Source organism: Caretta caretta, chromosome 1 (genome assembly GCF_965140235.1).
Source record: "Caretta caretta isolate rCarCar2 chromosome 1, rCarCar1.hap1, whole genome shotgun sequence".
Taxonomy (NCBI): domain Eukaryota; kingdom Metazoa; phylum Chordata; order Testudines; family Cheloniidae; genus Caretta; species Caretta caretta.
This window is the reverse complement of record NC_134206.1, coordinates 176,049,343-176,121,431: the sequence shown is the minus strand read 5'-3', so window position 1 is coordinate 176,121,431 and position 72,089 is coordinate 176,049,343. Positions and strand designations below refer to the sequence as shown.

The 72,089-nt window shown below is 41.4% G+C and overlaps 1 protein-coding gene across 3 annotated transcripts; it reads left to right on the top strand.

Annotated features, from left to right (window-relative positions):
• The first annotated feature begins 14,449 nt into the window (after positions 1-14,449).
• Positions 14,450-68,677, top strand: CXADR (CXADR cell adhesion molecule). Of its 3 annotated transcripts, XM_048868434.2 has the most exons (8): positions 14,450-14,597; positions 44,700-44,869; positions 45,541-45,745; positions 46,482-46,637; positions 47,089-47,211; positions 47,597-47,735; positions 48,152-48,338; positions 68,085-68,677. In XM_048868434.2, the coding sequence occupies exons 1-8, from the start codon at positions 14,543-14,545 to the stop codon at positions 68,124-68,126; spliced, it is 1,077 nt and encodes a 358-aa protein (XP_048724391.1). In that variant the 5' UTR covers positions 14,450-14,542; the 3' UTR covers positions 68,127-68,677. The 3 variants fall into 3 exon arrangements, with proteins under 3 accessions (XP_048724391.1, XP_048724390.1, XP_048724399.1); XM_048868433.2 differs by lacking the exon at positions 68,085-68,677 and having other exon boundaries at positions 48,152-50,774; XM_048868442.2 differs by lacking the exons at positions 14,450-14,597; positions 68,085-68,677 and adding an exon at positions 42,326-42,439 and having other exon boundaries at positions 48,152-50,774.
• The last annotated feature ends 3,412 nt before the right edge of the window (positions 68,678-72,089 follow it).

The window sequence follows — 72,089 nt, the reverse complement described above, 5'->3', positions numbered from 1 at the left end:
ATAATGCTAGAAATGGCTGCCAGAGCCAGAGAGCCATTTACACTAGAGCTCCCAGTGTTACTAACACTAGTACAGTTGAACCACAATTAGTAACAGTGAGAATATTTTGCAAGAATTCTGTCATGTAGAACAATGGCTCCCAACCTTTCCAGAATACTAAACCCCTTTCCCTTTCAGGAGTCTGACTTGTCTTGCGTACCCCCAAGTTTCACCTCACTTAAAAACGACTTGCTTATAAAATCAGACATAAAAATACAAAACTGTCACAGCACACTATTACTGAAAAATTGCTTACTTTCTCATGTATACCATATAATTATAAAATAAATGAACTGGAATATAAATATTCTACTTACATTTCAGTGTATAGTATATAGAGGAGTATAAACAAGTCATTGCATAACATTTTAGTTTGTAGTGACTTCACTAGTGCTTTTTATGTAGCCTATTGTAGAACTAGACAAATATCTAAATGAATTGATGTACCCTATGGAAGAAATCTGCATACCCCCTGGGGTATGTGTACCACTGGTTGAGAGTCACTGGTGTAGACAAGGTTTTTTCCAGTTGCTCCTCTGAGAAGAGTTTTCCTATCATGCTACTACTATAGAATGAGGCTGGAGTTTTCTTTATCCTATCATTATTTGTATCACTAATCTATTAAATACAGACAAGGTGTTTAATAAATAAAGTAAAATTCCATATTATAAAACAGGGATCGGCAACCTTTGGCCCCGGCCCGCCAGGGTAAGCCCCTTGGCAGGCCGGGCCGGTTTGTTTACCTGCCGCGTCCACGGGTTTGGCCGATTGCAGCTCCCACTGGCCGCGATTCACCGCTCCAGGCCAATGGGGGCTGCGGGAAGCGGCGCGGGCTGAGGGATGTGCTGGCCACGGCTTTCCGTAGCGGCGAACCACGGCCCGTGGGAGCTGCGATTTGCCGAACCTGTGGATGTGGCAGGTAAACAAACCGGCCCGGCCCGCCAGGGGGCTTACCCTGGAGGGCCAGGGGCCAAAGGAGTCAGAGCTGCATTCTATTCCAGGCTCTGCCGCAGCCTTTCCTGTGTGATCTAGGGAAAGTCGCTTTGGTCCGAATTCACAAAAGGACTTCGACATTGCAATGCCTTTGAGCACACCTATCAGATCAGGTCCTATTCGAGCTCCATCACACTATTGTGCCTCTCCCCGTGTGGTGTGGGGGCAGGGTGAGAACAGCTTGGGGGTTGGGTTAGAAGCTGGTGGGGAGGTGCTACAGTTTAGAACTACACAAATCCGCAAAGATGATGCTTTCCTATTCCTTTGCACAAACCATTTCAACTATGCTTTCTTCCTATCCCACTTCTTCAGGTACTGCAGATGATTTGATAGGACAGAGCACAAATCAATCTCAAAGGGTGCAAATGGCCCAGTTCTGGTTGCCAGGTCTCCTGCATATATCAGCCTGGTCTCTCATTTCAGAGTAACAGCCGTGTTAGTCTGTATTCGCAAAAAGAAAAGGAGTACTTGTGGCACCTTAGAGACTAGCCAATTTATTTGAGCATAAGCTTTCGTGAGCTACAGCTCACTTCAAAAAAAAAAAAAAAAAAGGGGGTTGGGTGGGGGGAGAAACCCTGGATTTGTGCTGGAAATGGCCCAACTTGATTATCATACACATTGTAAGGAGAGTGATCACTTTAGATAAGCTATTACCAGCAGGAGAGTGGAGTGGGGGGAGAGAAAACCTTTTGTAGTGGTAAACACCCATTTTTTCATGGTTTGTATGTATAAAAAGATCTTCTGTACTTTCCACAGTATGCATCCGATGAAGTGATCTGTAGCTCACGAAAGCTTATGCTCAAATAAATTGGTTAGTCTCTAAGGTGCCACAAGCACTCCTTTTCTTTTTGCGAATACAGACTAATATGGCTGTTACTCTGAAACCTGTCATTATGCAAGGCACTGCATTTAGCCGTATCGAGTGGAAATCTATGAACTGCATGAAAAAACTTGTACAGATACAGACAGACATCATCTTCCTCTCCAAATGCAAACAGATGGACATCATACCAAAAGGACTGAAGGTAAAAAATCCATTACAATCTACATACCACACAGACTATGCTGACAGCTTGTGCCACACGCTTTCAAAGAAACTGAGGAACCACCTGATCAACATCCTCTACAGCAAACAGGGAAAGATAAAGAATGAGCTCTCAAAAATGGATACTCTCATAAAAAACCAACCTTCCACACAAACTTCCTCGTGGTTGGACTTTACTAAAACTAGACAAGCCATTTACAACACACACTTTGCTTCTCTACAAAAGAAAAAGGACACTAAACTTTCTAAACTACTACATGCCACAAGGGGCCACAGCAATGGTTCCCTCAACCCACCTAGCAATATTGTTAACCTATCCAGCTATACTCTTAGCCCAGCAGAAGCAGCTGTCCTATCTCGGGGCCTCTCCTTCTGCCCCTCCACCCCCACGAACATGATACAGTTCTGTGGTGACCTAGAATCTTATTTTCGACGTCTCTGACTCAAGGAATATTTCCAACACACCTCTGAACAACATACTAATCCACAGAGACCTCCCTACCAACACTACAAAAAGAAGGATTCTAGGTGGACTCCTCCTGAAGGTCGAGACAGCAGACTGGACTTCTACATAGAGTGCTTCCGCCGACGGGCACAGGCTGAAATTGTGGAAAAGCAGCATCACTTGCCCCACAACCTCAGCTGTGCAGAACACAATGCCATCCACAGCCTCAGAAACAACTCTGACATCATAATCAAAAAGGCTGACAAAGGAGGTGCTGTCGTCATCATGAATAGGTCGGAATATGAACAAGAGGCTGCTTGGCAGCTCTCCAACACCACTTTCTACAAGCCATTACCCTCTGATCCCACTGAGAGTTACCAAAAGAAACTACAGCATTTGCTCAAACTCCTGAAAAAGCACAAGATCAAATCCGCATAGACACACCCCTGGAACTCCAACCTGGGATATTCTATCTACTACCCAATATCCATAAACCTGGAAATCCTGGGCGCCCCATCATCTCAGGCATTGGCACCCTGACAGCAGGATTGTCTGGCTATGTAGACTCCCTCCTCAGGCCCTACACTCCCAGCACTCCCAGCTACCTTCGAGACACCACTGACTTCCTGGGGAAACTACAATCAATCGGTGATCTTTCTGACAACACCATCCTGGCCACTATGGATGTAGAAGCCCTCTACACCAACGTTCCACACAAAGATGAACTACAAGCCGTCAAGAACACTATCCCCGATAATGTCACGGCTAACCTGGTGGCTGAACTTCATGACTTTGTCCTTACCCATAACTATTTCACATTTGGGGACAATGTATACCTTCAAACAAGCGGCACTGCTATGGGTACCCGCATGGCCCCACAGTATGCCAACATTTTGATGGCTGACTTAGAACAACGCTTCCTCAGCTCTCGTCCCCTAATGTCTCTACTGTACTTGCGCTATATTGATGACATCTTCATCATCTGGACCCATGGCAAAGAAGCCCTTGAGGAATTCCACCATGATTTCAACAATTTCCATCCCACCATCAACCTCAGCCTCGTCCAGTCCACACAAGAGATCCACTTCCTGGACACTACAGTGCTAATAAATGATGGTCACATAAACACCACCCTATACCGGAAACCTACTGACCGCTATTCCTACCTAAATGCCTCCAGCTTTCATCTTGACCACACCACACGATCCATTGTCTACAGCCAAGATCTGCAATACAACCTCATTTGCTCCAACCCCTCAGACAGAGACAAACACCTACAAGATCTCTATCAAGCATTCTTACAACTACAATACCCACCTGCAGAAGTGAAGAAACAGATTGATAGAGCCAGAAGAGTTCCCAGAAGTCACCTACTACAGGACAGGCCTAACAAAGAAAATAACAGAACGCCACTAGCCGTCACCAGCCGTCACCTTCAGCCCCCAACTAAAACCCCTCCAATGCATTATTAAGGATCTACAACCTATCCTGAAGGATGACCAACACTCTCACAAATCTTGGGAGACAGGCCAGTCCTTGCCTACAGACAGCCCCCCAACCTGAAGGAAATACTCACCAGCAACCACACACCACACAACAGAACCACTAACCCATGAACCTATCCTTGCAACAAAGACCGTTGCCAACTGTGTTCACATATCTATTCAGGGGACACCATCACAGGGCCTAATAACATCAGCCACATTATCGGAGGCTCGTTTACCTGCAGATCCACCAATGTGATATATGCCATCATGTGCCAGCAATGCCCCTCTGCCATGTACATTGGTCAAACTGGACAGTCTCTACGTAAAAGAATAAATGGACACAAATCAGATGTCAAAAATTATAACATTCATAAACCAGTTGGAGAACACTTCAATCTCTCTGGTCACGCAGTTACAGACATGAAAGTTGCGATATTACAACAGAAAAACTTCAAAACCAGACTCCAGCGAGAGACTGTTGAATTGGAATTAATTTGCAAATTGGATACTATTAACTTAGGTTACCTTGCATAATGACTTAGCCACTCCCAGTCTCTATTCAAGCCTATTTCCCCTTGTTTTTTCCTACTCCCCTTCCCCCCAGATGTTCTTGTTAAACCCTGGATTTGTGCTGGAAATGGCCCAACTTGATTATCATACACATTGTAAGGAGAGTGATCACTTTAGATAAGCTGTTACCAACAGGAGAGTGGGGTGGGGGGAGAGAAAACCTTTTGTAGTGGTAAACACCCATTTTTTCATGGTTTGTGTGTATAAAAAGATCTTCTGTACTTTCCACAGTATGTATCCGATGAAGTGAGCTGTAGATCACGAAAGCTTATGCTCAAATGAATTGGTTAGTCTCTAAGGTGCCACAAGTACTCCTTTTCTTTTTGGTCTCTCATTAGCACTCATTCCGTCCCAGCTTATTGACTCAAGAGAATCACAAGTTCTGTGGGACACTGCCCCCACATACTCCTCATAGAGATATTATTGATATGATTATGGCATAATTCTGATGTATTTTATGCAAGGTAGGTCATGTGAGATATCATTGAAAAGGTTATGATTTACTGAATATGATTATCCTATTTTATGCATTTATCATTTTTTTTTATCTGAAGTTAGGAATATGACTATGTATCTGTGTTACAAATGTGATTACACATAGGGAATGCCCACTAGACAAAAGACTCTCAGTCTAGATGTCTGGCTGGGAAGGGCCATTCAAGTTAATGAACCATTAGGAGAAAACAATAGGCCTCAGAAGGCGCTTATCTCCCACCAAGAGATAATGTTCTGAGAATGCTACAGACAGCCTCCGAGTTATGGCTGCTGTGACACTACAGGGACATGTGACCTGGTCACCTGGTGTTGGACTCCATTTTGGGATACCAGTGTTTTTCCACTGACTGGTGTGGGAACCAAACTTTGAAAGAAAGGGTTCCCGCCATATGCAAAAGCTATATAAAGCAGGGGAGTGACATAATCGTGGTTCTTCACTGACTCCCCACCCAAGAAGACTCCTGGAAACACCTGAAGAACAAAGACTGAACTGGAGGGAAGTCCTGGACCCAGGCTAAAGGGATTTTTAGCCTGTGAATGAAACACCTGGGGATTCCAAGCTGGAAGTTTGTGCAGCTTGCCCCTTAAGAATCTGCAGCCTGCATGGATCATCACTTAAGGTGAGGATCTGCTTTTCATATCCAATCTCTTTCGTATATTAAGCTTAGTTTGCGTGTTTTGTTTATTTGATAGGTAATCTGTTCTGATCTGTTTGCTATCCCTTATAATCATTTAAAGTCTATCTGCTGTAGTTAATAAATTTATTTTTGCTTTGTCTAAAACCAGTGTGTGGGGGAGTGATAACTCGGGGCAAAAAGCTGTTGTATATTTCCTCTCCAGATTAAGGGAGGGGGTGAATTTCATGAGCTACACTGCACAGTTCTCTGTGCAGCACAGGATGGTATAATTTTGGTTTTAAACCCCAGGGGCGGGTGTGGTACCTGAGTAGCTGGGACATTCCTTAGCTGAAGCACCCCCATTCAGAGCTGATCACAGCATGTGTACGTAACTGCAGCTGGGTGTGTCCCTACCTGTATATGTGCTGGTAAAAGTGCAGGCTGGAGCCTGGAAGAGGGGTTGGCACATTGGTCACAGCAGTATAGTGTACAGGGAGCCCATGATGATGGGTGCTCAGTGGTACTCCAGTTCCAAGTGGCACCCCAGGGGGATGCCGTCACAGTCTGACATCCCAGCCCCAAAGTTCTTCACCTTACAGCTGGGTATTTGGATGGGTGTTGAACCTAGAACACTCCTGTTCCAAAACTGTACAAGCCGTTCTTACTAACAGCAGGAAGGACTCCAACAGTGCTATGTGGAAGCATTTCTCTACCTGGGCCCAGCAGCACCATATGTCTCCTGAGACAATAGATATTCCCGATAATTTGGATTACCACCTCCTCCTCAGAGTGATGGATCTTTCCCTTAGCTTGACACGGGTTCACCTGGAGGCAATCAGCTTTTCAGCGGACAGTCTTTACTCACCCAATCACCTCCAGAATTCTTAAAAGTCTTAATTAGAACATTTCCACCAGTTAGAAAACCAACCTCTCAATGGACCTTAATTTTGTACTTTCAACACTTACCAAGCCTACTTTTTAACACCTGGCCACTTGTTCGATGTCTTACATGTCTATGAAGGCTGTCTTCCTTCTTGCCGTCATACCTTGGCCAGACACGTAGGTGAAGTGGGAGCCCCAATGGCAGACACCGATTACACAATATTTCATAAAGATAAGGTCTCACTAATTAACCACTAGTTTCAGAATTCCATATAAACAAGATTATTCACTTTCCTGTGTTCTTCCTGAAGCACCAAGCCTCCAGCATAGAAAAGAAACTTAATTCCCTTGACATGAGATGAACTTTGCCATTTTACCTACAGAGAACAAAACAGATCAGAAAGTTACCGATGCGCTGGTTGATGCCACAGCAGAACAAGCTCTAGGTCAAGCTGTTTCCTCCCAAAGGACCTCCAAGTTTATCTCTGTCTGTATCCTACTTTGTTATCAGCTGGCACACCTTCCTCTCCCACATGGGATATGGGCTCATTCTATGAGAGCCAGGCTGCCTCAGTAGCATCACTTCAAGAAGTATCTTGATATTTTTAAGGCAGCAATGTGGAGTTCCATTCACACATTCATAAGACATTATGCCTCGGTCCAAGCCTCTACTGATGCATCCTTTGGAAAAGTGCTTCTGTGAGCAGCAATACACTTACATCCTTTCACCTTCCTCCTCTCTGAGTACTTGCTTGTCAAGTTGTCAGTCACTCACGGTGGAATATCCACAGTGATCAGCACTCGAAGTAAAAAAGGAAGTTACTTACCTTTTGTAACTGGAGTTCTTCGAGATGTGTGCTCTCTCTCTGTATTCCACTACCCACCCTCTTTCCCCATCTGCTTCAGATCCTCTCTGATTTCTGGTAGGAGGGAAAACTGGAGAGACATCAGCCTGCACCGCCCCTTAAACCTTCTGCACAGAGTATGAGGAGAGCAATTGTGCAGGCATGGACCAACTGACTCTACTTGCTAGAATTCTCTGGTCTCAGGCGCATGGAGCACATATGTACCCGCAGTTGAATACAGGTAGGGACCACAGTTCTTGAACTCCGGTTATGAAGGGTAACTTCCCTTTCATACCTTTTGTTTCAAGCTGTTTGTAAACTCAGGGAGACAGCACTGCACTGGTTCAAATTTTAAAGATTATCTTTGTAATCATGTGGGCTCGATACTTAATTATTTTTTAATAGAAGTTTAGGTACTGGAGCACAAGCTGGCAGCCACAACAAAAAACAAACAAACAAACAAAAACCTCATCTTGCTGAACTATTGTGAGCTGGTGAAATGCAACTCCTAGATTACAGTTCCTTGCTCCAATGTCTGCCTCTTCCCCGCTAGTGACTTTTCTTCCCATCCTGGATGCTCTCCTTTGATTCAAAGATCAAAGCATTGACTTCAGAAGGAGTGTTTCTGTTCACTTCAGAGGGTTTTGAATAAGACCCTTTGTTCCTTCTTTGTCAGTAAAGTGCTTTTGGCCTCCTGTTTCAGCAGATCTTATCTCACTTTCAGCAGTATAGCCACCTACACCTTCTGCTTCCCCAGTTTGGTGAATCTCAGAATTTACAAGGTGTCACACCTGGGAATACATCTGGTAGATTTTTGTAAGTAATCACAGTTATGAGCTGTGACTTTTCTACATGGATTTTAGTGATTTATTGAGATCTATTCAATCAAGAATATTTCTTGAAAAATGTAGATTTCTGACACATCATCTCTTACACTTAAAAACTTTCTGGTTTAAGACCTAATTTTTAGGATTGTTGATATTAATTTAAATGGGAGTAGGATTGGCCCTATGGAGAATAGATGAAGTGTGGACTTCAGGTTTCTTAAATGCTATACAGCATTTAACTTAATTACTAGCTAGTGTTTATTCCACATAAGGGTGAGGCTCTCCAATCTAACAATCATTTTCTCTTTCTGTAATACTTCATCATACTTTCCATGGTATATAATGTCTGTGTTGAAACAAGAGGTGTTTCAACAAAGACTTCACTCACCCAGCCTATGATACTAAAGTCCAGTTAACCTTTAAAGTATTAACCTGCAGTGCATACAAAACCAAACAACAAATCTGAGGGAAACGAAACAAACATATTTCAAGGCACTGTAAACACACTTTATATGAAATCCACTGTATGCAAAGTTTTTCAGTTTGTCTCTAGTGTTTTAGATTAGTAAATATTTCATTGCCACTCCCTGAGAAACTACTTAACATATTCTTTTCCAGTTTGCTTTGCCTTGGAGATCTCACTGAAGGTTTTATCTATACCTAACAGTTACATCAGTTTAAGTAAATAGATATAAAAATCAATTTAACCCCTACTGTACCCACACTTAAACTACTTTAACCATTGCTAAAGTTACAGATGCAAAATAAAGCAATTTAAGCAAGGGTTAAATTGGCTAAATATATCGACATTACATGTTTACACTGATTTACCTCGACATATTTTAAATAATCTTGAATTCAACAGGTACAACTTTTTTGTATAGACAATACCTGAGACTGAAAAATTAGACCAAGTTTGAAAACTGTTAATTTCTGAAAAATGATATTAGAAATTCTGATTTCTATTGTATGATCTATTTTATTGACAGATAATTTAGTATGTTACAAAGAGAAACCATTATTTTAAGGTATAAACAAAAGGAACAAAATTGAGGGTTGAGCTTTCAACTTTAACTCTGAATTTTCTCGCTTTTAAGCTCTTAATTTCTTGATTTCTCTGCTTTAATATTGCATTAATGCTAGATATTTTTCTTCGTGGAATAGATAATAGTTTTGATCTGTATAATTAAATTGCAGAAAAAAATCCTGATTTAAAAGGCAATGCTAATTATGCAAGATCATCTTGAAGGGGAATGTAAACAAACATTAGACCATGTGAATTGTGATGTATTTATAGTGTAAATGTTAACCGTACTCTGTTGTACTCTTAGAGAAAATGACTTGCATCCACTTAACCCTCTCTAACCTTATAAAGAACACAGAGGCTCACCGTTGGCAGGTAGAAGCTGTAGTTTTATTTACAGTAACCAACCATTTCAAAATATGTCAGTGCACATTTATACAATAATTATCCCAGCAGAAATGGAGACTTCATGGATCACATCAGTGATCAAAGCTGTGGTCTACACTACAAATTTATGATGGCATAACTACACCACTCAGGATTTTCCACACCCCTGAAGAACATAGTTATACACCAACCTAGCCATTGGTATAGACAGCACTGTGTCGATGGGAGTGTGACTGCTTCTCGCGGAGGTGGAGTACCTATGCCAATGGGTCCAATAAAAGATATTACCATGCCTGTCTTCACTAAGAACTACAGTGGCACAACTGCACTGGTGACTGAATAACATGCCCTGTTAGATAACAGGTAAGAGAGGACCCTTTTGAATAGTGGCCCCTAAGATCTATTCATATATACCCAGGGCAGAAGTGACCTTGGTTTTTAAGGTCTTATCTGAAAGATTCCCACGCAACAAATTGTATATAATATGTTGAAGTATTTTATGAAGGTGAATAAATATCTTTAGCTGAACTCCTGCCAAAATTCAAACGTGTGGTTCCTGGATGTCTAAGGCCTAGTCCACACACACAGATTTTATGCTAGCATAACTATTTCATTGAGGTAAGTGGGCTCTTTTTTCTCAGAAATAGTTATACTGCTACAGCCTCGAGTGTGGATGAAGTTATACTAGTATAAAGGTGCTTTTACTGGTATAGTTTATTCTCCTTCCTGTTGGCTGTACGTGAATAAAGTACATCAGTAGAAGCACCTTTATACCAGAATAACTGTGTCCACACTAGGTATTTATGTTGCTTTAACTAAACTGATATAGTTAAATCAACAATAAATACTGATATGTATTAAAGCACAGTTATATATTAGATGCTTAGACCACTGGACTATGGGTGGGCCATACACTGCACCCCACTCCGTCTTGTACTATATATAGCTATGTAACGGCTATGGTCTTGTTGCCTGTGGAATACAAATCTTATTTTCTAGGAGTCACTGTCCACTGATTGCAGCTGCCATTTTGTGTCCCGCACAGATTAAGTGTATTACAGAGGAAACACGCATTGTACTCTTTCACAGAAACTTTACTTTTGTTTGTTCCTATTTTCTAGTTCCTTTAATAAAAAGTAAATCGTTCAGAGTGAAAATATAAGGTTGTCCTATATATGGAAAATACATACAAGATATCTTTATGGGACTGGTGACGTCTGAAACTTAATGGGGAAATGCTGACTGTAAAGGTATATTTGTTGGTTAGTAATGGGTAACTTTACAGTACTGTATAATGATTGTCCTACATGACATCATCTATACTGGCAAAAATGGGACCCGCAATTCATTACCAGCGGTAAAAAGAGTTATATGACATGGATAAGTTTACCTGTGAGTGGTCTGCATGACAGCTTCCCCAGTTGCTACCAGAGGTGTTGATTACGGCTTCTGTTTTTATGGATGTAGACACAGTTTGTCAGATCTCCCCTCAGCCAAGACATTTAGGCAAAAACCTCTTAGTCTTACCGTGATGGTAACAATGGTAACTACTGTATATAGAATCCTATTTTCTACGTCTCCGACTCAAGGAATATTTCCAACACACCTCTGAACAACATACTAGCCCACAGAGACCTTCCTACCAAGACTACAAAAAGAAGGATTCTGGGTGGACTCCTCCTGAAGGTTGAAACAACAGACTGGACTCCTACATAGAGTGCTTCCACCGACGGGCACGGGCTGAATTGTGGAAAAGCAGCATCACTTGCCCCATAACCTCAGCCATGTAGAACACAATGCCATCCACAGCCTAAGAAACAACTCTGACATCATAATCAAAAAGGCTGACAAAGGAGGTGCTTTCGTCATCATGAATAGGTCGGAATATGAACAAGAGGCTGCTTGGCAGCTCTCCAACACCACTTTCTACAAGCCATTACCCTCTGATCCCACTGAGGGTTACCAAAAAAACCTACACCATTTGCTCAAGAAACTCCCTGAAAAAAGCACAAGAACAAATCCGCACAGATACACCCCTGGAATCCCGACCTGGGGTATTCTATCTGCTATCCAAGATCCATAAACCTGGAAATCCTGGACGCCCCATCATCTCAGGTATTGGCACCCTGACAGCAGGATTGTCTGTCTATGTAGACTCCCTCCTCAGGCCCTACGCTACCAGCACTCCCAGCTATCTTTAAGACACCACTGACTTCCTGAGGAAACTACAATCCATCGGTGATCTTCCTGACAACACCATCCTGGCCACTATGGATGTAGAAGCCCTCTACACCAACATTTCACACAAAGATGGACTACAAGCCGTCAGGAACAGTATCCCCGATAATGTCACGGCAAACCTGGTGGCTGAACTTTGTGACTTTGTCCTCACCCATAACTATTTCACATTTGGGGACAATGTATACCTTCAGATCAGCGGCACTGCTATGGGTACCCGCATGGCCCCACAGTATGCCAACATTTTTATGGCTGACTTAGAACAACGCTTCCTCAGCTCTCGTCCCCTACTGCCTCTACTCTACTTGTGCTATATTGATGACATCTTCATCATCTGGACCCATGGCAAAGAAGCCCTTGAGGAATTCCACCATGATTTCAACAATTTCCATCCCACCATCAACCTCAGCCTCGTCCAGTCCACACAAGAGATCCACTTCCTGGACACTACGGTGCTAATAAGCGATGGTCACAAAAACACCACCCTATACTGGAAACCTACTGACCGCTATTCCTACCTACATGCCTCCAGCTTTCATCCAGACCACATGATCCATTGTCTACAGCTAAGCTCTACAATACAACCGCATTTGCTCCAACCCCTCAGACAGAGACAAACACCTACAAGATCTCTATCAAGCATTCTTACAACTACAGTACCCACCTGCTGAAGTGAAGAAACAGATTGATAGAGCCAGAAGAGTACCCAAAAGTAACCTACTCCAGGACAGGTCCAACAAAGAAAATAACAGAACGCCACTAGCCATCACCTTCAGCCCCCAACTAAAACCTCTCCAATGCATCATCAAGGATCTACAACCTATCCTGAAGGACAACCCACCACTCTCACAGATCTTGGGAGACAGGCCAGTCCTTGCTTCTAGACAGCCCCCCAACCTGAAACAAATACTCACCAGCAACCACACACCACACAACAGAACCACTAACCCAGGAACCTATCCTTGCAACAAAGCCCATTGCCAACTGTGTTCACATATCTATTCAGGGGACACCATCACAGGGCCTAATAACATCAGCCACACTATCAAAGGCTCGTTCACCTGCACATCTACCAATGTGATATATGCCATCACGTGCCAGCAATGCCCCTCTGCCATGTACATTGGTCAAACTGAACAGTCTCTACGTAAAAGAATAAATGGACACAAATCAGATGTCAAGAATTATAACATTCAAAAACCAGTCGGAGAACACTTCAATCTCTCTGGTCACTCGATTAGAGACCTAAAAGTGACAATTCTTCAACAAAAAAATTTCAAAAACAGACTCCAACGAGAGACTGCTGAATTGGAATTAATTTGCAAACTGGTAATAGCTCACCTTAAGTGATCTCTCACTTGTTACAGTGTGCATGGTAACACCTATTGTTTCATGTTCTCTGTGTATACAAATCTCCCCACTGTATTTTCCACTGAATGCACCCGATGAAGTGAGCTGTAGCTCACGAAAGCTTATGCTCAAATAAATTTGTTAGTCTCCAAGGTGCCATAAGTACTCCTTTTCTTTTTGCGAATACGACTAACACGGCTGCTACTCTAAATACTGTATATAAGGCTCCGTGTTTTAAGCACTGACCCTGTCACCTAACCCTGCTCAAACTCAAAGGACATTTTTAGATGTCACCGGGTGACCACAGCACTGCACTAGTGCTCCTATCGTGGAGCTGAACGGATGCTGCAAAATAATGGTGGAAACATTTAACAGGGAGGGAGGAGAAACGCTGGTGTTGACACAGCCCGAGAGTAATTTCAGTTGGAGTCACCCTTGTGCTGCAGCCAGGGCCAGAGGGATGAGTGGGTAGGTGACTGTGCAGGGGCTAGGTGAGGAAGTTAGCTTGACCCAGTCGTAGGGCGTAAACTAGAGCAGGAGCTGCGGGGATTAGCTGTAGGTGCCAGGCTGCACGGGAGGAGAAGCCTCTGTGCGCGGCTGTAGCTGTGCTGGGAGGAGGCGGGTGCCCCTGTCGGGGAGGGGGACAGTAGAGGGTGTAGCTGCCGGGGCTGTTGCTGGGTGTCTCTGCGAAGCGTGCGAGGCCAGCAGCTGCGTGCAGGGGGCGGGATGGGTGTGTCGCTTGGCCTGGGGCTGTCCTGTAGCTACGGGTAATGGGTGTGTCCGGGTCAGCGACTCTTTGTCTCTAGTTTCAGAGGGGTAGCGGTGTTCGCCTGTATCAGCAAAAACAAGTGAGGAGTGCTTGGGGCACCTTCGAGACTAACACGTTTAAATTAGGCATCCGCTTTCGTGGGGCATCTGATGAAGTGGGATCCAGCCCAGGAAAGCTCATGCCCAAATAAATCGCTTAGTCTCTAAGGTGCCACCAGGACTCCTCCTTGTCTTTGTCGCTCGTCTCTGCTCAGGCGGTGGGGACTGCCCGGGGGCAGCAGCCGCCGCCTCTGGGGGGGTGTGTGGGTGTGTGTGTCCCGGGAGGGGGAGGGAAGAGGCGCCCGGGGCGGAGCGGGCAGCGCCTGGGCGGTGTGTGCGCGCGCGGCGGGGGGCGCCTGGGGGTGGAGGGGGGGGGGGTTGGTTCTGTGGCTGGCCGGAAGTGACGGGCCGTCGTTCACCTGCTGGGAGTGTCCGTTGGGAGCCGCCGTGTTGTGAGGAGGACGCCGAGGCGCGACCGTTGCTGCCCCGCCATGGAGCTGCCGCTGCGGGCCGCGCTGCTCGGGAGCCTCCTGCTGTGCTGCGCAGGTGAGAGCCCGGCCCGGGCTGGTGCCGGGGTGTCCCCCCGCCCCCCGTGTGCCGCTCCGGTCGGGGCTGCCTAGGCGGCGCGGGGGGGGGGGGGCGCTGTCCCCGGCACCTCCTCGCTGTCGGGGTCTCCCCCCCCCCAACCCCCGACGGGGTGTGGTGTGTAGCACGGTGCTGCCCCCGTCCCCCGCCAGCGGCGGGCTCGCCGGGTCCGGCGTGTGCTGCGGGCGGGACGGGGCGGGGGGCTGCTGCGGATGCTGGATTCTCGGTGCCCCTGCCCGGGGCGCTGTCCCCTCCGTGCGCCGCGATCCCGCAGCCGGGAAGTGGCTTTGCCGGCGGGGCAGGGTGCGAGCGGTGGGCGCCCCGTGCGGGAGCCCAGACCCACCTCGGCGCTCTCCCAGCCCTGACCCGCCTGAAAAAGAGATCGCGTGGCGCCTTGCCGCGCGTTTCGGGGCTTTGGTCTTTCTGTGGCTTTCGGCGTGATCCGTGTAAACATGTGGCTCCGTAACCTGCAATGTAGGAAACGTGGATTAAATGAAAAGCTCAGGGCAGAGCTAACTTTCACAACGAGTAGTACACGTTATGACTACATTCCTGGGGTAGAAGTCCAAGCAAAGACTATAAATTACTGTAGTTGGAAATACTTTGGTTTGTTCGCAGCGTCTGGAGCAAAAGCAAGAGTTAATTAAGCAAAAGGAGGAGGCATGTTGCACTAAGTGTTCCTAAAACAGCTCCTTCTTTTGGCTGATAAAAGGTGGATAAGCATAGTTTAATTCTTTCAATTTATTTGCAGTTATTTTACAAATTATAGAAATGTTAGGGAATGGCACTATTTAAACAACTGGTTCATTGTTTCCTCAGAAAAATGTGTTCACTATAGTTTGCCTCAAACACTTATTTGTTAATTCCACCTAATTTTAGGAAACTGCTACAGTTATCTGTTGAAACACTTTCTGTTTTCAAAACTTTCAGATATTTCTTACAATTTTGCATCAATTTTGATGTAATACAAAAGACCTGTGAAACACCTGGGGAGGTTAAAAGTTAGAAAAAATGCTTTTCAGAAGTGTTAGGATGACTCTGTCTGTTTCCTGTTGAAATGTTAATGCCATTGTTGATGTCACAGCTGTGTTGGGGAATTACTCATGGGATCAACATTTGTTATAGTAGAATCTCCAAATCTAATCTCTTGTGTGACAGTGCATGAGTTGGAAACTTTTTTGTCAACTTCAAGTAAAAATATATGGCTGATTTGCTTTTTGCTATCTGCTTTACTGAATATATTACATTTGTTCAGGGATTAATTAAGATTCATTTAAAAATATTTTCCATGTACTTCAAATAGGCACTGTGTATAATCTGGATTGACTGACTGGTGTTAATTTGTGCATTTAGAAACTTCTTTGCTTTCTTTGAGACTCTTGGACAGTTCTGCCCAGAGTGAAGTTTGAGCACAAAACACTTGATTCAAGTGAAAACTGTTCATAGGAAAAAATACTTACATTACTTTCTCTTTGTAAATCATTAAACTGTACCAGTGTATATAATTACTATCATTTGAAAACTGTTAGCACATTACGTTGATTCCTTATCATAAAATGGAAGTAAATGACACAATGTGTTGTTGTTTAATTTGAAACCGAGTAGCAGAAAATACAATTTATAGTTCCGATCTGTCTTTTTATTTAAAGGCGATTTGAACAGTTGCTTTCAAATTGAATTTGGAAAGAGCAGTAATCAATGTTCAGTACGCAGTCTCTATTTAGATAATTTCATAAAGAGGGTAAATTTTAGCTTTCTGTTTTGTATTTGCCTTCTTCCAATTAAGAATATTGTTTTAATCCAAATAATTTATGTTCCTTTGAATGAACAGTATATTTAAATGATTATTTTCAGTATTTTGGCCTACAGGTTTTCTCAGATAATCTTTTCCCAGTTGTGACAATGATTTAGTCTTCAAGTATTCAGGTATCAAGTTGAGGAGATGCTGTGGTTATGGATACAGTATTGCAAAATAGTTTTCAGATTCCGATCATCTTTAAGTGTGACTTGCAAATGTGTCTGTTACTTCAACCTTGAACTAAAATATAAGTATTACGTTAAAAATATTAAAGAATGTTAAGGTTGCAAAGTCAACCACTCAAAAAGTTAGGAGATGACAGAATTAATGCTGCATAGTCCAACTTTAATTCAGCCCATTTGTTGTATGTGTTGCATGTGGTCATGTAATTAAAGACTATCTTTTCAAAGGTCCCCTGCCTCATCCTGTGCACATAATGGGTTCTGTTAACTCCATGAGTAGCAGCTATTCAACATTTTGATTTGTCTTCCCATGTCTATCTTATTGTACACCCTTCTCACTCTGATTTGAATACAGAATTAATTTCCTCATGGGCTTTTCTTACAGAGCTCATCATTGTAATATTAATCTGCTTCATAAACTTTAATTAATTAATTTTCATAACACTTCAGTGAGGTAATGTGGTATTCTGTGGTCACTTTACAGATGAGGAACTGATGCACAAAGAGATTAAGGTAGAGAGAGCCTGCTAATTTTGGGATCCCAGTTTGAAGCACCCAGGGGACTGATTTTTTTCAGGGTATTTAACACGTTATATGTCCAGACTGTAATGACTTCCACTGTAGTTGTGAATGGTCAGCTCTTCTGCAAATCAGGCCCCGAATATGTCAGATTGGGCACTTGAAAAATTAGGATTCGAAACAAATGATTAGTGGCTGCCTGTGAATAAATTGATTTAAGTCAGGGTAGTCAATTATTTTTTGTCAAGGTCCAGACTTCAGAGAAACATTTTTTGCACTGCAATAACGATAATGATAAGTAAGTAGGTAAAAAGATTTCATGGTCCATTCAAAAGTGTCTGGCAGTCTGGATTTGGCCCTCAGTCTGCATATTGACTACCCGTGGTTTAAGTGATTTGTCCAGCATCATCTAGAAACCCTGTGGGAGATGGGGGGATAGAAGTCAGTTCTCCAGGGTGGCATTCAACTGCTTTTTCCATGAGACTATCCTTTCTTTCTGTAGTCCCCTGCTTTATTCAGTCATTCCAACTTCTCTGAAACAAATGATGCAGAAGTACTACAGACAATAGCCTTGTTTTCTATGCAACTGTGGTTTGTTTCTAGGACACTGCCTATCCTGTGCACTGAATTAAGCAGAGATCATGTGGAGAAAAAAGTGTGTGATCATGTAATTAAAGACTATATCATAAGGCATACTCACCAGGGGTCTGAATTAAGGCTGCATGGGCAACTTTAATTCTGGCATTTCCCAGCTTTTGAGTACTTGACTTTCGAACCTTACATTCTCGTAAAGTAGTTTTTTTGGAAGTAATTTCCTAATTTTTTTTAAAGCAAACTGGGGGAAAAAAACCCCAAATATCACAGAAATGTAGGGCTGGAAGGGATCTTGAGAAGTCTAACCTTTTCTCCCCGTTCTCCCAATTCACTAGGGAAAATCCCATAGGTTTCATGCTGGTGGTACCATTTCCTAGTTCTTTCCATAAAATGGAGCCAAAGTTGAAGAGTTTGTTCTCCTTGTTTAACAAGAAGAGGTTTCTGCTGGAACTTCTGTGAAACTATTGAGGCTTCTGTGAGGTGGTGGAAGGAGGATGTTTTAGCACTGCCTGTAGACACCTGGGCTGAGGCAGGACCAAATCAACCTACAATGATAGAGATTCCACAACCTCTCGTAGAATCATATTCCAGAGCTTGACTACCTTTTAGAGTTAAAGTTTTCCCTAATATCTGACCTGAATCTCCCTTGTTGCAGATTAAGCCCATTACTACTTGTCATACATTCAGTGGACATGGAGAACAATTGATTGCAGTTCCCTTAATAACAGTCCTTAATATCTTATCAGGTTCCCTTTGTCGTCTTTTCTCAAGACTAAACATACTCGGTTTTTAACCTTTCCTCATAGGTCAGGTTTTCTAAACCTTTTATCGTTTTTGTTGCTATCCTCTGGACTCTCTCCAGTTTGTCCACATCTTTCCTGTATTTAGGCATAGCTGGATTTGGTTTAAATGAAGAAATGTCGGTAAACGTTGATTTTAGCTGATGTATTGAAATAAAAGAAAAAAATCCATCTGTAGCTGTCAGCACAAATGTAGCTCCATGTCCTTCCCACCCCCCGCACACATTTTGCCTGCAGGGATTGGGTGATGACACCCAAACTGATCATTATTAGGGTTGGAATCTTTGGAGTTTGGCTCTAAAGCACAGACTTCTGCCACTTGAGCTAAGGGACTAGTTGATAGCAATAGTCGGTTGTAATTCTCTATGGACCAGACTGGAAGGAGGTGACCCACACACTTTGCCAATGAGTTTCACATGTATTTGCTGATTGGCAGAAGATTGTTGAGACAGTCCAATCCTGGGTTCAATTCTGGATTGTGCTTTAATAGTCACAGACCCTTACATCCTGACCCCTTTATCATTTTCTTCTTTCACAGATCCTATCTCAATCTCTCTTCACCTTCCCTCTAGCTCATCATCCTTTTGCATTCCAATCAGGCTAGCTCCTTCTCCATGCAGCCTGAGCACCAGCAGTGGAGGATTCAGAGCTCCCTGTTCATAGTTCTGGTGCCTGGCACCACAGACTCCCAGCCACCAAGAGGAACAATTTCAGGGAGAGTTCTGCTTACTCTTGCAGCCTTGGAATAGATCATGCTTATTTATTCTGTGGGGATAGCACATGTGCAGTCTGGTTGATGTGTAGGAGCTGTGTGATGAGCTCGTCCCAGCCTTGCAGCGTAAGGACACGAGAATGAGAGCTGCCTTGCTGTTGGAGAAGTGTGTGGCGATTGCACTGTGGAAGCTGGCTACCCCAGACTGGCCAGTTCGGAGTGGGAAAGGTGATATTAGACTCATGTTGACGGAAGTGTGCAGGGCCATTAATCTCATCCTGCTCTGAAAGACTATGACTCTGGGCAACATGCATGACATTGTGGATGGCTTTGCACAAATGGGCTTCCCTAACTGCGGAGGTGCGATAGATGGCATGCATATTCCAATTCTGGCACCAGAAACCTAGCCACCAAATACATTAATCGAAAGGTTTGTTTCTCAATAGTTCTCCAGGCGCTTGTGGATCACCATGGGTGTCTCACGGACATTAACACAAGCTGGTCCGGAAAAGTGCGTGATGCACGTATCTTTCGGAACATTGGCCTGTTTAGGAAGCTTCAAGCAGGGACTTTCTTCCCGGACCAGAAGATCACCATTGGAGAAGTCGAAATGCCCATTGTGATCCTGGGAGACCCTGCTTACCCCTTAATGCCATGGCTTACAAAGCCATACACTGGGCACCTTGACAGCAGCAAGGAGCGGTTCAACCAACAGGCTGCGCAAGTGCAGAATGACTGCTGAGTGTGGTTTTGGCCATTTAAAGGCCCGCTGGCATTGCTGATATAGGAGGCTGGACCCGGACAATGACAATAATCCTATGTTTATAGCCGCATGCTGTACACTACATAATATTTGTGAAGGGAAGGGTGAAAGCTTCATTCAGGGCTGGGCCGCTGAGGCCAAGCGCCTGGAGGCTGAATTTGAACAGCCAGAGACTAGGGCTATTAAAGGGGCTCAGCACAAGGCCATAAGGATCAGGGATGCCTTGAGACAGCAATTTGAAGCTGAAAGCCACTAATATTTGTGGCTATGCTCAGGAGTGCAGTGCATGTAATGCTAGGAGATGATTGTGATTGGTGCAGACGATTCACTGTGAAGGTTTAAGAAAATTGCCTGTTGCTTTGCAGGGCTCTGTTTGTTTTCAATTCATGGAATAAAGATTGCTTTCAACCAAAACAATTCTTTTATTAAAAAACAACAACTGGAGGAGAGAGACAAACAAAAACAAAAAAAACACATCAGCACTGAGGGGGATGGGAGAAGGAAGAGTTTCAGGAGGACGTGGGGTCCTGGGATGGTTAAAGATTTGTGTATGTCCAGGTATCATCCAACCTTCTCCCTGGGAGTACAGTGTAGCAGGTACTGTACTTCTGCGGGGCTAAACTGCAGAGGGATAGATGTTGAGTGCAGTGGGTACTGGGAGTGTTCAGTGCTAGACTGTGATGAGGGAAAAGTGGAATGCAGCGGGTGCAGACTGGAGCCAGGAAGTTAATAGGAGTGTGTTGGCAGTGTCTGGGAGGCTCATGGGAAAGAGTTTTGCGACAGCTGCTGTAGGGGAGGGTGGGCGTGGAGCTGCTCGGTTTGCAGTGCTAGTAGCACCTGGAGCGTGTCCATAACATTTAAGAGCTGCTCCGTGGCTTCGTTCTGGCGTGCCACATTCTCCTTTCGGTCCCTCTTCTCGCTGTCCCGCCACTCCTTCAGTTCTTGTTTTTCAGCTGCAGAGTGCATCATGACATCACGCAGGAAGTCCTCTTCAGTTCTTTGTAGCCGCTTTCTAATTCTGCACAGCTGTTCAGCTGGCGGTAACAAAGAGGGAGGCTGGGCTCCCAAGGTCATATATGTGAAGTCAAAATGCAACATTTTACAGAAACAGTATTGTTTGCAACAAACAGACCACTGATTCAGTGATTTAAAACAACCACTATTCACATACCTGTCACTAACTGGCTGGCCCCAGGCATGCACACATGAGCCACAAGACCCACAAAATGGTGAGTAACCGCTGGGGCAGGGGAAATCAGTGTTCCAGGTCCATACTGTACACTGGGCACGTGGCTTTTGGGGAGAGCCAGCACTGTAGCGGGGGCCTTGTAATCATTACTGTTCCCACATTTTCCACAGGCTGTGTTGATTATGGAAGATATTTCATTGCTGAGGGTGAGCAGGGAATCAAGGAAGGATCTTTTCCAAGACTGCGACTTCTGCCTTGGCCCTTATGCCTCTCCACTGTGTACAGCAATGGTGTCTGTTCCCCATCTCCCTCTCCCCTCCCCCCCGTGATTGACAGAGTGCTGCGGGAAAGTTACCCTTAATGGGGCAAGAAACAAAGCAGCTCTGCCAAAGAACCTGCGGCAGCGGTTTGCCCAGTGTCTCCATGAGAGTTTCGTAGAGATCTCTGAGGCAGATTCCCGTGAAGTGAGGGAGTCAGTCAACACCCTGTTCTGCCACTCAGACTAGGCATGTGGTGGTAGGTGTATCATACAGACACAAGTCTGCTTTCTGCAAGCCTCTTGCCCCCAACAACTTGCTTCAGCGATTCCCAAAATCAAAACCACTTACCAGGGGCCTCCTCTCCTGTTTGCACTTTGCCAAGCTCCGACAGGTGTGACTGGCTATCCTCCTCTGAGGTAGAGAAGAGCTCCTGGCTACATGCATCTCTGACCTCCAAGTCGTCCTCTGCCTTTGGGTCCCCATTCCTCTCCACATCCTTGTCCAAGATTTCCTCCTCCTGGCTCGGTCCACTCTCGACTGGCACGTGAGCCAACGAAGTATCCACAGTGGCCTTCTCAGTGGAGGTTGGGTCGCCACCGAGTATTGCGTCCAGCTGCTTGTAGAATCGGCAGCTCGTGGGCGCAGTACTGGAGCAGCAGTTTGCCTCCCGTGACTTGTGGTAGGCGTTCCGCAACTCCTTCACTTTTGACCGTGCACTGCAGTGTGTCCCGGTCATGGCGCCTTTCTGTCATGCATCATGGCATCTTCCGTAGGTATCATAATTCCTATGGCTGGAGTGCAGCTGGGTCTGGACAGCCTCCTCTCCCCAAATACTGATGAGGTCCAGCAGCTTGGCATTGCTCCAAAGCGGGGATCGCCTGGTGCATGGAGCAGGCATGGCCACCTGGAAAGATGCACTGAGACCGTTCCGTGTGTCACTGAGCAAACAGGAAGGGGACTTTTAAAATTCCCAAGGAATTTAAGGGGTGGGGCTCACGGTTGGTCACCTGAGAGCAGGGCAGTAAAGGTCAAACCGATGACCAGAGAGGTGAGAACAGGCATTGTGGGACACCTCCTGGAGGCCAATCGCAGTGCTGTAGTCAACCAGGGTGTCTACACTGATACCAAGGTGCTGTATCCCGTCGCAGAAAGCTGTATGCCTCTCATCGGGGTGTTTTTTTTTTTTTTATAGCGCTGCAACTGTTTGGCAGTGTGTACACCTCAGGAGTTATACCGCAGAAAGCTGCGTTACTGCACATCAACTTGCCAGTGTAGACAAGGCCTTAGTGACTGCTTTTGTTGCTTCACTTTCCCAAGCAGCTGCTAAGTGGTTCATATGGGATTTGGGTTACCTTCAGCTTTCTGTAAAGCAGCTGTGAAACTGACTAAGCTAGTAAATTTCACTTGCTGCTGCTTTCTGGATTCAAAGACAGGTAGTGCATTTGTTCACATATGGAAGCATATCTTTGCAGTCATAAAAGCTAGATATGTTAAAATGAAAGTCTACATTCTGCAGAAATTGGTGGCTTAGCTCCTTCTCCATGCAACCTACCTGGGAAAGCTTCCTACCTGCTACTGGTGAACGGGTGAATACTTTTTTTCAGTCACTGCATTATCTCTGGTTTATTCTCTGGTAGAGGATTTTGTCTTTTCCGACCCTTGCTTTTAGCTGATTTTTCATGATTGTTTGCTGAGAGTTGGCTTTTCTGTCAATTGGGTGATTTTTTCCCCCTTAAAAACAAACTTCGCTGGCATGCGTATAATCATCTTAAGTAACTTAACAGGTTGAATTATTGTTTTTGAGAGAGATAAGAAATAATCTTATGAATAGCAATTTGGAACAAATCCATCAGATTCACTTTTCTTGTTTATGAAGGAAAAATATATCCCACTTCAGCAAAAATTTGGAGTTCCTGCTTCAAATCTTCAGTTATAATACATACAGTAATATCTTGGCTTAGTATTTACAGATAAATCTTCCCTTGACTTGGGGGAAATATAGAGAATTTTAGCTTCAGATGGTAAGGTTAAAACTGTTTAGTTTGTATCTATACTGACCTTTCTCTGACTACTTTTCTGCTTTTTCTCATTCCCTCCCCCATCTACCATCACTACAGGCAGTACCCGTGGACTCACTTTATCTCTCAGCAGTTCTAGAATAACCAAACCTTTTAACACCTCTGTGTTGTCATTCCTTTCTAACCAGGTCTGCTTGAGGTCAGAATACCACATTTTACAGAGTCTGTACTTGGTTATTTTTGTACACTAGCACATTCTAAGGTTAAAACGATCAAAAGTAGGTTTCTTAAAACAGTTCAGTCAATTCACTTTTGCTAAATAAAATCAGTTTGTAAAGTAGAGAGGGTAGTTGCTTCTGAAATTGTGAATCTTAAAGGCAATTTAGTCTGATTTGCTTTTGTTTGTTTGCCTATTGCTTTTTCTTCCTCTATTCTCTAGGGCAGTAGGCACCGATGTCAAAACCCTTAGTGTAGATGCAGTTATACTGGCAAAACTGCACTTTGCTGGTATAGTTTTATTTTGCTTGGAGTTGAGGGCTGAGAGAGTGCAGTTGGAATAAGCTATAGTGGCAAAAGCATGCTTTTGACAGTATAAACTGTGTCCGTGCTAGGAGTGTGATGTTGGTATAGTATACTGGTATAGCTATAGTGGCAACATGTTCCTAGTATAGACCTGACCTAAAACCTATTTTGAGAAGAAGATACAGGCATAAGATGGTAAAGTGTGATGATAAGCCATATGTACTACAAGCTAATGGCTGACCCATAGAATCTATTGTCCATTAACACCCATTTGAAATGCTATTAATTCTAAAAAGAATTCACTGTATTCATTAGTTAGACATTCTGTAATATGAATAAGTAGAAAAACTAGCAACATTTACACTGTAAAAAGGAGACTAAAGCGTCTTTGTTCCTTGCTCTTGAAGACTAAGTTTAAGATTCAGTGTAAATGAGTTGAAAATTGGGTTGGTTTGCAGATTTCCAGGTGACTGGGGTACATGGGAGTAAATCAGAAGTGCTGCCATATCACTAAGATGAGAAACATTTCTAGATAAAGAACAGTGGTTTGTAACAGTGTTTGAGGATTCTGTGTGGTGATCCTCTTGATGCTGTTACCATTATTGCAGTCTTGTAAAATCCCACTTGAGTGGCACTGGTAATATAAGTATTTTGTATATTCAACAAGGTAAATGTGGGGGAATGGATTTTGGGCAGGCAGAGTTAACTGTCTTGTACACCTGAATTATTGGGTTATTGGGGAGAATTTTGTTCTGATTTTTTGAGAGGGAATAGTGTGGGATAATCCATGACAAATGCAACATGTTATGCCAGGTATAATAGAATTTAGATATGTCTATGTGACATACAAATCAACCCAGAAATATGTTTCCAGTATCTCTTGACTATGCAGTTTGAAGCTACACTCGTCGTATGTGTGGTTAAATTAAATTAAATGCCCTTGCCTACAATAGACAATGTAACCCTTTGTAATTGAACTGGTGGGATAGCACCAGTGTAAATATTAGCAGTACAATGTCTACCCTAGCTATGGTTTTTCAGGTGCAGGTCAGCTGCAGTTCTGCCCTAAACTCTCATTAGTGCTGTACCATCTGATGACAATTTATCTGCCCTTGGAATACCTATCCCACAGATCCTGGCACAGCTGTCTGAGGCTGTGGGTTTCTGAGAGTTTCCAAAAGGCCATCTTGGAGCCAAGGGGAATGTTGAAGTCTGACCTCTTCTCCCTCTCTCCCCAATTTACTGGGGAAAATCCCATAGGTTCCCTACTTCTGGTACCATTTCCTAGTCCTTTCTATAAAATGGAGCCACAGGTGAAGACTTGGTTCTCCTTGTTTAACAAGAAGAGGTTTCTGCTGGAACTTCTGTGAAACTATTGAGGCTTCTATGAGGTGGTGGAGGGAGGATGTTTTAACACTTCACATAGACAGCTTGAGAAGGAAGATTAGTTCTTGGAATTTGTAATTCACCAGTCATGCATTCATCATGCTTGGAGTAGACAACATTGCACTGAACTTGCAGACAGTGGTGTCAGTCGGTAGAGCATCACTTCTGTGTTTGGTCATAACTACAGACGGAATTCTTGAAGCCTATGATGAGCAGCAGTGTCTGCATAACTTCAGGATGTAATGGATTTTACAGTATCTCTTTGGGGAATTCCATACCTTATGGATAAGAGCTCCTCTTTGTGTGGAAAAGAGGGGCAGTTGCCCTGTGGAAGCTGGCTACCGTGGACGGTTGCTACTTATATGGCACCATTTTGGCAGTGGGAAGCCTATGATGAGTGAAGTTTGGACATTTGTAGGGCATATAATGTGTTGAAGAGGTGCACGGTTAAGGATTTAAATAGCTGGGACTCCCAAACCGTATGAGCCATTGAATTTATGTACACATTTTATGGCAGCCTCAAACAAATCTAAATGCATAATAATGGAAAGAGGTTCAAACTATTCAGTGGTGATGCAAGCCTTAGTGGCTCACCATGGCAGGTTCATGGATGTGTACATTGGGTGACCATGGCAAGCATGGAGCCTGCTCAGATCACCGTGGCAGTTATGAGCATTGTAAACACCTTGCGCATCATCATGCAGAACCAGTACCTGCAAAAGCAGGCGAGGAGGCGATGGCAGCGCGGTGACAAGAGTGATGAGGACATGGACACAGACTTCTCTCAAAGCAAGGGCCCCGGCAGTTTGGCCATCCTGGTGGCAATGGGGCAGGCTCATGCCATGGAACGCAGATTCTGGGCCCGTGAAACAAGCACAGACTGGTGGGACCGCATAGTGTTGCATGTCTGGGATGATTCTCAGTGGCTGCGAAATTTTCGCATGCGTAAGGGCACTTTCATGGAACTTTGTGACTTGGTATTCTTGAGCTTCCGGGCAGGGAAAACCAAGATGAGAGCAGCCCTCACAGTTCACAAGCGAGTGGCGATAGCCCTGTGGAATCTTGCAACGCCAGATGGCTACCCGGTCAGTCAGGAATCAATTTGGAGTGGGCAAATCTACTGTGGGGGCTGCTGTGATCCAAGTAGCCAATGCTGTCACTGAGCTGCTGCTATCAAGGGTAGTGACTCTGGGAAATGTGCAGGTTATAGTGGATGGCTTTGCTGCAATGGGATTCCCTAACTGTGGTGGGGAAATAGATGGAACGCAGATCCCTATCTTGGGACCACCAAGGCAACCAGTACATAAACCGAAAGGGGTGCTTTTCAATGGTACTGCAAGCATGGTGGATCACAAGGGAGGTTTCTCCGATATCAACATGGCCGGGAAAGGTACATGACGCTCGCATCTTCAGGAACTCTAGTCTGTATGAACAGCTGCAGCAAGAGATTTACTTCCCATACCAGAAAATAACTGTTGGGGATGTTGAAATGCCGATAGTTATCCTTGGGGACCCAGCCTACCCTTTAATGCCAGGGCTCATGAAGCCGTACACAGGCAGCCTGGACAGTAGTCAGGAGCTGTTCAACTATAGGATGAGCAAGTGCAGAATGGTGGTAGAATGTGCATTTGGACGTTTAAAAGCGCGCTAGCGCAGTTTACTGACTCTGTTAGACCTCGACAAAACCAATATTCCCATTGTTATTACAGCTTGCTGTGTGCTCCACAATATCTGTGAGAGTAAGGGGGAGACGTTTATGGTAGGGTGGGAAGTTGAGGCAAATCGCCTGGCTGCTGATTATGCACAGCCAGACACCAGGGCGGTTAGAACAGCACAGCAGGGCGCGCTGCGCATCAGAGAAGCTTTGAAAACCAGTTTCATGGCTGACCAGGCTATGGTGTGACAGTTCTGTTTGTTTCTCCTTGATGAAAACCCGCCCCCTTGGTTCACTGTACTTCCCTGTAAGCCAACCGCTGTTTCCTCCCCCTTCGATCACCGCTTGCAGAGGCAATAAAGTCGTTGTTTGAAATTCATGCATTCTTTATTAATTCGTCACACAAATGGGGGGATAAATTGCCAAGGTAGCCCAGGAGGGGTGGGGAAGGAGGGAAGCACCGGGTGGGGTGGGGGAGGAGGGAGGGACAAGGCCACACAGCAATTCAAAACTTACTGAATGCCAGCCTTCTGTCTTGGGCAGTCCTCTGGAACTTGGGGAGGAGGGCGGTTGATTACACAGGGGCTGCAGTGGCGGTCTGTGCCTTTCCTGCACCTCAGCCATAGGCCGGAGCATATCAGTTTGATCCTCCAGTAGTCTCATAATTGTATCCTGCCTCCTCTCATCATGGTGCTGCCACTTTTCCTCTTGATCCTGCCACCTCTCTTGTTGCTCCCGCCACCTGTCCTCTCGCGTGTCCCTCCTGTTCTCGTGTTCATTTTGTGCTTTCGTGGACTCTGCCATTGTCTGCCTCCACGCATTCTGCTGGGCTTTTTCAGTTTGGGTGGACTGCATGAGCTCAGAGAACATTTTCATTGTGAGTGCATTTTTTTCTACCTTCTTATCTGTGCTAGCCTCTGGAACGGAGATGCTAGTCGCAGGGTTGAAACATTTGCAACTGTGGGAGGAAAAAAAAAGGGAGATTAAAATTGAAAAAGACACATTGGCCATTTAAAAGGAGGGGCTGATGTTTTCGGGTTAACGTACAGCACAAACCCAACTAACCCTCCCCCCACCACATGGCTAACAGCGGGGATGATTTCTTTTCAGCCACAGGCAAACAGCCCAGTAGGAAAGTCCCCGGAATACAATTCCCCTTTTTCAACCAGGTGACCATGAATGATATCACTCTCCTGAGGATAACAGAGAGAGAAAGAACGGATGTTGCTTGAATGCCAGCAAACACCAGGACCACACGTTGCCATGCTTTGTTATGCAATGATTCCAGACTACGTGCTACTTGCCTGCCGTGGTAAAGTGTCCTACCATGGAGGACGCAATAAGGCTGCCCTCCCCAGAAACCTTTTGCAAAGGCATTGGGAGTACCTCCAGGACAGCTTCATTGAGATGTCCCTGGAGGATTTCCGCCCCATCCCCAGATACTTTAACAGGCTTTTCCAGTAGCTGTTCTGTCCGCGAATGCATCCCAAGTCTTCAGGGCAAAGTAATCATTAAACACGCTTGCTTTTAAACCATGTATTGTATTTACAAAGGTACACTCACCAGAGGTACCTTCTCCGCCTTCAAGGTCTGGGAGCCCGGTTTGGGAGGGTATTGGATCCAGGGTGATAAACAGTTCCTGGCCGTCAGGGAGAACGGTTTCTCCGCTTGCCTGGTGTGCGCTATCTTCAACCTCCCCCTTCTCATCTTCCTCATCCCCAAATCCTCATCCCTGTTGTGTGAGACTTCCCCCCTTGCAGGAGTCCACATACAGATGTGGGGCACTGGTAGGGGCACCCCCTAGAATTGTATGCAGCTTATCATGGAAGCGACATGTCTGGAGCTCTGACCCCGAGCGGCCGTTTGCCTCTCTGGTTCTTTGGTAGGCTTGCCTAAGCTCCTTAAGTTTCATGTGGCACTGCTGCAGTTCCCTGTGATAGCCTCTGTCCTTCATGCCTTTGGAGATTTTTTCAAATATTTTGGCATTTAGTCTTTTGAAACGGAGCTCTGATAGTATGGATTCGTCTCCCCATACAGCGATCAGATCCAGTACCTCCTGTTCAGTCCATTCTAGAGCTCTTTTGCAATTCTGGGACTCCATGGTATCCTCTGCTGATGAGATCTGCACGGACACCTTGCCACACTGGCCAAACAAGAAATGAAATTCAAAAGTTCGCGAGGCTTTTCCTGTCTACCTGGCCAGTGCATCCGAGTTCAGAGTGCTGTCCAGAGCGTTCACAATGGAGCACTGTGGGATAGCTCCCGGAGGCCAATACCGTCGAATTGCGTCCACACTAACCCAAATTCGACCCGGCAATGTTAATTTCAGCGCTAATCCCCCTGTCTGGGAAGAGTACAGAAATCGATTTTAAGAGCCCATTAAGTCGACAAAAATGGCTTCGTTATCTGGACGGGTGCAGGGTTAAATCGATCTAACACTGCTTAATTCGACCTTAACTCGTAGTGTAGAGCAGGGCTAAAGAAGTTTAGTGTGTAAACCATTTTGTTACTTAACTGTGAGGCAGGCTCTAACAGACATCCTTTATAATGTAATGTTACACCTAAGACTGAAGGTCAGTCATTTGACCCTCTTGCTAATCTCTCATTTATGTATCTGAGAAACAATAATTATCAGTTGTAAATGCTGCTGCAAAGATCATTCTCTCAGCCTGTTGATTTTGATCCCTTGTCACAGATCAAGTCATGTGCTTGCTCTTTGCAACTCACTGGACTGCTGTGAGGGAATCCTGCTGCTGAATCCCAGGGTGTTTGAAGCCCCCAGAATGTGAATAGTCGAGGCACTGCTGTTTCCAGGCACACTCTTGAGATGCAGATTTTCTGTCTGCCAGACTTCATTGCCCACTTGTTAAATTTTCAAATGAGCACCTTTATGTTTTCTCCCAGGCCTTCCCCTCACGCTTGGGAGGAGTTCCCCACAAACATCTGAAAAACTGCCTCATTGTCCTTTTTACAGTCTCTCCCTGAGATGCTTACAAAAATTGACAATTGTTAGGCCGCTTGTGTGCTGATACACTGTCTCTCATGCTGACCAGTATAGTCTCATTGTTTCCCTTTACTCCCCAAACTGTCTGTATTCATCTGTTGTCTCTTTTCTTGTATGTAGATTGTACACTCTTGGGGGGTTGGGGGGGGGTGCATGTTTGCGCATGTGGTGCATGTTTTTGTTCTGTGTGTTCAGCTCCTAGCACAGTGGGGTCCAAGACCAGGGCTACTAAGTGTTATGGTAATAGAAATAATAATTAATCAGGGAGGGAAGAAGCCTAATATAATTGCTCTCAAAACTCATAATTGTGACATCAGAACTATATTTATACTGAAATTCCAGTACTTATCCTACTATTAGCTATCATCAGTGCAGCCCCATGGATGGTAACACTAGTGGAAATACTGGTATGGATTAGGACAGGTTTTGATCTTTATCTCAGCTAAACAGTGATGGTAACTTTACACTGCTTTTGGAAATTTTCCCATTCTCTCTCTCTCAGGGACTATCCCTTCTCCTTTCCACTTGCTTGAGCGTTTTTAATGGGTGAGGTACAGGAGCCATTCTCTTCCTGGTGCAGTGGAGCTCAATGGCAGAGTGAGAGCAGGGGGTTGCAGGCTTTCCTGGGTGTAACCACAGCTCAGCCCTTGCTACCAGTGCTGCCACCAGCATAGTGACTCCTGAAAGAGCTTCTGCGTGGGATGGGGAGGGGCTTGGGTGCCTGTGCCCAGTCAGGTGCATGAGCTCCCTCTTCAGCTCCTCCTGCTCCTACTCATTTGAACTGTGTAGGGTGCGGTGGGATGAGCTTCTGAGCTAGAGGGAAGGATCCTGAGGGCTGCTAGTTTGTCAGCCCTACTGTAAAACCTGTTGCAAGAGGACCTCTTCTCATCTAAAGAGTCAGTCCTCTGTTAGGAGAATTTAGAGGATATTCTTTCTTCAAAACTCTAAAATGTATGATTTCTGCAGAGTGAACCTATGTAGATAACTTAACATTCTCTGACAGGCTACTGAGGAAATTTTTGACAGGTTTCAGAGGAACAGCCGTGTTAGTCTGTATTCGCAAAAAGAAAAGGAGTACTTGTGGCACCTTAGAGACTAACCAATTTATTTGAGCATGAGCTTTCGTGAGCTACAGCTCACTTCATCAGATGCATACCGTGGAAACTGCAGCAGACTTTATATATACACAGAGAATATAAAACAATACCTCCTCCCACCCCACTGTCCTGCTGGTAATAGCTTATCTAAAGTGATCAACAGGTGGGCCATTTCCAGCACAAATCCAGGTTTTCTCACCCTCCACCCCCCCACACAAATTCACTCTCCTGCTGGTGCTAGCCCATCCCAACTCTTTACATAATCAAGTCGGGCTATTTCCTGCATAAATCCAGGTTTTCTCACATCCCCCCCACCCCCATACACACACAAACTCACTCTCCTGCTGGTAATAGCTCATCTAAACTGACCACTCTCCAAGTTTAAATCCAAGTTAAACCAGAACATCGGGGGGGGGGGGGGTAGGAAATAACAAGAGGAAACAGGCTACCTTGCATAATGACTTAGCCACTCCCAGTCTCTATTTAAGCCTAAATTAATAGTATCCAATTTGCAAATGAATTCCAATTCAGCAGTTTCTCGCTGGAGTCTGGATTTGAAGTTTTTTTGTTTTAAGATAGCGACCTTAGGCTAAGATGAGCTATTACCAGCAGGAGAGTGAGTTTGTGTGTGTATGGGGGTGGGGGGGATGTGAGAAAACCTGGATTTATGCAGGAAATAGCCCGACTTGATTATGTAAAGAGTTGGGATGGGCTAGCACCAGCAGGAGAGTGAATTTGTGTGGGGGGGTGGAGGGTGAGAAAACCTGGATTTGTGCTGGAAATGGCCCACCTGTTGATCACTTTAGATAAGCTATTACCAGCAGGACAGTGGGGTGGGAGGAGGTATTGTTTTATATGTTTTAAGATAGCGACCATAGGCTAAGATGAGCTATTACCAGCAGGAGAGTGAGTTTGTGTGTGTATGGGGGTGGGGGGGATGTGAGAAAACCTGGATTTATGCAGGAAATAGCCCGACTTGATTATGTAAAGAGTTGGGATGGGCTAGCACCAGCAGGAGAGTGAATTTGTGTGGGGGGGTGGAGGGTGAGAAAACCTGGATTTGTGCTGGAAATGGCCCACCTGTTGATCACTTTAGATAAGCTATTACCAGCAGGACAGTGGGGTGGGAGGAGGTATTGTTTTATATTCTCTGTGTATATATAAAGTCTGCTGCAGTTTCCACGGTATGCATCTGATGAAGTGAGCTGTAGCTCACGAAAGCTCATGCTCAAATAAATTGGTTAGTCTCTAAGGTGCCACAAGTACTCCTTTTTTTTTTTTTGAGGAAATTTTATCACTTCCTCTTATATTTTGTTCTTTTAATTAAAAGGTGGGTGTGATCACCAGTCAAACTGTTACTCTAGAATTTAATGAAATAAGTGGAGAAAAAGACCTGTCATAAATATAAAGGGAAGGGTAAAAACCTTTAAAATCCCTCCTGGCCAGAGGAACAACCCTTTCACCTGTAAAGGGTTAAGAAGCTAGGATAACCTCGCTGGCACCTGACCAAAATGACCAATGAGGAGACAAGATACTTTCAAAGATGGGAGAGGGGGAGAAACAATGCAGGTCCCCACATCTGTACCCTAGAGTTCAGAGTGGGGAAGGAACCTTGACAAGACCCTTTAAAAATACAGGCATTTCCCTTTATGGCTGTTTATGCAGCTTAATCCTCCATTCTTTCTGTTCACCTTGATGAATCATAAAGAATCACTTTTCCCTTTGCATGTCGCCTCTAAAAATAGGTTGTATTACTGAATAAGTTTGCTTACAGTATTGACATATAGCTCACCACATGCTAAGAAAAATTCTATTGTCCAGTAGCTCTGGACTGCCAAAAACCTACTGTCCTCTTGATAAACTGCTACCTTACATTCAAAATCCTAGATGCTTTGATTGACAGATGTGTCTGACATGCCCAAAATGAAAACCAGCTTGCTCACTTTCCTTGTAAATGTCAGCAATGACTTGCAAAATTCTCTCTCTCTCTATATATATATATACACATTTTTTTTTTAATGTGACTCAATCTTAGTGGCACTAGAAACATGGAGATGAGAGGAGGATGCATCTGGTTGAATGAGAGCAAAAAGAAAAGCCCCTAGAATGAACTAGAGGTAAAGACATATGGGGGGTGATGGGCATTATTTTGGTATAGTGTATAGCTGGTGCCACTATTCAGTACTTTTTGTTGACACTGACTTTCCTGCTAGGGGAAAGGGAGTTGGTGTTCTTCTGTTGATCAGATCCTGGTTTTGTTACTCTTCTTCACACTGTCTGCCTCCATTAAATTTTGTGTTGATTGCTCTACTGGAATTCCAGGAGGCGTTTACTTACTTGCAGACTGACCCACACGGCGTTGGATCATTTAAATGTGTCCAAATCAAACCAAACTAAACTTATCAAATGTGCATCTTGAGTAGTTCTCTCGGATCTGAAGATTCTGGATATTGGAATAGATAAAGCTCTGTGCTTAAACTTGTTTTGTTTTGTTGATAAAGCTTTTTATAACTCTGTTGGATAGTGGTTGTACAAAAGGAATTGTAATCTTTGCTTTCCTACAGTAATGAAAAGAATACAAGTGTTCTGTGCTTCTGAACTTGATAACTATGTCCCTGTGGAGCAAGGTCATCACCTACTGATGTTGCTTGGAAACCAGCTCAGGAACAAGAGCTTCAAAAATGTTCAGAACAGTTTGTGAATACAGGGACAGATACAAAAAGAATGGACTAGTGGGTAAAGATTAAACTCATTTATTGTCCTTTCGCTTTCAAATTTATTTTAATGATAGTCAAGCAAAGTATTTAGAAAAGTCCCTTTTTCACTTTGGAGTTACTTCCTAAGGCCCAGATTCTGCAAACGCCCATGTTAACTTTACTCACCTGAGCAGTGGAGACTACTAACATGAGTAAAGCTAAGCACATGTTAGCTGTTTGCAGGGTTGGAGCCTAAGTTATCTATAAATCTGTTTTAATAGTTATTAATCTTTGCTTCACTCTGAGAAGAAATAACTTTTCTGACAATTGCTAAATGCAGACACACAAATTGTACTTGCTCAGCAAGTCTTTGCCATTGGAGTGTGCAACTTTTTAAATAGATTCCTGTCAGTAATCACGCTATTGACTGAAACTATCGCATCTTCTATTTATTATAGGTAGCATTCAAGATATAACGTTAGAGGAGAACATAGATCTTTTTTTTTCCAGTTTCTTTAGTTTGTGCATAGACACACTTTGCCCCTTTCACTGTTTATCCTGTATGCATCCATTTCTCCTGTTTGTTTGATCCTTTAATACAGCAACAAGGGAAAATATTTCTTTAAAATAGGAAAACATGATTACATTTACTTTGGATTTGTATACAAAAATAAAAAGGGCCCTAGGCACCACTGTCATAAATTGCAAAAAGACAAGTAAAACTAACAGCCAGCAGAACTCTCCATCCATACAGACTGAACTTCATGCTCTGTGGCAGCCCTTACAAATAGATTTACCTTCCAGTGTGTCCTCAAAGTCAATGGACCTGGCCTATACTGGGGAGAGGGGAAGCTTGTTCTAGAACCGAGTCCACTCTCACATAGAACACTCTAGCTCCCTCTGTTAAATTAAAAGGGATTCAGATTCAGCATCTCCACTGTTCACAAGTGTGACCCTAGAGTACAAGGAGAGAGGTAGTCTCTAAGGGCTGGTCTACACTACAGCTGTAAGTTGACATAATTTTGGTCCTGCGCTGTGTTAATGGGAGATGCTGTACCGCTGGCTTACCTTACTCTTCTTAGGGAACTGGAGTACCAAAGTCAACAGGAGAGCACTCTGCCATTGATCTAGCAGGTCTTCACCAGACCCGCGAAATTAATACTGCAGCATCGATCTCAGCAGTGCTGATCTAATTGTAAGTATAGACATGGCCTAAGTAAGGCCACAAACTCTATAGAGCTTTATAGGTCAAAACCACTTCAGTTCAGTCCAGAAAACCAATAGGCAGCCAACGTAGATCACAGAAGAAAAGTGTTATGTGCAGCCATTGAGAATCACCACTTATTATAAACAGGCCATTGTATTCTGCACCGATTTAAAATTCCAGGTTGAGGATATTGCAGTAATCCAATATGTAACAAAACCCACAAAAATTGATAGAGGGACCTGGTGACAAACGAAGTAAAAAACTGTTTACCTCAACTTTTTACAAAATAATGAGATTGCAAATTGATGGTGCCTTCTTTTATGTGTATTGGAAAGCCTTGGTCATAGCTGAGTTTATACAGCGTTAGATGTTCTTTAGAAATAATTTGTGCTCGTAATTTTATTATGATGATCTCTGTGCAGTGATACTTTGCCATTTAGAGCTGCTACTATTCTTTAGTTTGCAGGGTTGTTGTAGCAGTGTTGGATATTAGAGAGACAGGAAGGTGGGTGAAGTAATATTTTTTTATTGGGCCAACCTCTGTTCATGAAAGAGAGACAGAGTGATCTTACACAGAGTGCTGTTTACACTTACCAGAATACTCAATTATTGGATTACTGCGCAGCCTCAAAATACTCTCTCACAAACAACATACAGCTCCTGTGCATAGTGCTTTTTAGAAGTTGCCATAAGCCATATCTAATGTGTACTAGGCTCCTGGTGGTTCTGTTTTGTTTCATGCTGAGCAGGAATTCAGGAGTGCCACTGACTGGGAGAGGTTTTATAGTGTGATACTGACTGCATTGTAATCCCTCGCAATCAGCAAAAAGAAAGTTTGTGGAAGTTGTTAACTTGTAAAGCTCAGTTTTTAGCATTCACGCTGACCTTTAAGACTTTCAAATAGATATAGATAATCTTCTTTGCACAACTCGGTAAAACATAGTAGGCAAAAAGGGTTTTTCAATATAAGATCTAAATTAAGGGATTGGTTTATATCTTACATAGTTCTTAAAAAATGTATATATTTTCTGCTATCGTGGTATTCAGTGTTCAAAAATATCTGCCTTATTACCCACAGTAGCTGCATACCCGAAGCAAGCAGCAATATTATCCCATCTCTTCCTTTTTTGCCCAAGCACTCCAAACTTACCATATTTAAGACTTCTTGAACATTTTCCAGGGAAATGAAATTAAATATAGCTATATAAATAAAATGCTTAAATGCAGCCATAGCTGTGTTTCTTTTCCACTTATTTTATTTTCACATTCTTTCCCTCAGTTTACTTTTCTCTTTTTCTTTTTGTGGATTCATCTTCCTTGCCCTCAAATTCTCACTATTATTAAGTTTGGGTTTCTTTAGTACTAGCCAAAGCAGCCTTTTCCTATTTGTTTCTTCCCTACTGCATCTTTGCCAACTGTTTTCACTAATTCCCTAGTTGCTGCTTATTTGTTACTACTGCTTCTTTCTCCTTGGTGTATATTCTTTTTGCTTTCTCTGACCCTTCTAGAATAAATTAGGTTGTCTCGCTGGTAAGGTACTTTTCAATAATAGATGTCCTAAAAATTTACTAGGCTTTATGCACCTAACATAAATTTCAAACCTTGTCCTTCAGCACTTGATATTTAGACTATCTAAAGTAAAACAGAGATGATGATGAATTGGTCCATTGGAACTGAGTGTCTCTTTTAAAAACAAAACAAATAATTTGAATTAAAGGTTACCTACAGAAGAAGAAAAATAGCTTGTGTTCTTTATCCTGTTTCTTTAAAATGCATAAAGAAAGCTGGAACGGATTTATTTGAATTTTTTTATTCAGAATATCAGGTCCTAATTTCCCTGGTTTTGGAGGAAGACTACGCAAATAGTGGGATTACAATGTTACAAGAGTAGCTGATTACCAGTGTAGGTGAGAGAAGGAACTTTTGTAATTGTTCTGCTTAAATTTATTATTTTAATTAATTAATGCAAAGTCCTGTCAAACTCTTGGGAGGAGAAAAGATTCAACATCCAATCAGCTATATATGATGTATTTGCTTGCAGAGTTGCACCAGTTTATTTTTAGGTGTGAATTTAAATAATTTTGTTAAGCACTTCGTTTAAAAAGCTGTGTGGATACTTATTTAGGTTTAAACTGCATTTATTTCTGTGGAGTTTAAATGGATTGGGAACAGGTTTAAACTAAACAGAAATAAGATCAGTTTAACTAAATTGGTACAAGTTTGTGCTTAGACAAGGCTTTAGTACTTTAAGGAGTCGTCCAGCAACAATAGGAAGGTCGGGTGGGAGAAGGAGGGAAGGTTTGGTAATCCTAATTGATTGAAGAGCTAAAAGAAACAAACAAAAAACAGGAAATAAAATTTTAGTCTTCCATAAAGAAATGAAAAAATCATTTTTTCCCTTTTGAAGGTCACTTTTAAGCATATTGGCTTTTACAGATCATTGACATTTAGAGTATCTAATAATGCACCATCCTGCTCTGCTTGGAAAAGAACTCTTCATACATCCTACCCATGATTAAATACTCTAGGTATTAGGGAATTTTCTAAGTGAGATACTCCTCAACATACTTAGTGGCTACCTTCTGATGACAAAGGCTAGATTTGCAGTAAAAACTTTTGCCAGTATAGTAATGTTAGGGGTGTGAATTATTAGTATTATTTATGATTGGAACAACGCTTCTATATGGGGGCTGGATGTGGGGGAGCCCTAGCGCAGATGCAGTTACTCCAGCAAAATGGTACGTTATAGGTTATTTTGTTCAGTGAACTGGTATAAACAATACCATTAAAAGCACTCATGCCAGGATAAGCTGCGTTATACTAGGAGGGTTTGCTACTATAGCTATGCCATCAAGCCTTTTCTTGCGTAGCTTAGGTCTAAGAGAGAATCCTTTTGCTTAGACCTCTAAGTTGGTATTAGTGCTATGACTACTTAAATGGGAATTTTATGGCTTCTCTCCTCCCTTCCCTCTCCCATCAAGATTTAAATCATAACTATATGTAAGTATCTGTTTTACTCACTTTAAAAAAAAAAATAGCCAGTTTAAGGCATTGTGATTTTTCCAGAAAAAATATTTTTATGGATATATTTGAACTGATTGCATAAATTTGAGCAGAAATTACTGCGTTAAAATTTTCATAAAAGTCTTATTGTTTGCATCCTAAGTTCTAAACTGTCCCCTATACTAGAGAGTTTACAGTGGCACTGCGCCACAGTAAGCTCTCTAGTGTTGCCCTTTAAGCCGATGGGCAGAGAACTCTCCTGTCAGCTTAATTACTCCTGAGCGACATAACTTATGTCGACATAAGCTGTCTTGTAGCCATGGACTAAGGGCTGGTCTACACTACGGCAGGGATTGATGCTCTGAGATTGATCCACCGGTGGTCGATTTAGCGGGTCTAGTAAAGACCCGCCTAATTGACTGCAGATTGCTCTCCAGTTGACCCTTATACTCTACCCCCGATGAGAAGAGTAAGGTAAGTCACATCGACCCCCCGCAGTGTAGACTCTGTGGTAACTCGACCTAAGTTACTTTGACTCCAGCTACGTAACATAGGTCGACTTACTGCGGTAGTGTAGACATAGCCTAAGAAATGAAACTCTGAAAGGATGACCAGGAAATGAGTAATTTATATTAATAATGTGAACAGGACATGAATTTTAACGACAGTCCCTTTGAAGTATCCTTGCCTCTTCCTGCCCTTCCTTCCCCATCATCAGCCTGTAGTGTTTCTTGAAAAATTATGTTTGGTGTTATATTACTGGTTATTTTTACTTTAAAATGAAAACCAAAGAGTCTGTATGCACTAACTTAAAAACACATTTTTAAAATCAAACCCCTGAAAACTATTTTTGCTTTATTTACCTGTCAGCACAAAGTTCTGTTTTTCTGTTACAGTTGATGTCAACAGCTTAGGCAGTGCAAGAAATGTAAGTCTGGTACATGTTAGGTCTGGTACACTTGCTGAGAACATGACTGCATGGAAATCCCACCAGTGCTATGATTACTTCAGCTGCACTGGTGGTAGCTTGGGTGGGGCAAGCGTAGGGAAGAGTGTAGCAGCTTCTAACATTTTTACCACTATCAACTTCCTACTCAGGCTTTCACTGATGCAACTGTATCCGTGGTAGCACCAATGGGAGATTCCTTAAAATTAGGTCTTGTGTATACAAGGGTAATTATGTTAAAGTGCTGAACACTTAATTCTAGTCTTGGTGGTTAAAAGCTTTTTGGTTTGTAAAAGGAAAATCTTCTTGAGTAAGACATTTTCAATTAATTTTCTGCTTTCTCCCTTTGCCTGTGTTGTTTTACTGTTCATATGGAGAGGCTAGGCATATTGCATCAGGAGAACATCCTTCACATTCAGTTACTAGGAAGTGGGCCATTAACTCGCTGTATCAGTTGAATTCACTTTAGCATGAAGTCCGTATTAGAGCAATAACTCTGCTGTAGTTAAGGTTAAGAACATCTTTCTGTTTAAAACCCAAGTCCTCTAAGTGCTCTAAAATCTATACTGGTTACTTGGATTGCCTCATGGGAGTGTGGGGTTCAGTAAGGTGCTGTGCTCTTGTGCCCCCTACGTTACTGATCTCTAGACTGTCTCTTTGCCCCTCTTATATTACCCAAAGTTTATTGTCTCTGTTTCAAGAACCAGGAACCTTCCTGGGGTGCAGACTCTCTCCCCTGGCATGATTGTTTAACGGTCTTCTCCTCTGCTTGTCTAATTTAATGGCTTTATTTACTGTATATGCAAATGTATTTCTGTTGTCCTCTGCCTGTAATCAGGTCAGAAGGTAAATACACATTCCTTTGCCTAGGGCAGGCTGGGTTCTTGCTCTGCCTCCCAAACACATTTTAAGAACGTATATGAGCACACATCTATAACTTTTTATGTACAGTCTGTACATACATAACACTGATTTTTCAGGACCAGCATATCCCCAGTTTACATATGATACCTTACATGACACCTTTATAATGTATGTTGGGGCACTGTGTGTGACAGGCCTGCTGTGAGTTACAGTATGGGGGCCCTCTGTCAGCTGGCATTGAGGGACTCTAGGGTCACAGACCCCCTAGGAGTCCTATCTAAAAAATTAGTCATTGTGGAAGGATTGTTGTATGTTCAACAAAGTGCACAATGGCTTTTTTAAGTGCTATTCAAGCTGCAATTGAAATAATCCGATCTTTTGAATCTTGTATTGCTACGTAAAATAATTGTATTTGTAATAAGTCCTTTACTGCTATGTGATCTCGGATGGATGGGTTTGTGCTTATTTTCTCTTGGCTGTATTTATTGGCTGAGACTGGAGAAAACGTGGTAACAAGCAACCGGAAACTGTATGGGGCTATAGAAATTCAGTCTGCATCTGTTATACTATCAGCTGCGAGTAGTTTTAAAATGCACTTAAAAAAACAGTATGGGAACTCTGATTCCTATATGCCTCCTCTTCATGCTTCCCATGGATGGTCATTCTAGGCTGTGTTAGTTGGAGTTGGATTTAGCTGGAAGGCAGACTTGAAGATGTCTCATTACCCTCTCTCACTGAGGTGATGGTAGGAGAAAGGGGGACGGGTGAAGGGAGAACGGGGACAGTTTTACTAGACTGATACTGAGTTGAAGGTCTTTGTTAATCTGCCTCACTGTGATGCCCTTAATACGAATTCACATAGCAACAGTAATCTATAACAGCTAGTGACTCTGCTAAATTCATTTTTAAAGTGTTGTCTCTGCATAGACTGTTTCTTTCCTTTGTATTTTTAAACAAATGTAAGGTTTATTTGGTAGCAATAAAATTTCCTCTAAAAGCCTCTTAACGCCAAATGTGCTTGTTACAGTGGCTTTGGGTCTGTAGGGATCTTTTGTGACAGGTAGTATTCCACTCTTGATTGAATTGAGAGTTTTGGCTCAATCCACAGTGGGAAGCTATCGTAGTTTGGAAATAATGTTTATATTCGCTTAAACATGATTCCAGAAAACCAGTTTTTCTAATACATTCTGCTAGTATAGATAGATCCAGACTGTGTTAAACCCGTATTTTTACAGAGATGCTCTGGACTCGGTAATGATATATATATACACACTGGCTGGTAATAATGTGTTGGTAATATTTTTCTAGAAACTTATTTCAGCTGATTCTGTGTATTCTATAACCTCATACTGAACTGTTTGGGGGGTTGTCTCACTTGTCACATAGGAAGGCAGACAGACCAAGAGTGATTTAAAAATCTGGTTACCCTCTGACCATATGACACTTTGACCAAGTTCCCACATCTCTTCTCTGCTACTCCAATAAATAGGATGAAATTCAGTAAGGACAAATGGAAAGTACTCCACTTAGGAAGGAACAATCAGTTGCACACATACAAAATTGGAAATGACTTCCTAGGAAGGAATACTGCGGAAAGTGGTCTGGGGGTAACAGTGGACCACAGGCTAAATATGAGTCAACTGTGCAAAGCTATTGCAAAAAAAACAAACATCATTCTGGGATGTATTAGCAGGAGTATTCTAAGCAAGACATGAGAAGTAATTCTTCTGCTCTATTCCACGCTGATTAGGCCTCAACTGGAGTATTGTGTCCCGTTCTGGGCACCACATTTCAGGAAGGATATGGACAAATTGGAGAGAATCCAGAGAAGAGCAACAAAAATTATTAAAAGTCTAGAAAACATGACCTATGAGGGAAGACTGAAAAAACTGGGTTTGTTTAGTCTGGAAAAGAGAAGACTGAGGGGGGATGTAACAGTTTTCAAGTACGTAAAAGGTGGTTACAAGAAGGAGGGAGAAAAATTGTTTTTCTTAACCTCTGTGGATGGGACAAGAAGCAATTGGGTTAAATTGCAGCAAGGGAGGTTTAGGTTGGACATTAGGGAAAAACTTTCTAACTCTCAGGGTGGTTAAGCTCTGGAATAAATTGCCTAGAGAGGTTGCGGAATCGCCATCATTGGAGATTTTTAGGAGCAAGTTAGATAAACACTTGTCAGGAAAGGTCTAGATAATACTTAGTTCTGCCATGAGTGCAGGGGACTGGACTAGATGACCTCTCAAGGCCCCTTGCAGTCTTATGAGTCTATGAAATTGAAATGTCGTCCCCCCCCCCCCGAATGTATCACCTAATAATTGAATGTAGATGTTTAAGCAAAGTAGCATTATAAATAGAAGTGGGAAGAAGGACCAGATGCTTCTTGTAGTTCTGCATCTATGTAATCAAAACAGTGCTGAGGAATTTCTAACAGTCAGATTCTCCTCAGCAACCTGGGACTTGGTAGAATCTGATTATGAGAACTCCTCATCTGAGAAGACGTTCCTCTGGCTGTCATTTGAAGGTAGCTTTGACTTCAGTTTTGCAGCAAGGCTGACAACTCATCTTGAAACAAATTTTCCCTAAGACAGAATGGTGAGTCTCAGAGTTGTCCCTGTTAAGTTTTAGTACAGTAACTCCTCGCTTGACATTTGTAGTTATGTTCCTGAAAAATGCTACTTTAAGCGAAACGATGTTAAGCAAATCCAATTTCCTCTTAAGAATTAATGTAAATGGGGGGGTTAGGTTCCAGGGAAATGTTTTTCGCCAGACAAAAGACTATTTTTATATATATAATACACACACACACACACACACACACACACACACACACACACACACTTATTATAAGTTGTAAAGAAACAATTTAATACTGTATACAGCAATGATGATTGTGAAGCTTGGTTGAGGTGGTGGAGTCAGAGGGTGCGATATTTCCCAGGGAGTGCCTTACTGCTAAATGATGAACTAGCCCTTGGCTGAGCCCTCAAGGGTTAACATATTGTTGTTAATATAGCCTCACACTCTACAAGGCAGCACAAATGGAGGGAGGAGACACAGCATGGCAGAGAGAGACAGGTAGGTGTGGGTGGGTGTGTGTGAGAGAGAGACTGAGACCGTGTGAGAGAGAGTGCTTGTCTACATTGGCACTTTACAGTTTTCTTGCTCAGGAGTATGAAAAAACACACCCCTGAGTGCTGTAACGTGCCAGTATAGACAGTGTACCAGCACTGGGAGCTACGTCCCTCATAGAGGTGGGTTTTTTTAGAGCGCTGGGAGAGCTCTCTCCCCGTGCTTGCCACAGCACACAAGCCACATTAAAGTGCTGTCATGGCAGCACTTCAACGTTGCCGGTGTAGACTAGCCCAGAGACACACATTGCCCTTTTAAGTACACTGACCCCAATCTAAGTAAACTGCCTTTTTAAGTAGATCAGCAAGTTGAGACATCAGCTGCTGCCAGCAAGCTCCCTCCGTTCTGAGCCCTGTCGTCCCTCTGCTCCTGCTCTGTGGAGATGCTTTATATTGGAGCATTGAACAACTTTAAATGAGCATGTTCTCTAATAGATCAGCAACAAAACAATATTAACCGGGACAATGTTAAGTGAGAAGTTACTGCACAGAATTTTAGTTTTACTACTTCAGATAAGAAATTACCATTTTAAACCACTTAACCTTCTAGTCTATCACAAATGTTAACTTTCAGCAAGATGTTTGCACCCAACAATAGATTCAAAACATCAAGTACTTTTCTGGTTCATCTCATAATTTACATAGTGAAATATTCCTCTTGGAACATTTCCTGATTGCTAAACAAATACTTTGTGATTCTGCTATAAAACACATGACAGATGAACACATGTAGATTTAAGATAGCTTCTGGCCGCTTACTTACGTCTTTTTTTATGTAAATCCTGTTTCATCATTGTATAGTTTATCTTTCTTCTTTTGAAACATTGGACTGAGCGGAATCTGTCGCTTGGAAACATATTGTTCTTTGAGCATACCATGCAAATGAGGATTATGCTGAGTTTTCCAGGGGATCAGGCAGAAAAGGCTAAGGCAAAAATTAAATCTAAAAAACTCAGTAGGATTTTTTGAAAAGATTAATCCACCCATTCCTTTAAAGCAAAATGATCCTTATGTTTCAAGAACAAGTAATTTAAGTTCAAGATTTCACAACTGTCCTGTCAGACTTAACTGACCTTAGCAGTATGCTATATGTCCTCATCTTGCCAGAGAGGTAGCGTTAGGATTGTGGTATGCTTTTACTGTTGACATGAAAAGGTCACTGTCAAAGGGTTTTAGTTATGATATGTATGCTTTCTATAGGACTTCTGTTGCATAAAACGAGTGTGTGTTTGTGTAGGAGATAGAAAATGAGGAAGGGTGTAGCTTTTCCTGATTCAAGTGACTATAGGACTCCCAGGTTGACTGATTAACATTATATCCAGTTTGCTTCATTGTTCAGTAACACAGTATGGCACAGGGTTTCTTGGGTAAGCTCTGCTAAAAATATGTCTGACTAGACCATTCTAGTTCTGTACACTGAAACATGTATTATGGCTAAGATTTTCAAAAGTGAGTGCCTGAAGTTAGGCATCTGTATAAGCAGGCTGACTTTCAAAGATGCTGAGCTCCAAGCAGTTTCTATTACAGTGAAGGGAGCTGTTGGGTGCTCAGAACTTTGGATAATTGGGCAACTTCCTTGGTATCCACTTTTGAAAATCTTGGCCTGTGCATAATGGAAAGTTTATCATAAAAGCTGAATGTTTATCCATAGATTTGAGTTATTGTTTGTTGAATTAGTAGAGGTTTAACACTTGTTTATACCATCACTTTTTTTCCCCCCCTAGGTCTAACAAAAGGCCTAAAGATAACTTCAACTGAGCAGCCTATGGTTGAAAAAGCTCAAGGGGAGAAAGTTACATTGCCATGTACATTCACTGTCTCACCAGAAGATCAAGGCCCACTAGATGTTGAATGGGTCTTAATACCAATAGATAATCAAAAGAAGGAACAAACAGTGAGTAGAGACAGCTTTTTAGAGATCATTTAATTCCTAGCTGTTGTAAGAGCTCTGAAGGTTAAAGCTTTCTGCGCATAAACACCTCTTGTTCTCTGAATTTTGCCTCTTTCAGGTCAGGGCACTTGTGATCTTGCATGTCTGTAAAGTACCATGCACAGGAATAGTAAACAATGAATTCCAGTTATATAAACATAATTAAGATCTAGAAGGACAAGTGATTGCTCCTTATAAGTTAGTGAACTGTAAAGAGAAAATAACTCCAGGATAATGTTATTTTTCGTTTTTTCAGTTACTGATAAAGACAATGCTGTGTTGAACCAAACAAGTCATCTTTTACGAAGAAAATACTTGAAAGAAATTCTTAGATCTTAAAATATATTAGTCCCATTCCATTCTTTAGAAGCAATACTAGTAAATTTAGATGAGCCCCTTCGTGCAGAGGTTTACAGTATTAGCATGTAGCAATTTTAAACAGCTATTAATAGTTTATTCATTTCTCATCAGATAAATTGCATTGTGTGGGTTTTTTACTATTCTAGTTAGAATTATTTTTACACATGAAAAGATGACTTTCAAAGAAATAGAACTGTGGTTCATTTGAAATATTCAAATTGTTATGCAGATTTTGTTTTCAAGAAAATACCCGTTTTTTTTTTCCTTTCCTTTAGATCATTATGTACTCTGTAGACAGGATTTATAATAATTACTATGAAGCTATGAATGGACGGGTACAGTTCACTACTCCTGATCCCAAATCTGGTGACGGCTCCATAGATATCCTGAATCTAAAGTCAACAGACACGGGCACATACCAGTGCAGAGTGAAGAAGGCTCCAGGAGTTGAAAGCCAAAAAATACAGTTGACTGTGCTTGGTAAGATAACTAGTACAGATGCTATATGCTGTATATGTTTTTGAAGGCAAATTGTTACATGCCATATTACATTTGACACTTAAAATGAGAGAGGTGCTTGTGTAAAATAAATTCATAATCTAATACTGAATTGTAAGTGGATAAATTGTTATTTAGTAGGGCTGTCAAGCGATTAAAAAACATTAATTGCGAGATTAAAAACATTAATCACAGTTGTAATCGCACGGTTAATAATAGAATATCATTTATTTAAATTTTTGTGGGTTTTCTATATTTTCAAATAGAGGGTCGGGTGGGGGCTCCGGGCTTCAGCCTTGCTCTGGGCTCCAGCCCCTCTTGGTGCATGGGGTTCCAGCCCCTACCTGCCGCTGATGCCTTCCACCCTCACACACGTATGTGATTAATGTGTTAAAAAAATTAACACGTTAAGTTTGCTTTCAGTGAATAGCCGGTGTTAACTGAGATTAATTGATAGCCCTATTATTTAGTGTTCAAAAATTAGAGGATTGATACCCCACTTCCCCCAGTGGAATAGGGAGAAGGAGGACAAAAATGTAGAAATAATGAACATTTCTTGAAAATGGCTCTAAAATTGGTTTGCCCTTGTAGGACACATAAGCGTTAAAAAACTTAGGCTGATTTCAAGTTTTGTGCAGTGAAAAATGATTTACTTGCTAAGGCTTAATTAATGGACACCATAAGTGACTTTTAATTTAAATAATACTTGATTTATTAGTAAAGCCAGCAAGGACTAAATGCTACATTGAAGGATCACAAGAAACTGGAAGAGACCTTACCCTGAAATGTGTATCGGAAGAAGGCTCCCCACTCTTGTCCTACAACTGGAGAAAATTAACTGGCACAGAGGAACTTCCGGCAACATCATTATTGAGTAATGTTTATCCTTTATTATTTTAATATATTTAAGATGGATAATAGGCCTTGTCTTCATGTTTTTATTTCACCTTGAAATGCTAAACTTTTTTTATGCCTAGGCTTAATGTCTTAAGACCTGGTACCTCGCAGATTACCTGTGTTAAACACATCCCTTAAACTCTTGGCAAGGAAATATTCTCAGCAGATGAGTGGTATGAGTACCAAGACTTAATACTGAAATTAAATACTATGGAATCAACTTCCAGTTATTCATAAAAGAATGATAGTATTATATATGACAGCTCTTTGCAGCTTGACAGATGTCTCATTTTTTTTCAAACTAATGTCAACATAACTAAGAAACTGACTTTTTAAATAAATTTGTTGTAATGGATTAACACCTTTGGAAATATTGAATAATAACCATTAATGGAAAATTTTAACCAAAGTTTCTTCAATATTTGTAGATAAAGATACAGGTGAATTGTCTCTGAAAAATGCCTCTGAGGAGTACTCTGGTACATACAGTTGTGTGGCTGCAAACAGAGTTGGCACTGATGACTGTTTCGTTGTGCTAAATGTCACTCCTCGTAAGTACTTGCTGTATAGTAGTTGCCGCAGAATCAGAAATGTTGATGAATGAGTTAAAGAAATAGTCATTTGATCCTTTTGTAATCTATAAAAGAAACATACTGTAGAACAGGTAGCTGACAGCATTTTTAATTTTGTCATATTCTTGAGTATTGAGCATTCTTTCAGCTCCTATAAATGTCAGCCTTTTGACTTGTCTTTCCATGTGAATTAAGATTTTTTTTTGTTTATTTAAACATGTGTATAAGTAGTGATGTATCAATTCAGTAATATTTCTCAGTATAGGGAACATTTGTTTTTATTTTAAGGTGTAAGGGGAATTCTCTAGTTATGCAAATGAAGTGAAAGGCCAGTATTGTAGTAATTTGTGTTAATCTATTTCAGCTATAAATACAGCTGGCACAATTGCTGGAGCAGTTATTGGAACTCTTCTGGGTCTCTTTTTATTGGCCTTTCTCGTCTTCTGTTGCTGTAAGAAACGTAAAGAGAAAAAATATGAAAAAGAAGTGCATCATGATATTAGGTAATGACCTTTTGTCTTTACCCTTTGAACAGTAATATCTGAAACTAGAACATAACTTCCTCTTAGAGTTTTTTTCGTGGGTAATATATTCATTATGGCTGATTAGAATTCTGCATTGACCTAAGCCAGTGCATTAAGCCAGTGTGACAGCTAAGCCTATATAACCTTATACTTTTAATGTAGTATACATTAATATGCCTGTATCCTATTTTCTGATATGTTTCAATGTTTTGTTCAGTTAAAAAGGATTCTGAAAGTGGTAAATATTTGAAACACATTTTGTTTAAAGTAATGAACAGTGTTAATGTTTTTGCTACTTTTATTTTTGGAATAGGAAAAAAGTAGACATTTTACAAATCCCTCAAAACAGCAGTACATTCTTGGTTTAAACCACTTCTATTTTTAACTATTTTCAGAGAGGATGTTCCTCCTCCAAAGAGTCGTAGTTCAACAGCACACAGCTATATAGGCAGCAATCGTTCTTCCCTGGGTTCAATGTCTCCCTCCAATATGGAAGGCTATGCCAAGACTCCATATAATCAAGTACCAAGTGAAGACTTTGAACGTCGTTCTGGTCAAAACCCAAACTTTCCACCATCAAAGGTAGCTGCACCTAATCTAAGTAGAATGGGAGCTGTCCCTGTGATGATTCCAGCACAAAGCAAGGATGGGTCCATAGTATAGAATGGTGCTAATTTATGCTTTTTTTTAAATTATTCTTTACAAATATTAAAAACAAAACAAAAAAACCTTGTTCCAGCCTACATTTAAAAAGTGCACAAAATTGTCCTTGAAGTAAATGAACAGTTAGTTTGAACAGCCATCACTTTTGCTTATTAATTTTGAACTGTTATTAAAATATATTAATTAAAAGCTTCAGCAAAAGCATTTAAGTTCCTAATGAGATGTGAAACAATGGAGGTATTTGAATTTTAGATGAAGAAACACCATATCGGCTAGATGTGGAATTCTGAATATGAAACACAACATTGTGTATTTTTGACAGTGAAAAGACATTGCAACTGTACTCCATGAAATTAGATTTCCAGAGACTTCACCCTCAAAATTTGGAATGACTTAAATACTTTGACTCCTTGGCCATTCTGTGATAATGGCCACAGTGGCTGAAGTACTTGAATGATCTAAATATTTTACTGAAAGTCTGTGGAAATCTTTACCTTTCGTAATGTGCTTTTTGGGGCATCTTCTGAATTGCTGAGAACTCGTATATCATGGGCTACCAGTTGCAGTTACTTGAACCCGATCAACTAATAAACTTGATTTTGGGATTAAATGCAACAAGTGGAAATGCTACAGGAGACCTTGCAAGCTTTATGAAACCCCAATTTTAAGAGAAGCGCATTTTATTATAGTCATGCCAAGCAACCCAAAACTGTTCACTGACATTAAAGGGGCATGATCAAGTTTATACCAACTTGTTACTCATGGAACCTAGTCTTCCAAAACTTCAACTGTTGTTGTTTTCCCATGAAAAATGGGTATGTGTTTGTGGACAAATAGTTAAATTATGGAGGACAGATATTTATCTGTCTTAAGATTTTCAGAACCTTGCTTTAGTTTTCTAAATCTCACTTTAGGTTTTTAAATCCATATTTTGTCCATCTGGATTTAATGGGAAAAGATGAGTGCTCATCAGTTTGTAAAATCTGCCCACTTATTTTGGAAACTTATTTTTGACCCTAGTGTATATACACAGTACAACATTAGTCTGCTATTTTAGGACATTGTGTAAACAGTTTTTGTACAAAGAATTTGTAAAAGGGGTAAAAGAGCTTGGTCCTCAGTGTCCCCATTAAAAACAAACCAACCTCTAAATGTTGGTACCAAACACTTTAATTACATTTACTTTCTCATAACAAAAATAGAATTTCAAATAATTTCTCCTCTTCATGCACTGTGGTTATCCAAAATTGTAGATATAGAACTAAAATTCATTATTTTTTGTTTTGTTTTTCGTTTTTTTTTTAAAAAACCTTTCACAATTTACAAACTTTAAAAAAAAGGTTTAGAGTGTGGTTTCTGTACTAGTTTCAGACTTATTAAAGTACTGTTGATATCTTGTGATAGCTATTGGGTTGTTGTGGATAGTGTATTTGAATTTTGCATCCTTTTGAGTCTTTGAAAGTAATGTTTTTCAGAACAAAGAATTTTGTAAATTTAAAATGTCAATAGTGAATACTAAACTGCCAAATATTTTTCAAACTGAAAAGGAAGATAGAGTGCAACACTGATCTTATTTAAGGTAAATGTCCAAACTGCCTGTGTGAAAGATACTAGATATATCTGTATTACAATGATGTGAGACACAAGGTTTTCTCAAGAGTTTAGGGAAGCTTTAGGTTACAGTGTCTGTTTTTTCTATAGCTGACTAGGTCTGTGAAATTATTCAGCTTGCTCTTAGATGTTTGTCCTAGTTATAGGTAGATACATAATTTTTTATCTAGATTATTATGTAGAGTACATAAACCCTTTTCATTCTGAATGTAGAGAATGAAGTAGATATTAAGTATTTTAGATATGTATAAAACTTTCCACATTTTGAGACATCTTTTTTTAGATTGTAATCAGATACTGTTAGAACTAAGATACTTTTATCTTTCATATGTGCCTTTCCAATAAACTTTTATGCCTGATTGTAACTTATGTTTTTTAAAGAAGTTTCTGGTGCCTAAATTGCTTTTTCTTGAAAGGTGCTTCTTAACATGAAGGTACAGACTTCACAACACTGTGACCTGATTTCTTCTTACATACTTTTTATATTTGTACCTCTTTCTGCCAATATTTTGGATGTGGCTTAAGTAACTCTGCATAATGTTCTGTATTTCAAAGCGCTTCAGTTTTGCTTGAACTTCTCTTTGCAAGCTAGTAAATGTTATGTTCCTGAAAATTGTTCCCTTTCACTGTAGTACCAGATTGGATGATTAGAACTTTCACATGTGATACGTGCTACTTTGTAGTTATTTTCCAGACACATGAATACAAAAGTTTAATAATAAAAAAAAGCTTAATTTTAAGGAATGTCTGAAAGTATAGGACAGCAGTTCTTAAACTGTGGGTGGGGACCCCAAAGTGGGTCGTGACCCCAGTGGGGTTCCCAGGGCTGTCTTAGACTTGCTGGGGGCCCTGGCCGAAGCCTGAGTCCCACCACCCGGGCCAAAGTCTAAGCCCAAGCCTCGCCGCCCAAGCCTCGCCACCCAGGCCAAATCCGAAGCCAGAGGGCTTCAACCCTGAGCGGCGGAGCTCAGGTTACAGGCACCCTGCCTGGGGCTGCAGCTTTTGGGCTTTGGCTTGCTTCCGTCCCCACCTTCCCCCCGCCAGCGGGGCTTGGGCAGACTCAGGCTTCAGTCCACCACTCCTGGGGTGGTGGTGTAACTTTTGTGGTCAGAAGGGTGTTGCAGTGGAATGAAGTTTGAGAACTCCTGGTGTGGGGAATGAAGACAGTCTCTTCCCATATCCAGTTATAAACACTGAAGAGAGATTGTCACAGTTGAATGATATATTGATACACCAAATATTTTACCTACCCTGAAAGTAAGGTGTTTATTATTTTTAAAATGCTGTTATGTCAATCTTGAAAACTGATCTGCTGTGCAAAACAGGAGGTAAAGCAGAGATTAAAAGCCAGCAGTAGGGCTGGGCAACTAGCTAACCGTCTAAAGTGCTTGATTAATCCATCTGTGGACATGTTTGTGAGATGAGCTCTCATTGCATTGTCCAGTACTCTATATTCCTGTCAGGTAAATAGGCAAGATACTGAAGAACATAAATGTATTACACTAAAGCAGGTGTAGCTGCATTTGTGCGTATTTAATTCCCTGTCAGCTCACAAGAAAGGAATAAGTGATAAAGTGGAATGACAGCATGATATGCCCTCAGAATATAGCTTTTAGGCCTTGCAGCCTTGACAATGTCTGTTTATGAAATTGCATGGAAGATAAAGTAACAGAAACTGACACTGTCCTCTGAAATACATAGGACTACCTACTTGGGATAGACTTTGCCTCAAGTACCTAACATCCAGGCCTATTGAATGGACAAATAATTATGAAGGCCACATTATTACTACTATAAATTTGATTAATATCACAAAATAAATATTTTAGTAAATTGTTTTTTTCTTTAAATTCACACATCTAATTTATTTAAAGCAGATACCAGATTAACAATGTATTGTCTATTTAGAAGGGGAATGGATGGGACCAAATAGCTTATCCCAGTACTCCCCCCACCTCCCAATTAGAATGTTGTTACAAATAAGACTTCTAAGGAAAACTCCTATAGGTAGCAAGGACAGCTAGTTCATTGATTAGAACACACCATCCTCAGTACCTCATTCATGCAGTTTTATAGTTGAAGATAAACTTTCTTTTGTAAATATTAAATCTAAATGAACTGAAGAGGTAATACCTAGTTAATAGGATGACTGAAAATTTACTTTTCCATTGTCAGTGGGGCATACTCTGATTTTAGTTTGGGATGAATAAAGTGTGACAGCCTTATGTAATTTGAAAAAACACTACATTAGACCAGATATCATAAACTTCCTTTTAACATACTTTCTGAAACAGATATTTAAAGGTATTTTTGTGAGGCATTATTTTACACTGACATTTCATGAGTAAATTTTTTAGAATTTAGTGCGTTAAAAATGCCTTGTTCCAGTTGAGCAAAATAAATACCCATCATATTTTTGTAAATGCCATTAATTGTGGTATTTTGCCTATTCAGAAATGTACAAAAGTACACATTTAATCTAATGTTGTGTAGTTGTATTGTTACTAAACAAGAGGTATGAGGACATTTAATCTGACATGTAACAATATACTAAGTGTTAAAGATGTGTTTCAAATATCTGTCTTTAAATCAGGGCTTTTCTGCAATAAAGGAAGCCAACAGTATAGAAAATAGTTTTCATGGCAGACTTTTGTTCTTTGTGCTCTTGCCATGTAGGAGGAAAGACCACATTAGGTTCATTGTATCACTTATACCCTACTGAAACACTGCATTAAGTGTTTGTTTATAGGGCCTTTGGGCTTTTCAATGATGAGTACATTTCAGCTTAATTATAGAATCATAGAATATCAGGGTTGGAAGGGACCTCAGGAGGTCATCTAGTCAACCCTTGCTCAAAGCAGGACCAATCCCCAACTAAATCATCCCAGCCAGGGCTTTGTCAAGCCTGACCTTAAAAACTTCTAAGGAAGGGGATTCTACCACCTCCCTAGGTAACACAGTCCAGTGTTTCACCACCCTCCTAGTGAAAGTTTTTCCTAATATCCAGCCTAAACCTCCCCCACTGCAACTTGAGACCACTACTCCTTGTTCTGTCATCTGCTACCACTGAGAACAGTCTAGATCCATCCTCTTTGGAACCCCCTTTCAGGTAGTTGAAAGCAGCTATCAAACCCCCCCTCATTCTTCTTGTCTGCAGACTAAACAATCCCAGTTCCCTCAGCCTCTCCTCATAGGTCATGTGTTCCAGTCCCCTAATCATTTTTATTGCCCTCTGCTGGACGCATCCACATCCTTCTTATAGTGTGGGGCCCAAAACTGGACACACTACTCCAGATGAGGCCTCACCAATGTCGAATAGAGGGGAATGATCATGTCCCTTGATCTGCTGGCAATGCCCCTACTTATACATCCCAAAATGCCATTGGCCTTCTTGGCAACAAGGGCACACTCTTGACTCATATCCAGCTTCTCGTCCACTGTAACCCCTAGGTCCTTTTCTGCAGAACTGCTGCCTAGCCATTCGGTCCCTAGTCTGTAGGGGTGCATGGGATTCTTCCGTCCTAAGTACCGGACTTTGCTCTTGACCTTGTTGAACCTCATCAGATTTCTTATGGCCCAATCCTCTAATTTGTCTAGGTCCCTCTGTATCCTATCCCTCCCCTCCAGCGTATCTACCTCTCTTCCCAGTTTAGTGTCATCTGCAAACTTGCTGAGGGTGCAATCCACACCATCCTCCAGATCATTTATGAAGATATTGAACAAAACCGGCCTGAGGACAGACCCTTGGGGCACTCCACTTGATACTGGCTGTCAACTAGACATGGAGCCATTGATCACTACCCGTTGAGCCCGACAATCTAGCCAACTTTCTATCCACCTTATAGTCCATTCATCCAGCCCATATACTAAAGCAATACTTCCTAAAGGAGTAAATGTCTGCAACTGGAAAAAGGTATTCGGTACTTCATGTGCACAAAGCATAGTATTTGGTATTGGTATGAATTTCGGCATGAGGTTCTATATTTAATTTTTATGAATTTAAAGTAGAAGCATTGAAATTTGTAGGAAGTCCATTTGTTTAAAAAAAAATACAAGAATGCTGTAGTTTCATGACAGACGTGTACTTTTTGAAATAAATCTGTTAGAGAAAACAGTAGTATATCTTTATTCTAAAGCAGAGCTTGTTTGTGTCTTTAGTTTTCTCTTCCTCTTGTACTCTTTTAAGCATACTAATAAACGTGACTTTCCCTACCACACTTGTGCTCATCTTGTTCTTTCTTATTCCTCCTTTTGTTACCGCTTTCAAATTGAATGAAAAATAGCAGTTAAAACTGACTGGATATTTTAAACTTTTCTGTGGATATTAGCATGCACCTTCAGATTCTGTAACTTGATTACTCATTACTTGATTACTAAATATAGATTATAGCTTAGATTGATTTTTAAATTGGGTTGATTATCCATTTTCCATTGCAGGAATAAAATATTTGAATATAAAGTTGTTCCCCCAGGAACTTCACCATTATTATTGTAGATGTCCAAGTGAATGCTATTCCTAACATTTTCCCTTTGTTAACCAGTCAAACACATTCTGTTACAATAAGATATCTTATGGGTCGAAGTAACCCCCTCAAGTTGCTCATTTTAAGTGTTGTTTAAAGTATTTTACTAATATGTTAAATTTGGTCTGAAGCCTGTAAATGTGGCAGATTCTTAGTGTATGTGTATAGATTTCTAGTGGTGTTCAGTTCCTCAAATTTTGAATTTAAAATTTCGTTGATTTATTTACATTTATATTTAAGTTAAATTTGTGTAATTAAAAATTGCTCTATGCATATGAGCACTGGATCTGTATTTATAATAGGCGTGAATACCACTAAGGGCTTAAGGAAGTAACGTACATGACTTTTTTACAATCTGAAAATACTCTGAAAAAGATACATGTCTACATATGTTAATGCATGCTTAATTAAATTTGTACAGTGCCAAGCACATTTTGACCTTTGCTTCAATATATATAATTAATAGTTGATCAACGGAGCTTAAGAAGTGAGCACACTAATGAAAAACCTGTAATGACAATGACTGTTTTCCCCATATATAGCTGTCCTTTTCTGTCCTTCGAGTACAGAGGAGTTTTGTTTTAATATAGCCCAGAAATTAAAATAAGCAGAAAACTTAAGGCAGAATGCAAGGGAACTAAGAGATAAATGTTCTAAATCTAACAAGTTTCAATTGAGGAAAAACTGATCTGATTTTAAAATGTTCATAAACAGGCTACACAGTATGTCCCTTAACAAGTGTCATGAGCCATCTCCAAAGCGACCCAGTTTCTTCAGTTGGGGATGAGGAATACCTCTGGAAAAAGTAATGCCTGAAAGGAGGACCAATCAGAAAAAAGGTTAAGTGAGATTAACAATTATAGAATACATATCCTGCAATAGAAATGAAAGACTGCTGACACTCATTTAACAATCTGGATCAAATGATTTCCCTCAATGGCTGAACCTAGAAGGAAGAGGGAGCAATCACCGCTTACTAGATATTTTTTCCTGACCAGCTGCATTTCCTTCACTCTGGATGCTGTGTTGTTGTCAGTTAATCTTCTGCCTAAGCTCCGGGCAAACACCTTCTAGTTCTTTATAAAGCAGGCAGTGACGTGGACAGGCAGAAGATGCACAGGTGACAGTGCCCAAATTTCTTCAGTGGCAATTGTGATGTCCATATTTGCTCTTCCTTGAGACAGAGTACAGCAGGCCCAAACTTAGTCTGCTTCCCCTCTGAACATAAAGACCTTTTCCATGTCAGTGGAAGCAGCCTTGATACCCCTGTCAGAGTATCGTTGCTTCTCTGTTTTGGTGACTAATGCATCCCCCTCCGCCTGAGTCCTTACTGGAGAGCCAATGTTAAAAGCTGAAACTTGCATTCCTCTTCCCTTTTCAGGACAGACCATCTTTTATAAGATCACCTGAGCTACGCTATGTTTTACTTTCCCCCTGGGCGGCGTCCCACCTCACCCTCCTCCTGGTCCAGTTTTCATCACTCCCTTCCCAGTGACATAGCCAGGTGGAGAAACCAGGGGGAGCGGAGATTAAAGAAAAAAAAGTGCCACCCACTAGTACTCACCCAGCGGCACTCCAGGTCTTCAGCAGCACTTCGGCGTCGGGTCCTTCAGTCGCACTGCCTGCTGCCCCGCTCCCCCTTAGCTACGCTACTGCCGTTCCCCACTTCAGGACTTCAAGGGGAGGGGGTGGAGTCCAGACCCACTACAGCTAGATGGCTAAAAGTCCTGTGTTTCCACGTAAACTGCGTAGTCTTCTTCCCCTGAGCCATTTATAGCCCACTGTACTAGAACTATGACCTATCCCATGAGCTGAAAGGAAAAGGGCTTCAGCAAGGGACTTGTGTAAAGCTGCCAAATGATGATCCTTAGGTACCTATATGCCACTGTAGATTTGTTGTGTCAGCTTTGGCAGATACTGTCCTTAGAAGGAGCATCTTGACCAGCTATTTTTCCACCAGAACTAGGGAGTCAGTGTGCACTCTTTATATCTGATTGATCCAGATTGTCAAATAAGTAGGAACAGAAAGAAATTCTGTACTGGTAAATTGGGTTTTTGTGAAGAAGAATTTGACTGTTTGGGATTCTTCCAGACCTTAATTACATTAGTGCTGATAATTAATTAGTTGTTAGACTTGCTATTTTAGAAAACATTTTAGTCACTTTATGTTTGCCCGTATCTAATTGTTTCCATAAGCATCTTTAAAGGCTAAGGAATAATCCACCTAAAGAAAGTGTACAAAAGCAGCCTGTAGATAGTGTCGCTGAGTAAGGAGGATAAGCTGTTGGAAGTTGATTGATCACTAGCAAGTTCAAAGAGGAAAGCCCAATGGTCTAGAGACTGCCAGCTACCTTGTGGCAGAAACTTGAATTACAGGAAGGGAAAATCCTCACTTTCTAGGAAAAGCAGGAGTTCAATAAAGGAAAAAATAGAAATTTATACATGCATTTATTTTTATACATACATTTATACATGCCAGAAGCTCTGATTATTCCAAAATTTTATTTATTTTTAATTTATATAACGTACTTAGAACTCTAAGTTAAATCAAAATTGGCACAGGCTCTGCTAAAACAAACTGCAAACTCCCTAGCAAAGAATACCACCACCACACTCCCATTCTCATAAACTAATTCTTTGTGCAAAAGCCTGTCTAAATAGACATGGTTTTCTGGACACCTCAATTAGGATCCATCAACCAGTGAGTGAAATAAATTCCGTGACAAAATCCCTGCTTCCAGCCTTGTATGCACAAATCTAGTGAGTGCCACCTCTACTTATATCAGTTATGTTGGGATGGAAGACTAGGAGAAATATATTCAGGGCTAAAATGTATAATATTTTATGAATCTCCAGCCAACAATATTAAAGCACAACATTACTGGAGTTCAGTGACAGCAACCACTAGCTGGACCTGAGTGTTCTGTGGAACAGATTAATAAACTAAATCTCAAGGTTGGATACATTCGAACAAAGTAAGAACCTTTTATGCAAATTGTCTCAAGAAATTGGTAGAACAGTTTCAGAACATTAGTGTATCCACTAAATTTGAATGATGTCAAGACCACTAAGGCCACGTCTACACTACCCGCCGGATCGGCAGGTAGTGATCAATGTATCAGGGATCGATTTATCGTGTCTACTGTAGACGCGATAAATCAATCCCCGCTTGCTCTGCTGTCGACTCCGGAACTCCACCAGGGCGAGAGTCGGAAGCGGAGTCGACAGGGGAGCGGCAGCCGTAGATCCCGCGCCACGAGGACGCAAAGTAAGTGATTCTAAGTCGATCTAAGATACGTCGACTTCAGCTACGCTATTCTCGTAGCTGAAGTTGCATATCTTAGATCGATCCCCCCCTAGTGTAGACCAGGCCTAAGATGATGTTTCTATCAGCATAGCAACATCACCTTCCCAAATGACATCGTCTATGGCAACGGAAGCACTGTTCTTTGAGCATAGCTATGTCTACAATGGGGATTTTGCTGGGATAGGTTTGTCAGCCAGAAGTGTGGTTTGGTTTTTCACACCCAGGACCAATATCGCTATGCTGACAAACATTGTAGAGTAGAACTGGCCTGACACTTATCCCAGATCTTCATCTCCACTATACAAACTGCTAGTGCCTGAGAAAACGGAACTGGGCCAGTGTCGCTAGTTTCATAGTCAAACCTGATGGTAGATAAATACCAGGACCCATTCCAAAGTGTGCACTTGTCAAGATATAATTTTATTTATCTGCTCTCTAATTACTATGGTTTCAATTTACCACCAGTCTAGCTCAGGTGGGAATTGAGCAACTTAACGCAGAAATTGTGCGAGATGCGGCTAATAACTAAACTGAATTTTGACTTAAACAAGATGACATCTTTGGGACACAGCTGGTGGTTTGCAGAGCGCTGTCAAGAGCTTATGTTGTGGCTGCCAGCACTATACATTTTATGTGAGTAAATAGGATGCCCTTTCCCATCACTTGTAATCCCATAACTGCTGAAAGCAGAAATATTTCTTCCAGAATATAAAATAACCTAGAAATATGATGCAAAAGCTTGGTTTTAAAATATATTGATGTGTATGCCCTTTATCGATGCACTATGGTTTTCCTTCAATAAAAATAGAAAGGCGGCAGTCTGAGATGAACCACTGTGAATGTAAAACAGCAAGGATGAAATCACCCATTTTAAATTAAAAAAAAAAGGGGGGGGGGTACTAATGAGCCAAAGCCAAAGGGGGTACTAATGGCCACTTCTGAACTGGTACCCCTGTTGATCTACTGACTATCGCAAAGTGTTGCTTTGTCCATCCTCAGTTAAAGATTGGGAGGGTGGCAACAGTATGTATTAATACACCAGGATGTCTCAAAGCTAGGAAACTGATCTGAATGTATGTTAGTAATGTTTAAAGGTAACCTGCAAAGAGGGAGGGTCATGGAAATTGGACTTGTTTGAGAAGATGGGTAATATAGAAGGCTATTGGATGCTCAGGCAACAGAGGAAAGATATTGAACAGGTATCCTCCAGACAAGCATTCCCAACCATTCATAACATCCTCTGCAGATGTACCTATAATCTGTAATAAATACGGCTCATGTCTCTAAAGCTCTATAACTTCTATTAATCATTTACAAACAGAACCTTAATATAAAGTATGACCAATTTTTTTTATAATGTGGGTTGTTTTTATTTTTGTTTGTATTTTGTTCCTTTGATATTTTAAAAAGCTCTTTTCAGAGAAAAAATTAACTAGTGCTGAACTTCATGCTGGTGGCCTCCTGCACCTATCCAGAGTCCCACTGACTCCACTGGGACTCCACTCAGGCACTAGTGTCTGTCTGCCTGCCCACAAAACAAGTTATGGGATTGGAGCCTACCTATACATGGAGTGCTCTGAGATCCCTTTAGCAAATTGAATAAATAGATTTTTCCCTCCACGGACTTATTTCAGTTATGCCAGTTGTGTTACCTTAACTATAGTATGTATGCAGTGTAGTTGCAGCTGTGTCGGTCCCCGGAGATTAAAGAGACCAGTTGGGTTTGGTAGTATCTTTTATTGGACCAACTTCTATTGGTGAGAGAGACACGCTTTCCAGCCACACACAGCTGCTCTTCAGGTCTGGTGTAATGTGTTTGTCGGGCCAAAGGTGAGAGTTGTAAGCCTTTGTCAAGGGGGTCTCTGTGTCACAGCCTGACCCCTATAGAACAGGGGGGGAGACAACTCTGCCCAGATGTGAAGAAGAGCTGTGTGTGTGACTCGAAAGCTTGTCTCACCAACGGAAGTTGGTCCAATAAAAGATCTTCCCTCACCTACCTTGTATCTATAGTATGTATGACATTTTCAGCCAGAACCATGTTTTTTCAAGCACAGTGTCCCTTTAAATAAAGTATAAGTAATATAAATTAGAATGGTCATTAAATACCATGTGAAATGAGTATTTTATAGTATCGGAACATTTTAAATAGTTCGTAAATAGGTTGCAACATTTTTGCTTCCAACTGAGTTACCTACAGATGTATTCACAGGCAGGTAGAGGAAGTGTTCTGGAAATTATAAACTAGCCTTCTTTATTCTACTGGCATTGGATCACAATGCTCTGTCTGTTGACTAGACTGATTTAGCACGATATAACAATTTTCTTGATTTTTAAATAATTGTATTAAGCTGAACAGTGTTTGACAATAAAACAATTTATTTCTGTGTAGTCATTCATAGTATAGTATGACATAAAAAAAACCTCTTAAAATGATTATACTGATTATTTTTAAAAATGAATGGTTATCATGTGAATGTCTAAATTATTCATTATTTCTGCACATTCACCAAAACATTAGTGTGTGTGCCTATAAACAATAAGACAAAAATGATTGATTAAGCAGAACTTTCAGGACCTGATCTGAAGTCTATGGAAAGAGTCCCTTCTGCCTTCAGTGGGCTTTGGATCAGGCCCTTTACTTGGTACCTTAATAACTTTTATAATTCACAATTCCCTATGTACAGTTAAAAAAAAAGTAAAATAAAAACATGAGAACATTAGTCAAAATCAGGTAAAAAGAAGACATCCTGAAAAATGCTACAATCCGAAATAATCCCTCCTCCTCCTGCCCTCCAATCCCCTCCTTCCCTCCCTCCCCCACCCCCCTCAGTATGTTAAAACATCACAGTGCTTGAAATTGAAACATGCTAATATGAAATATGGTTTGGTAAGAGAATATTGGATGCCCTCTTGTGGCCAATGATTTCTGATTGTCTTAATTTTTTTTTAACAGTGCTTCACCCATACCCCAGTGACTGAAACATACCACACATTCGCTTGTGACTTGCTGTGATTTGTTAATTCATAGTAAATCATTTTAAATATTATGTGCTCTATAGTAAAGCAAAAAAGAATTTAGCTTAACTTCTTGGATTCCAGAAAATTAGATATCCTACTGAAAATTACAATCCTGAAAAACAAAAATGAAAAAATAAAGTAAAAATTCTATTGTAATTCATGTCAATTGCAAGAGCAATAAGTTGACCCTTCTGCATAAACTCTGGAAGGAAAGCTGAATTATATGAAGGAAATGGAAAGAAAATGTACAGCTTGGTGTATAAACTTTCTCTTTTGGTCAGGTTTAACTGTTTTAAGAACTATTTACAGACTTTTTAAATTTAGGAAGCCTTTAGGCAGGTGTGCACCATACCATTACATAAAATATTTGGAAGTATAAATTAAGGAGTTACAATGAAAAAATAGTTCTGAAAAGCACATAAGTTGACTGTGTGGGTGTAAATATAATAAGGATCTTATTAAAGTTAAACCTGAATTTAACTGAAAACTGATTAACTCCAAGAGAGCGTCTCTATGCTTTTATATTGAAGAAATGTACTACACTAAGACATTGAAATATCAGCTGTCCTCAATGTAGCTGAAGCCATCTAAGGTCCCTGGAAATGTTTCCTGGGTCACTGCTCTTCCAGGGGAGACGTAAATTCCTAAGACAGGTTTTAATGTATCTGATGAAATGGCTGTACTTAGGAAAATGAAAGTACATTTTTCTTGTATTGCGACAGTAGAGTCTGATCATGCCAGATCTCTCTCTCCGTTTACAGAGACATCAAGGCTGCACATTTTCAACAACAATTTTTTTTAAAGATGAGAGGGTGAAGCTGTCCAGTTAGCTGAGAAACTGACAATAGATTCCAATTAGTTAATTTGTAAATCTTAAAGATAGGTATCACTTGGAGTAAATTCATTTCCTTGTATTTCTTGTATGCTCATCCCTTGTGTTGATCAGGACTGAATAGGTATGTAATATCATACATCAAAGGATTTTTTTAGCACATTTAAGCTGTGTGTCTTATGAAATATATGTATCTGTAAAAGGCATAGAAATACTCTTTTTTTTAAACTGGCATTTGTCATAAAATCCCCTAGAATTTTTTGCTGCTAAGGTCATGAATTGGAAAAAAAAAACTCATGCCTTTCCCCCACTTACTGGCTGTCTGAATTTCCATTATTCCCCTGTGTTTGGTTATATCTGGTTAGTGTAGGAGTTTAGTCAACACTCGGAACAGGCATAAGGGGTAACTTACTGACAATAAAAATGGGGTCCTTTCAGTGTGCACATGAATTTTGGTCAGACAGCATCCTATATCTTTGTTAAGCGACTTTAATACTTACCTTGCGTTTCAGTCCTGCAATTAGGTAGGCAAATGGGAGACTGTTGTAACTGCATGGAGCCCCGCTGAAATCAATGAAGCTCTGCGTAGGGACAGCAGAGTGCTTGTGCGCAATGGATTCCATATTCTGAAATCCCACCTCATACTCAATATCTGATCAATATGCTCTTGAGAGACATAACGATACCACATAAGGTCTGGGTTTTTTCAATTGTTTTTAGTCCCACAAAGCTTCCAAAATGCTTTGATTTAAGCTAGCTGTAAATTTGTTATATAAATATTCATCAGTATGAATGCTGGTTCAGATTTGTACAGTTATTAAGGTTAGAAGGGACTGTTTAGTCTGACCTGTATGTCACAGGGCATTACTTTTTACAGAGTTACCTCCGTATTGACTCAATAACTCGTGTTTGACAAAAGCATAAATTGTGTTTGAACATATCTTGCAGATATATTCCAGAACACTGATGAAAATGTTGAATAGTATCAGGCTCAGTGCCAAGTCCTGCAAAAACCCCATTAGAAACTTCCCCACTTGATGATTATTCCCCATTGATTACTACATTTTGAGATCTGTCATTTCTTAGTCCATTTAACATGTACTTTATTGATATTGTATAGTGCCAATTTTTAAATCAATGTCATGCAGTATAGTAAGTCAAAGTATTATAGCCTACACAGTTATCTTTGTCAACAAAACGGATAATCTCACCAAAGAAGGTGAAATCATGATTGTTTGACTAACTTTTTTCACAAAACCATGTTGATCAGCATTAATTATACTCCTGTTCTTTAATTCTTTATCAATTGAATCGTGTGTCAGCTTTTCCATCGTTTTGCCCAGGATTGACGTCAGGCTAACTGGCCTATATATCAGTACAATATTAGCACACTTCTAGTCTTCTGGAATTTCCCTGATATTCCAAGATTTATTAAAAGTTAATACCAGCGGACCAGAGATCTCCTCAGCTAACTCATTTAGGATTCTTTGTGCAAGTTATCCAGGTCTGTTTATTCAAAAATGTTTATCCCCACTACACATTGCATAACATAGTCCTTAGTTACTAATGGACTGAAAGTATTTCTTTCATATGCAATACCAGTACATCGTCCTTCTTTCCAAATACAAAACTGAAATATTAATTGAACCACTTCTGCCTTTTCTGCATCACTATTTAACAGTTTTGCCATTCCATTTAGTAATGGTCCTACCACGTTACTGTGATTTCTTTTGTTCCTAATATACTGTACAAATAAACTCCTTCTTTGAGTGCTATTCCCTATGTGTATTCCACTGAGGATACGAATGTGCCTGAGACCAGAAGATTCTTGCTACTGGAGTCTATTGGTCCATACCTGCACTCTTTCTGACTGACCGTCTCCCCAGTCCCTTCTTACTACCACATGGTCTGGGATGGAGCCCTCCAGTGTTCACAACTGATCCTTGACTCTGTTTTTGTAAGTATTATATAATTATATAAAAATCTATAAATATTGGAGAACTGTCTACAAAATTTGATAAAACTTTCTTAGTAAATTAATGCCCCTCGCCCCACCTCTGCTCCTTCCCTGCTTTCCCAGTCAGAGATGAGCACCAGAGGTGCCTGTACTGTCTTGGAGAAGCTCATATCTCCACTCAGTGCAGTATCAGCCACTCCTTTTTGTCTCAAACCTGTCAAGCTGGGGAGTTCAGGCTTTGGAAACACTACATGGAGGAGGCTATGAGTCCACAGTCAGATCCAGGCTAGGCAGACGCTTGTGCAATGGTCTGAGGAGTCAAGGAGCACACTGGCCAGCACTATTTCCCCAAGGAAATAAAGTTCCCTGTGGAAGATTTGCCCTTCGAGGGAAACAACTTATCAATCTTTTGACTGAACAAGGCATTGCACTCATTAAAATACTAAAGGGCAACCCTCGGTTCCTTGGGGATATACACCTCAGCTGCCAAGAGGAAGTACATGAGGCAACCTTTCTTTCACCAGAGAGCTTATTGAACTGCTGCAAAAGTGTCAGAGGATGCAACAAAATAAACATAATGCTCCTTTTACCTCTTCTTTCCAGGGGCAACACCTGCCAAGAAGTCTTTTTGATAGGATCTGTGAGAATCACTAACCTACCCAGGTGCCAGGTCCTTCCAAGATCTGATTTGGTGGCTGCCTAGCCCAGTTTTCTCATATATGATGGATGATTACGGACAAATAGATTCCTGATACTATTCACTTTGGTTGTACCATAGAGTTCCCCTCTTCCCTTCCAAAACCCCCTTTCTCATTCCTTTCCAAGGATTGCTCTCATGAAAGGATACTCTTACAGGAGATAGACTCCCTACTTCTACAGGGACCCAAAGAACCTGTACCCTAATGCTGAGGTGGAAAAGGATTTTATTCCAAATATTTTTTGATTCCCTAAGAAGAAAGGAGGATGGAGATGACACTTCAATGTCTGTGTCCTAAAATTACGATTCAGGATGGTCACCCTGGTATTGATAATCCCATCCCTAAACAGACAGAAATGGTAAATGGATCTTGACCTGAAGGATGATTCCAGCTGTACTCTCTACAAGCTTGGCTTTGATCAGTATATGTATCAGGCACAATATAGAAAAAATAGTTCTGTTCGCTCCTACAGTGTGAGACTCTCTAGCTTAGGGGACAGGACAGGGAATGTGTGTGTAAAGTCCCCATTTGCTGCACCTCCTTAGAAGATGTTAATTACAGATGTCTCCCTTGTAGGCTAGGGCATTCATCTGACCAAACACAGCTTTACACTTTTCTGGTTTTTTTCCCGAATAAATTTCATTCATAACTTTTCTCGTCTTCAGGAAATTAGCCTTTCTGAAGTGCCAAGTTTGTCCATATTGAATGTAATCGGGTCATTATTGCTTGTCACTGGGCAACCAATAACTTAGAGGTCAGTGATTAATTCATCTTTATCTATCATTATGAGGTTCAGAATAGCATTTCCTTCTGTTGGTTGCAGAACTGTTTGTGTTAGAAAATTATTTATAATTTTTAGAAACTCTGATTTATTACTGGCTGCATGAGACCACCTGTTTTTCCTGAATTGAAGTCCCATGTTAGTTGTTGATTTTGTTGCCTTGGGATGAAGAGACATTTCTTTTATTATCCTTTGTTTGCTAAAGAGATTTACCAGCAGAGGAAGGATAAACTGAGGAAAATAAAACCTGAGTTCAGGATTGACAGTATTTTGGACAGATTAATATGAACTGGAAAAATTGGAGTGTACCCAGTGAAAACCCAGATTTGAATAACAGATCATTGCTCCTCCAAATGTCTGAGAAGATATGTGATTGTTTTGTTTTATTTTATTTTTTGGATGTCAGATAAATACATCTTCTGGTGAAAGCTGCCTTTTGGGGCAAGTATCATCTGCATGGGAAGCATGGGTGGGAACAAAGGGCCTAATTTAGACTGGAAAAATAGGTGTCATCATTCTTCAGTCAATGGAGTTTGCACTTGTTGACATCAGAGCTGAATTTAGCTCAATACTTTTTCCAGCCCAGCCTTTTCATCGTGAATATTCTGACAATTACAGTGCGCTACATAACAGAGGTTTTCCAAAATTGGGGGAATATCTTGTTAACTTGCCCTAGATTTGCTCATATAAGGAGTGGGGACAGAGCATTCCTGACAGAGGCCCTCAACCCTGGAATCTACGTCCCTACCCTGTTGTTTGACAGAAGCGAAGTTTGACCTTGTGGCAGTTGTCGTCTTTGTGGCACAGAAGAAGGAAGATTATTTTTTGTTGGGAAGTGTTCTTTCATTATCTTATTATTTTATTACTTATTTGAACTATGGTAGCACCTAGAGGCCTCAAGTAGGAGCAGAGTCTCATTGTGCTAGGTGTTGTATAAAAAGAGTAAAAAGACGGTCCCTGCCCCAAAAAGTTTACAATCTATTTAAAAGAAAATGAAAAAAATGGGGGTAACAATCATGTTTTTGCATTTATTTTTGTATTGTTTTTGTTCCTGTGGTCACAGGTATGGGGATGCACATGCTACATGGAGTAATACATAGATCAATATGTTTGAGCAGGGACAGTCTTTTTGTTCTCTGTACAGTGGCAAGTACAGTGGGGATTCAAATAAATACTACTACTACAATAAAAGAAGCACATATGATGCTAATCTTCCAAAACGATGGGGGGAGGGGAAAGGGATGAAACAAATGATCCTGACTATTACTGCTTTATGGTGCCGCTAACTTTAACCCATACTAAATTAAAGGGATAAATAATAAAGACAAAAATCTAGATGGACAAGCCTTAACCTGAAAGGCTTTATGAAGAATGACAGATCAAGCTAGATTTTTTGCAGCTAGATTTACAAAACTAGTAGGCAGATGGTCTAAAGTAAATGCGGTTATCAATAATCACTTTTACAGGGATTGAGTAGCTGGAGTATTTTACACAAAGGCTAATGCTAATCAGCAGTGTGTCAAGTTATAAGGAAGTGTCTATAGGAAGTGACAGCGTCCAGTGTTACAAGAGTTCCAGTCTGAGTCAACATCTTAATTAATGATCTGGAAGAGAAAATAAATAGTGTGCTAATTACATTCATAAATACTGTCTAATTGAGGCATGGTATGAACAGTAGTGAAGAATGAGAAATAATACAAAGGCACATAATAAGTTTGGAAATAGGGTTAGCATTTCATTTTGTTATTGTCTTCCTAGACAGTTGCAAGCTTCCATGATATACTGATTAGGAAAAGAGATTTTCTGTATATTATTGGAAATGAGTTGTGCTGAAATACAGCAAGGGGTGATAGCAGACAGTATGTAAGATGTATATGAACTTTCAGCTCAATGTGGTGCCCAAAAAAAGGAAATGTAGTTTTGAGTTGTGTCCTTGAACAGCAATTTGTGTATCATGTCACAAAGAAGGGAGGTTATAGTTCCTCTTTATACATCATTAGGGAGATGAGTACTGGAATATTCTGTTTAGTTTTGAGTACCTCAGTACCAGGAAGATAAGGTACTCAGAAGGCGGGGGTGGTGGGGTGATGGAAGGATCAATCGACTGGAAGGGCTGATTTACAAAGAAACATTAAGAATGCAAAATAAATATGACTAAATAGCCAGTTGCATTGGGAAGCGATTTGATAACTAAGTACTTAAAAGTTGTAAACACAAAAGAGGAAAAATAATTGTAGGGTGAAACAACTGGTAACTTGGTGTGATGGGATGAAATTAAGGAAAGCACATGTTAAGTTGAATTTCACAAAAAATATCTTCATAATAGTGATGGTGGGAGATGCCTTGCTTGCGATTTTAAACTAGACCAGATAAATACTTGAAAATATGCTGTAGATAACTTTACACTAGCTGATGGATGAACTAAGGAGTCTGGTCTTATAGGCATAGGAAGCACTGGCAAAATTCTGTTGACTTCAGTGGGAGCAGGTTCTAGATCAGGGGTGCACAAACTACGGCCTGCAGGCCGGATCCAGCCAGCCAGCTGTTTTAATCCAGCCCTCGAGCTCTCGCTGGGGAGTGAGGTCTGGGGCTTGCTCCGCTCCGGCCCTCCAGCTGGGGAGCATGGCCCCTCTCCGTGTCCTATGCGTAGGGGCAGCCAGGGGCCTCTGCTCTGCACACTGCCCCCAACCGAAGCACTGCCCTGCAGTTCCCATTGGCTGGGAGCTGCAGGGGCAGTGCCTGCGACAGCTCATTTCTGTTCTAACATATTAATATTGGGACTTACTCGCCACTTCATTACCCTATTTTAATGTAGGAGTAACTCCATTGATTTCAGTCCTAATAATCTGCATGAACCTAATGGTGTTTATCTTATTTACTTAAGTGATGATCAAATATCAGCACCTCATATAGATTAATGGTATTTTCTTTTTTATAGTATGACCTCGCATACAAGATTCATGATATAACAGTGGTATAAACATGAAGAAACAGGCTGTATTTCCCCATGAATTTCAACTATGGAGAAACTGAAGTATATTATGAAATGAAGTACTGTTTGTTTCATCTTTACCTATTTTCACTTTAGAGTCAAGATTAGAAACTAGACTCTGTTCAGTTTTACGGGTAGCATTTTCTTTTAATCTCACCTACCTATCTATGTTGCAAAGTTTACAATGTGACTGTTAAAGGATTTTTCTCCACTAGTTCTAGGTTTTAAAGAATTAAAAAATAAAAAAAACCTTTGATAATATGAAGATAGCCATGCCTCTGGGTACATGTAAAACCTCATGATGAAGTTGACAGAAATCAGCTCAGGTGACAAAAAAATGTAGCATGTTATGCAATTTGGACTGAAATAATTTCAACACCAATCACAAAGAAATTAATGTGATTTTAAGTTTTGAGTTAGTGAATTTTGTTTACAACTAGTTAATTGCCTTATTTCTTTGATAGGAAGGTGCCTTGCATACTGTATATTTAAATGTTGTGATAATATTGTCTTTTAATACTGTTATAAAAATGATTTCTATAAACATTTCTTTAAAAACACTTTGCTATATTGTATTCCTAGACTGTAAATCTTGTAACATATATTTAATAAAACATTACATTATAATGTGTATAGTGCATATATCAAAATCTGGTAAAATATATGCTGCAATAAGTGATGTCAGTTTATGACCCATCTTTGCTTTTCATCATTTTAACATAGAAAAGAGGGGCAAAGAATATGTAAATAGTAATGGAATTGTTTAAACAAAGAAATGTACATACATTATCTTAGATTCTCCTGTGTGTTAAGATGGCTTTGTACAGTTCTGACAGTGCAAAGTGGCCATAAATCTGGTGCAAATGGCTATGGGACAATCACCCCAGCACAGGCAGATCTTTTGGTGGCAGATAGCAAATCTACCCACTATGTAGCTGGCATCAAGACTGTGGCCTGGAGAAAGAAGGCATGGTGGGATGGAGGGTTCCAGTGCCCCAGTAATCCCCAAACATTGGAGTGGCTCCTTGTTACCATACATAATCTGCATAAATTAAAGCAGCCTGAAGGACGAGACCAGGCATCGACAACATTTGGCATGCAGCCCACCAGGGTAAGCCCCCTGGGGGGCCGGGCCGGTTTGTTTACCTGCCGCTTCTGCAGGTTAGGCCAATCGCGGCTCTCAGTGGCTGTGGTTCGTCACTCCAGGCCAATGGGGGCTGCGGGAAGCGGCGTGGGCCGAGGGATATGCTGGCTGCCGCTTCCCGCAGCCCCCATTGGCCTGCAGCGGCGAACCGCCGCCAGTGGGAGCTGCGATTGGCGAAACCTGCGGATGCAGCAGGTAGACAAACCGGCCTGCCCCACCAGGGGGCTTACCCTGGTGGGCCGTGTGCCAAATGTTGCTGATCCCTGGACTAGACTGACATGCAGTGGCCTACTGTTAAGGGAGCACAATTGTCTTAAAGCCATTTTGTGCACACACAGAGAGACTCCTGAGGTACGCTGTGTGCTCATCAGTGACTGTTGAAGATCTCATTTGATTGTTGGGTTCGTGAATCACTGTGAGGTAATGTGTTTGTATTATTTAAGGCTTAATGCAGTGATTTCTACCATGCTCTCTCTCTCTGAAGGTACCCATGTAATTTGATGATACAGGCTGTTATTCCTTCCCTGATGATGGTAACCACTGAAAGTCAAGAGTGCTAGTTGTTAGATTTGTGCTATTCTGATTTTGTTTGTGCTAGGATTACACGCCAAAGTAGACCAAAATATAAAATCTGACACTTGAGAGAGAGATGTATATATGTGCTTTAATTAATGAGCATGAAAAACTAACCAATATTCCATAATCAGCTTTTTAAAGTAAACATACACACACACAATCCAGTGGTATGGCCCCTGTATTCACAGCAAATGGTAACTGGCTGCTCACAGAGAAAGGCAAGATTCTCTCTCGCTGGGCAGAGCACTGATAGCGTCCTGAACTGTCAATCCACTACGTCCGATGAAGCCATTGACTCACTCCCACTGTGTTCTGTCCTGGAGGAGCTGTCATCGTACCCTTCTTTAGGCGAGATTACTAAGACCAACAAACAGCTGTCCCGGAGCAAGCCTCCGGACGCCCAGAGCATGCCATCTGAAGTATACAACTGTGGAGTGCCCACCTGGTCAGGAAACTCACCAGCCTTTTCAAGACTATATGGGAACAGGGTACCATGCCCCAGGAGTATAAGGCTGCTTTCATAGTCCATCTGTACAAAAGGAAGAGAAGCATACTGAGCTGTGACAACCATCACAGAATCTCACTGCTGTCCATAACTGGGAAAATCCTTGCCTGGGTTGTCCTCAACAGGCTCATCTCTCTTAGTGGACCTGGTGTATCCAGAGTCACTGAGTGGCTTTCATGCTGGTTGCGGCACCATGGACATGATTTTTGCAGCCTGACAAATACAAGAGATGACTCCACAATAAGGACCTGTATGCAGTGTTTGTTACCCTGACCAAGGCTTTTGACACTGTGAATTGCGAGCGCCTGTGGAAACTCTTTCATAAATTTGTGTTCCCAGAGAAGAGGATTGTTGTCATCCACTCATTTCATGATGGCCAGGGTGATGGAGTGTGGTGACTCATCAGAAGCCTTCCCTATCACCAGCAGCACCAAACAAGCATGTGTAATGGCTCCAGCCCTCTTTGCCACTGTCTTTTTCAGCCATGCTCTTGTTCACATTCCAGGACTTTGGCATAAAGGTACACATCTGGTTTAGATTGGATGGTGGTCCATTGTCGACAGCATCTCAGGGCCTGCACCAAGGTAATCAAATAGCTTTTAAGAGAGCTCCTGTTGGTGACTGTGCCATCATTGCACACATACCTGACGACATTCAGTTGTCATGTATTGCTCTGCCTAGGCCTTAAAATGCTTTGGTTTCACAGTTAGCCTGAACAAGACAGAGGTCATGTACCAGACAGCACCACATCATGAGCATCACAAGTACCATGAGTCCATTATCACGACTGACAACTCACCCCTCAACTCTCTCAAAAATTCTGCTATGCCGAGTAACACACTTTCCGGTAACGCCATGTTGGAAGATGAGATTATTCAGCATCTGGCAAAGGCCGGTATGGCGTTTGGCAGGCTCATCTTCAGGTTCTGGCGGGAGCGTGGAGTTTGCCTCAGAACCAAGATAAAAATCTACCATCCTGTTTTTCTCACCTCACTCCTCTATGGCTGTGAGACATGGATGCTATACTGACAGCACTTCAAACACTTGGAGAGCTTCCACTTTCACTGCCTAAGATCCATCTGCAACATCAAGTAGTAGAACAGGATCCCCAACACTGAAGTCCTTGAGAGGTGCCAAATCCTTGGAATCGAGAGCATGCTCAGGTCTCAACTTTGCTGGGTCAGACGCATGGTCCCTACTGAGGTTTTCTGTATACTGAAAGTGGTGCTCTAAAGCCAACTGTGCACAGGAATCCACTGTAAGTGTCAACCCATCCTCAGATATAAAGACATTTTGAAGGCCAACGTCAAATCATTCAAGATAGGCATTAAAACCTGGGAACTTATTGCTCTGGACAGATTTAGATAGAGAGGCCTGTACTATGAGGCGGTGTCTACTTCTGAGGTGTGGTCTGTCAGGTTGCAGCAGGTCAAGAGATCATGTCAGAAGGCCAAGGCCTCAAACCCTCCCCCCAACAATGACTATTCTTGCTAGACGTGCAATCGCATTTGCAAATCCACAATTGGATTTGCTTCCCATGTGAGAAGCCATAAAAACAAATACACCGAGAACTCCAGTTAACACCAGCTGAACACTGATCTGCAGTGTGTGTGTGTGTGTGTGTGTAAGTGTAAGAGAGAGCAAGTGAAAGTTTGGATATTCAAATGAGCCTAAGATAATTAAGCACTCAAATCTCATTCATTTGCAATATTTCTATCACAGGAAA

What these genes read in the sequence shown, in the direction of transcription:
- CXADR (XM_048868433.2), top strand. Translation starts at nt 14,543, where the DNA reads ATGGAGCTGCCGCTGCGGGCCGCGCTGCTCGGGAGCCTCCTGCTGTGC. An exon ending in CCTCCTGCTGTGCTGCGCAG is followed by an intron (nt 14,598 to 44,699) that starts GTGAGAGCCCGG and finishes TTCCCCCCCTAG; the next exon opens with GTCTAACAAAAGGCCTAAAG. An exon ending in TCCGGCAACATCATTATTGA is followed by an intron (nt 46,638 to 47,088) that starts GTAATGTTTATC and finishes CAATATTTGTAG; the next exon opens with ATAAAGATACAGGTGAATTG.